This window comes from Schistosoma mansoni, chromosome 2 (assembly GCF_000237925.1).
Source record: "Schistosoma mansoni strain Puerto Rico chromosome 2, complete genome".
Classification (NCBI taxonomy): domain Eukaryota; kingdom Metazoa; phylum Platyhelminthes; class Trematoda; order Strigeidida; family Schistosomatidae; genus Schistosoma; species Schistosoma mansoni.
Genome location: NC_031496.1, coordinates 12,282,179 through 12,354,267, shown reverse-complemented (window position 1 = coordinate 12,354,267; position 72,089 = coordinate 12,282,179). Strand labels below are relative to the sequence as shown.

Below are 72,089 nucleotides of genomic sequence, written 5' to 3'. Positions count from 1 at the left end.
CTTCGGTTTGGGCACCCGGGCAGTATCACAGCCCACACACACAAATAGTGTGGCGCATATGTACCTGGTGCCCTTTTGTACCAATATATATGTGTTTAAATAAATAAATAAATAAGCACAGCTTCCTAGTCTTAGACGTTAGTACTGAGACTAGGAATGACCTTTAGGTGAACTGAAATAAACATATATCAGTGCGCTCAGTATTGCTGGTACGCCTTGCTGACGAGTGTCAACTAACAAAATATTTAGGTCTGAGGTTTCCTGTTGACTAACTCCAACCACCTAAGATACATCTGTAGAACAGATAAGTTCTGAAGTTATCTTACGTCTCCATCATTATTATCATCACCAGTGTTGAGAATTATAAGGATAATAATTGTTCACTAGTATTTGTTAGCAAGCAATAAACAACATGCTAAAACCTGACCGTGTTAGAGAAGCTAAATGACTAATGATCTTACCTCTTAGATACTTCAGATGGAAAATTTCAGAGGAGTTTTGTAAATCCTGTTTAAAATTGTAGGAAAGAACCTAAAATCAAGCATAAATATATATATGAATATATCATAAAATTTCGAAAGATCAGTAAACAGTGTCAATATAAAACAGAAATTCAAACCAATAATGTCCAATAAAATACAAATATGAAATGATTTATAGAACTGGAAACCTTTCTCCAAATCTAAAACAAGTATAGAATATCAGAAGGGGTTTTGTGGAGATTTTAGTAATTTTATAGTTGTAATCATGAGTCGATTGAAGCTAGACCACCATGGAAAACCTGGAAGCACTGGACGACCGCTTCGTCCTATTGTGGGACTCCTCAGCAGTGAGCATTCACGCCCCCACCTCGCGAGATTCCAACCCAGGACCTATCAGTCTCGCACGCGAGCGCTTAACCTCTAGACCACTGAGTCGACATCTAACGGTGTTCATGTCTAACTTCAACCGATCCACGAAATTGAGCGACACATTCACCAATGTCTTCAGTGAGTTACTATCTCACAACAGACTTGGTTAGACTACACTGGTCACTGCTTCTCACTAGAACTCCAGGAAATATCTCTTGAAGCCAGTCACTAGTGAGCACATGATTATTATCAGAATGGATCGTGGATGCTCACTGCTGAGGGGTCCCACAATAGGACGAGACGACCGTCCAGTGCTTCCAGGTTTTCCATGGTGGTCTACCTTCAATTGACTCATGATTTCAACTATAAAAGTATACAATATGTTGTATTTTTCTGTTTAGATTTTAATAACTACTACAAGTTGTGACATGGGCTAATTGAACCACTGTTAGTAAATGTAAATTTTAATTTAAACTCTGGTGCATTAAAACAGATTGTCTGTTATCAAGCAACTGGATAGCCTAAAAGTAGGAATTAATAACAGAAGCGAATAAGTTATCGAATCAGTGTAAACTGAGCATGTTATATAGATGTAAAATTCACTAATATAAGGTTTTCTACCAATTACCGACAATACATAACTAACATCAAACAGTAGTGCTAAGTCACCTGAACTATCTACAATATTACAATTTGAGCGATGGAACTCTACCACAACTAAGGGATGTATTAAACATCATTGATTACTACTTAATGTTTAATTACTGCACAAGATTCTCAATGATGCAGGAGGTTATTCAAAATCTTAACTCATTAGTAAATGCTTACTGTTATAGTACTGAATGTCAAGTGTGAGCTAGCAACAAAACACCTAGGCCAAGAGCTTTTTGTCAACCTGTCTATCTACATCTACCTAGTATCAAAAATAGCTGAAATGAAGATCAGTAGTGAGAACAAAAAAATGTGAAATTGGTGTTTATTTTTAAAACTCAAGAAACACATGGAAAATAGGTCAAAGATGTACTCATTTCATTCTTTCGTCAACGATAGTGTAAATGACAGATGTTGTTTCCTTCCTTTTTACGGCTAAATCACTAGTTAAGAATATTCAGATGAGACTGACTTGTGTCTTCAACAGCGTACATTTTTGATACACTTGAAAGTAAACGATTTTTAGCATATTGTGGAATTTAAATTAAATAAATTAGGGAAGACACTTTTTGCAATGTCATGGTGTACAATACATAGAAGGAACGTCAATTGCAATGAAATTTACTTTGAACACAAACTGTAAGCTTCCCAATGATTTTAGTACAGGTTTTAATAACAATGTGAAGCTTAATGAACTGAATTAATTGTAATATGTAATATACATATGCTAGTAAGTGGTATCTTGGTATGAATCCATCAACGGTTACCCTGAACTATCTAGGAAAGTATATGAAGTAACAGAGTTGTAGATCATTAAAATTCTACGTGATTCGGTTACGAAATGGACATGTTATCACAAATACAGGAATTCCATCAGTTAGTCACTCTATTTTACAAGAGCTTATACATTCGTACACTTATACTTTTTGTCTCCTTTACGCTTGTTTTTATTAAAAATGTTAATGTAACGTGAAACAACATAAACAGATTCAAGTTTTTCCTCAAGTACTACACTGTTTTAGTCTGTTTGTCTTTGCAAATTTTAGAGTTTCAATTCATATAGAAAACAAAAGAAAAGTACGAAATTATGATTAGCAGAATCTACAATAAATTCATTTAGTTAGTAAATAAAACTGTAATCGATATCCAGAGAGAAGATTTGTCAGTAAGAATCTTGTACTACCCTACCCTGGGTGTACTTTGTGCTTTAGTACCTGCCAAAGCAGTCACATTAGTGAAACAGAAGGAAGAACCTACGTTCAATCCCAAGGACACATCCAAAATAAATTCAGGTCAATGGAATTAAAGGCTTTTAGTAGTGCTATTGCTCATCTCTGTGACACAGGGCATCAAGTTGGTAGGCTTAAATCTTTCGGCGTCATCGATCGGCATTTAGATTCTATTATTCTCGAATTCTCCGAAGCCATAAACATCAAACGACTCAAGCCACATTCATGTATCCAAAAGGAAACATTTGCAAATTTTTCCTTACCATAGTGACTTTATGGTCAATTTATTACATTATTTTTGCAATATTTTCTCTCTACTGTTTTAATTGCATCACTTATTTTGTAGCTGACTGATCCCAGCTTATATTATTCTTGACTATTATTGATGTATGTTTAACTAATTCATTACATAGTAAATTGTTTTATCTATATGATTTCCTGTTACTATGTCTGATGATCCAGAATCTTCTCTCACATATTATATTTATTCACAGCACTCCTTATGTCTTCACTCTCATTACTCCACCATGATGATATATATTCATTTTCACTGTCATAAGTATGGAAACTTTACAACGATTTTGCTTTTTAAATATCATAGGTTGTAAGCAGCTGACGAGAACCTTGCGAAATGAAATGAATTTATGCCATTCCGCTCAATTCTTTATTCCTGTTCTGTTCAGAATAATTAGGAAATAATAAAACGTACAACAATGGTTGTTAGACCCGACGGTAGCTCATAATACAGAGAATATAAGAATATAGCGTTTCAAATATCTAATTCTTATACAATAAAAATGAAAACAATGATAGTCCGTTATATAGTTCCGAAAACTAAAACACTCAGTATTCGATTTGTCAAAATACCTCTATTTAGGAACTAATGAAAAAATAAGCATCATATTGTGGATATAGATAAGATGATGAAATAAAATGTCATGCTTACAGGAGTAGAAGATTTCATTGCGTTCATCAATGATCCAGTACATAAGGCACACAATGTTTTTATGTAAGCACAAAGGCCATCTAATGATGATAATTCTAAACAAGACTAAATAATTTACAGAAAAAAAAGGTAAGAGAACAAAGAAAATGGTCAGTAATTTGTAAATTAGGGAGATTAATTTAAATGAACATAGATTCCTACTTAAAAATTAAATATTTTATAACAGATATACGAAATCAAAACGTTTGGTAGGCATTTCGGAAATTCGATTTTTCTGATTTATAAAATGGAGTTTGTTACTGGATAGTGTATATTGAGGAAAAAATAATATACGAAATTTCCTTACTACTTTGAGCAATACATCTTATGTAACTATTAAGTCTAACACTGATCAGTTCATGATTTTAATGAAATTCAACAATCTCAGCAACTCCAAAATGAAAATTATCATATGCTCACTAGTGACTAGCTTTAAGAAGGAAGTATCGGAGTTCTAGTGAGAAGCCATGACTACTGAAGTTTAACCGTGTCGGGTGTGAGGCAGTTACGAATTGAAGACAATGGAAGATAGTTGCGCAACATCGTGGATTGATTGAAGTTAGACGGTAACACTGATGGATGGAGGCTCAATAGTTTAGAGGTTAAATGTTCGCGCGCGAGACTGAAGGTCCTAGGATCGAGATTTGCGTGTGAAATCCTGGATGCGCACTACTGAGGAGCCTCATAATAATATGAAGCGGCTGTCCAATATTTTCAGGTTTTCAATGGTAGTCTAATGTTGGTCGGTTCATGATTTCTTATAAAATGGTTGTATTTTTAAATCTCCGTAATTAGTTGGAAAAAGGCTGAATGATTAATAAATTAACTTTCCTGAGATCATTTGTCGAAGACAATTTCCATGTTATATATGTATGTCATATATAACTCATTACTTGACGAAACCAGTTCAGTATATTCTGAATTAACTATTTTACTTGACTCAGCAACTCGTTGTTATATGCACTAAACCTTGTAGTATAGATGCGAAAATCAAGAAGATTCATAAATCTACATGGTTTACCATAGTTTCATTAAGCAAGCATAATCTTTACTCTTCCAAATATATACATGAGAGTGGTAAAATCATCTATCTTAAATAAACGAACCAGATATTATTGATAATTATATTTCCCTCAAGACTGAAAACAACATAGTTTGAGAGTATGTATCATAACTTATTTTGTTGTTATGTTGAAATTCATATACATTTAGTATGCTTTTATTTTTAGATTACTGGTAAAAAGAATTGAACAATTCTGATGGCTTATTATTATGATAATAATTATATAGAAAAATAAGTAAAAATAAACCCCATGAGACTATTTGTGGATTACCTTAGCGTCAGTATTTGCCTGAATTATATTACCTAGTCTATAATTGACCAATGCACGTAATTGTAGAACTTGGTGTTTAACTAATTTTATATCAGCAAATGTTTCGATATATTCAACACTAGATGGTTTATTGTTATCATCAACAATATTCACAAGCCGTAATGCTATGCTGAGTATATTCAGTGCATTATAATACAAAGAAGTACGTCTGTAAGAAAAATAATAATACAATGTATGATTAGAAAGTAATAATTTGAAGAGGGTTATTATCTACTGAATCTAGATTAGACAAACAATATAGACAATAGATAGGATTCTAGTAACATTGAGAAACAAAGTATAACCTTGTCCATCATCCACATATCAATACACGTGTGTATCTGATTTGCGATATGCCGTTGGTTATATAGATGCTCAAAAAGTTTGAAGGTTTCAAAAGATTATCCTTTTGTCATGAAATTCCATCAGGAATGAAGTTTATTCCGCCGTTAGTACACTTATAGACTAAATTTTGAAATGGTAAATTTAATTACAATATAGTGGGACAGAAAAAAGTGATTAAGATAAAAGATAAATAGGTAGAATTTAAAACAGTTTACACCATTTATTAACCTCGAATAGTTGATTTTAAAGAAATAGCCTGAAGGTGAAAATAGGAAAAAATATTTTGGTCGGAAAACTTGTTCAATCCCTGTTTAAGGTGATATGCCTCTTTGTTTAGATCAATTAATGGATTGTTTCCCGTATAGATAGCATATCACTTTTGTGAACTGGAGATATCCTGATATATGAATTTATAATTCATCAAGTTAATTTACCATTCAGTTTTGTTTAGACAAGAGTAAACAGAAAGATGAGTCGACTGGTGAGCTTAAGATTCAAGGAACTGGATCAGTTATAATAATAAAGAGACTATCTTTTAAATGTGTTAAAAACTTCATTCAGACAAACGCTAATTGAACTTATCGAGTATATGGAGTACACTGAAGATAATATTGAAAATTTTTCAGAAAGTTGGAGTACAAATCTTATTTCTTTGAAAACACAAATACACTGAAATACTAATAAACATAACTTCTGCTTGAGCTTCAGGTGTAATCAATTAAGAAGGGTATATGGTCCGTGAACAACACAATGAAGTGAAGGCTTTTGTTTATAGATATCTGTTAACAACGTTCACTGATGAACGAGGCTACAGCTATAAATCAGAACTTGTGTTCAATCTCCCTGACCATAACGCCAAAAAGCATTATCGGTAAAGTGCTTCGAATTGCAACACTTAAATATGAGGTACATGGTGGAAGATGTAAACAGGAAAAGGATAACAAAACAGAACAGAATAAAAGGAATGAATAATCTAGGCCTCAACCATTGGCACCTGTTATGTATCACTTAACCCAAGATTTTCTAACTATATTCTAAAGACTGTAGTAGTGAAGCTTTTAGTACCCGTACAATCACAACACTTATCAATTTCATGGTTTCATCTGACTATCTTACTCTTGTTGTGGGTAAAATTATATATAGAAATAGAAAATAGCTAAACAATTGTGACGCGTATTTTGGTCATTTCAGGTGAATTGTAGTAACGAAACAGATGACTATTAATTGATCTACATTATCTAATATTCTTTTTGATCGCTCTACGATATCACAATGAGTAAATGTTGTAAACAACTGAAACTTCCATTCATCTACACATATATATTTGTATAATTGGAAATGTACATTACGCAAGTGCTATTTGTCAAAGCAGGTGCTCGAAGGATTACTAATAAAGCATATGAATGGTACGTAATAAGGCTCAAATTATTCAAAATATGTGTGTAAGTATACATGTTAATATCATGCAATATATGAAATAACAATCTACCAAAAAAACTCAAACTACAATCTTACTTACGCAGCACCTTGAGCTAACAGTAATGTAGTATCCATAATAAACGGGTAGTCTCGTGTACCACTGACCGAATATTCCATAGCATCCTAGACATAAGAAGGGAATACAGTAGAAATTTACTTAATAAAAAGTAGGAGGCAATGAAATAAACAAGAGAATATAAGAGTAATCATCGAGGTTGAAGGAAAAGGTGATCAAAACACCCCGGGGAATCATCATCTTTCTCTTTCAAAAGAGCCAATCACAAAAAAATCACGATAAACAAATAAGATGAACCAACTGAAGAAGTTGTAGATAGCCAAAAAATGGTACAAATTCAACTTAAATATGCCATTTTACCTAGAGTAAGAGTGAGTCAGGACAAGCTTTGAAATATTCTGTATGACCTCTTACTTGGTCTGCACTATTCAAGAAAGCTTTAGGCTTCTTGATTAGTGTTTATAGGCAGTCTTAGTTAGTAGTTGAAAGTTTTTAGCAATATGTTTCAAACTTGGTTTGCCGTAATACAGCCTTATAAATGTTTTATGCTAGAAATAAGAGGTATACTGCTGATCATGGGTTCTTATATTGCTTTCGTTATTTCTTCTGGTTTGAACTCCTCAAATCCTAAGCATCTTGCCTTCACCTATTTCTCCTTTATTTTGTTTTTATTCCTTCATATTCGTATAATTGGATATCTGAGATTAATATTCTAGTCTTTCGATTCACCTACGAACTGTTTCCTGAGACTGTTAATTAGTCGGTTTGACATTTTAATTCTTACCTATTCTTTAAAAACGGTTTTTAATACTGTAATTATTCACTACTTATTTTCTTCAAGTTGATTTTTACTTGCTATGTTGTTTGCAAGGATAGGCTGATAGCATTTTTGTGCTATGCTCCAGCCTTTCCAACTTATCAGCACTCTAGGAACATTGGAGAGAAAAGACAAACTTCATGTGGGCAGAAATCTTAGAACGTTTCTTAGAAAATAATAATGATGTATTATTTTACTTAAAAGAATAAATACTCACCGACCTACTTGTAGTTTAGAAGTGTAATGTTGTGATAACGCTTTCATATACATAAGCAATCCCATAATTGATTCTGATAATTGCTTCTTAGTCGACAAGGTTATTGAAGCTAAGTTAAATGCTATGGTAAAATCTTCAGCAGCTACAGATAGGTCTCCATTGGTAAGATGAAACAGACCTAAGTAGAACCACGGTCTCCAAGCAACTACAGATTGTGAGGAATATTTAAAACCGTTAGAACAGTTATGTCGTTGAAGGTAACAAGATCCTAAACTGCTTCTGTTTAAGATTTCCTCTATTTTTCCAGCTTCTTCTTGTGCTTCTTTTAAATATCCTAAACGCAGCAAAAGCTAAGAACGAAAGAACATAACCTGATAAGACTGTTTTATACTGTATTTCAGATACCAAACAAATTGTGTTTACAGACAAAAAAGGCAATGATAAATAATTCCACTGTAAGTCATAAACTCTAAGTACACTGAAAGAAAAGCCTCGAACATAAAGGTCCTTGTAAAGTAAGCTTAACACCTGGGGCGATCAACCCTGGCCAACTAAAATAGTGAGTCTGTCTTACGTATCTGGCATTCAATTTGACTGGTAATTCTGATTTGTATGAAAGGAGGTTGATGTTATTTACTAAGTAAAAAAAGATGAGACTAGAGATAACGCCACTGGTTATCAGTTTGAGTGTTACTTTGTGATAATACGGGAGCTACAGAAATCTTATTTCGCTATCTGACGTTCAACATTTTTTACGTATAGAATGTCTCCTGTAATTCAACAGTGAAAGCTTCTGAAATATTTAAAGAAACATTTTTTCAGCTCGTTTTTAGTGGTGGACTACCAAAAACAATCACACGTTCGTATACGGACTTCTGTATGAGTCTGACTGGTAGTGTAGTACACAAAATCAGTGTCTACATAGACAAAAACAGAGCTTTGTTTATCTATCTGGTATATTTTTGGTTTCAATAGAAAGGTCCTCGCTTTGCAACCAATACGAATTTAACAGAACCCTTCAGTACATGAAAATTGGAACCAATTACAAAACTATAGGCAGAATTGAGTGGCTACTAGCACGGAAGTTCAGGATGCATCTGTTTATATCTGGGACTACTCAGTTGGATGTACCTGCATCCCAGAGATAATGTTTACTATGGGACAGGATGTACATATACCAAAGAAGACTGATCAGTTGCAATCCTAAACAACAATGGGGTGATTCAAAAAACATATACAAATCAGTAATGAAATTTTGATGATGTTTCAGGAAGTAGAAGACAATAATATAATGATTGTGTGATTTGGTTGCCACATACAGGCTTAAATATTTGGCTTACAGCCGTATCTTCATGTGAGGTTTACTGATACCACCTGGCTCCCCAATCTGAAGTGTATTAAACGAGGTTCAAATATGCAAACTAACAGTTCTCAGTAGATTAACGTGCTGTTCACAGGTGTTAAAAGAGACTACCAGTATTAAATTCAATAGCTCACAAGTAAGGTAAATCTTAGAATTATCACCAGAAATGCAATAAGTGAAAATAAGTCCTAAATTCTTTATTCACATTTCAAGGTAAATATAAGAATGTTTATTTCTGACACTAGAAGTAACCATTAGAAAGTGAAATCAAGTAACACTTACTGACAACTTTTTCCCTCTATATAGGGTGGATGAACCGTTAATATGCACAGCAAAAGTTATTTCTTTCAGAGCCTGTGATAACGAATCCTGATTAAGTTGTACAGAAAAGTGATAACTCTTACTGGACTTGGATTTCTTGATAAAGTCTCTGCATACAACAATCTATAAGCTGGTAAGGAAGGAAAATACTGATCACTGAAATGCCGTTACGATACTCAGCTTACCTTTACAATGTTGTGTGACTTTTGTATCGCTCTATCATGATTTTTACAGTTTGATAGTATAATAATCTCAACTGAAATAAATGTTGGACTGGTTAGGAAAAAGACACATACTGAGTATGGTGTCAACAGACACATTTCCTGTCAAAGGAAAAATTTTTGCCTTCCCTATTAAATTGTGAGAAAAATTCTGTCATATGAATAAAATTTTATTTCTTACTTTTATACTTTCGTCATTACATAAAAATTCACGGTTGGACCGGATTGTACATAAAGGTATAATTGCTTCGTCTGAAAATGTATCAATTATTATACGGATACCTTTCACAGCTAGATAGCACTCATCAACAAGTTCATGCCAGCGAAGTAGGATACTGTTAATTGACTAGGAAATAACACATGGAATAACTCGGTGAAACTCACGGTAGTAAGATACTTAGCGTATGTCCATGGCAGGTTAGATACATTCCAGTGACGTACAAACTCATTCTCTAGTATGCGCTTTTGAGGAATAGTGTAGTGTTCAGCTACTTGCCGAAGAAAGCTGGTAGTTTTCCTTACAAATGAAAGATGTGATAACACAGTTTCTTGAAAATCGATGTATTCCGACTTATAGATGTCATATGTTTTTGAATCAACAGAAATACTTTTCATAGAATTTTCTAGAGCACGGAAGGCATACCAATAGAGTAGAAGCAAGAGAGCTGGTTGTAATCTCATTTGTAGATAACATGAGCATTACTCTAGAAGTTAATGAAAGTACATATCTCTTAATAAAGGTCTACCAACTTAACTAGACACGAATAGAAAAAGGAAATTTTTCATTGGAAGATTGAACGTTTAATGCAATGAAAAACGTAGACAACCGTTTACTGTTTTTCAAACCAATTGCTGATAAAAAACATTAAACGACTTAAAAGTAGAACAAAATGAAGACGCAAAGAGAAATATAACACTTTAGGAAGTTTATTTACTAAATAGACAGCTCATTACAAATAGTCACTAATTTTATCTTAGATGCAGATAAGGTTAAAACTGATTTACCAAGACGATTGCTGTGGTTAATCTGACTTTTAGAACAGTAATACTACCCTAAATTGTATGAGATTCTGGAGCCGGGAGATTGGCTCCATTCAATAACTATAAGAAATGGTATGTATATTATAACGGAATCGGGTCAATGAACCGAGATATTAATGACTTCATTTACAGTCAGTCATATATAATTTAAGATTTGACAGTGATGTGTTCCGGTCTTGGTTGTGAAATCATATGCACGATAGAATGTTAGTGGGGTTAAAAACAGAGAGCAGAACATCAATATCAGTGAAATGGATCAAATAACCTTAGGAAATATAGTCTAGAAGGAAAGAATGGGGGGGTTGAAATAACACTGGAGTTAATTTGTAAATAAAGATCAAAAAGTATATGTTACTGAATAGGACTGGTTTTTGGGTACGTCAACTAATATCTCAAATCATATGTTACGCGTAGAGCCACCACCAGACAGAATATCTTAATATTCATAGGGGTGCTTCCATGTATGTCCTCAAAAGCCGCGCTTAATATACATGAAGGAATACACAGGAAATTCCCGTACAACATGCTTGCCATCCATAAAGTAGATAGATTTCTCGCCTGCTCATCACGAGGTACAAATTGACGATTGCTTCCAGAGTCACTGGTGACTATTTACGGCGTTTCATACGGAAATGTTGAATCCATACAACTGCACACTCACTGACTGTTGAAGGTATAAATCCAATTCTATTATTTGACTTGTGATCAGTTGTGCGACTAACTCAACGCCCTGTGTGTGAATCCTCCTACTATTTCTTTGTGTGATTGATGATCTGTATACTTATCTATTGACAATATTTGACTGTTGTTTTGGTCTATAAATATCTGAGAAACGCCAACTAAAAGACACTGGACATTTTGTAATTACCTCAGTATAATATGTACTACACCGGTCTAATTCAATCTTGGATTTACTTTATTGCTACCCGATTCCTGGATAATCTAATGCTAGTATCGGTATGAATTCAGTACGATTAGAATGAGGTCTAATTCCGGAATTAATTCAATACTACTACTATTTCAGTCCAGTTGTCTTTACTTAATACCATTATACTTTGACTGTTTATTACTACTGTACCCTACAGTCAATTAAGTTGAGTATACATTCAAGCATATTTAAAGTCAAGTTCTCTCTCTCGGTTATCAAGATAAAGACAAAAGATATAGTGCTAGTACAAAAAAGCACTGTAGCCAATAGATTTGATGATAAAGAATTATTTTATTGATTTTTTCACGCAAAAAACTCCAAGGGTCGCTAGCAAACAATTTTGAAGTAATTTATTTATGTATTAGCACAAAATCCACGAATCTTATGACTTTTCAATGTTACATTGATAAATAGTCTGATCACTTGGGGTTGATTAAATTTGACAGATTGAAGATAAAAACCTTATAGTTTTATCTAACAAACAATTTCGAGTTCGCTACAGTTTTCCGAGCCTTAAATTTGACATTATCCCGGTCGAGAATTAAAATTTTAGCCAAAGTGCGCAGAGCGTTAAACTTCACAATTCACTGAGGAATGGAAATAAGGTATCTATCAAATCTAAGTTACAGAAATAAATTTTAAATTTTAACACTTACTCAATTTTTTTTATCCTCAAAGCTCTGAACTTAAAGCCTCAACGTGATTGCATTGAAATGAAACAGGTATGAAACCTAAGTTTTATACCCATTGTCTGAGACTTACGACTGTACTATAGTAATATAAGGAAAGGTATTTATCAAAACCATGTGCCATACATGTGTATCTAACACATATTACGTGCGTGCGTGTACTACGTACATAAGTTTACTTTCAAAGGAAATTGTTACTTGACCTAAATATTATTAGATTATATTATTATATAATATGACAATATTATTATAATTAGTCGAGATTTATACACTCTGGAGTAAAATTTCGGTGGTGCAATAGGTTTCTAGGCGTTTAATACACCGAGTCCTAAAAAGCTTCGCTTAAGTAACAACAACTAAGTAATTTGCACTGACGAGAGAAATAATTCCAGGCGTTACCATGTGAAGATCCAAAGATTGCGCGCAAATCATAAAGGTTGTCGTTCAGCGTAAAGTGTCGAAAAACAAAAACATTCAGATCGAAATATAGAATTCTTCTATTTTGATTACTTACTTTCATGCTGGCCGCCATAAAAGATGGTATGTAGAGACTTGAACTTAAACGTCATTTCTATAGGGCAAGCCGAGCTACGCATTTCTTGCAAGCAACTACCAAGCTTAGATAGATAGATTCTCAACATATCGATAACTTTCTAAATGTAACGTCAAACGTCTTGGTTCCTGAATTCTGCTTTGACTGGGTTGATATCTTTCAATTTTATAGGTGTTCAGGAGAAAAGCTCTTTCAACACCTGAATAACTGTGGCATCTTTAGATATAAATTATAAACGATGAAAGTACACAAAAGTACAAGAGTACAAAGGATCATTGAGAGACCACCGAATTTTTTGGTCGACAATAAGACACTGTAAACGGATAGGGGATGATGAATGATCCATATAAGCTGTTCGTTTATGATGCGGCACTGAAAACCGCTACCTAGAATCCAAGTTCTACAATGTAATGTTGTTAAAAATAAACTAAAATATATGTTTATAGCTTTTTAATTTTTTTTTATTTTACCTTATTATTATACATCTTATTTATCTTTATGAAACGGCGACCATTTGTATCTTCGTTTGTTCAATATTGGTTGGTTCGACTCGCTCCATGGTGTACTGACGATATATACATTTAGTCACATGCATTTCCTTTCATGTATAATAGGAATACATTGTGAAATGGAGGTTTATAACACAAGGCTAAGGTTTTTATTGTGTTTTGTGAGGCGAGTGGTCTAAGTGACATGGAAAAAAATACAGTTCCAAAAACACATACCAATCAACTGAAAAATATTACAAGGTTCGTAGATTAGGGTTTACAGTCTATTGTGCAGTCGACTGGTGGGAAGACACTGCAGAATTGTGGTCTAGGTCGATGAAGTGAAGTTGTCTTCGCTACTAGAATAAAAGACTTATTTCACGATTGAAGATTAGGTAGTCACATTGTTATGCATACTGACTTATCCTACGTGACAGTCAGCAATATGATGTTCAGCATTCCTGAAGAACACATTAGGGCTGACATAGAATAATATATTTCCTATGAAGCGGAATAAGATGCATAGTCATCGTGCCTTCATGGCTTGGTCACGCCATTGCGGTTATGTTTTACGCTTTCGTGCCTAGAAGGTAACCCTCGTTTTATTGATAGAAAAAACTGGGTAAGCAGTGAATAGGTCTTTATTTGGATCGTGGCCAGTCACAGTGGAGAGGGGGATTACCTGTTGAAATATACAAAGCTCTTCAACATTCAATATACGATAGTAGGAAATATAATGTCTATACAAAATAAAGAAGTGAATGAATACTTACGTTCTATTGTTTTTACATATACTTATTTGTTTGAGGTCAACTCTTAACCAATTAACCTCAGCTGTTATGACGCATTCACTATCCCTGGCCTTCTTTAAGTGCTAAGTGTTGAATCTGAACCTTCTCAGGCATCGTATGTCCGGCTTCGAGGGTCAGGTGGTTAAGAGCCTGTAGCTCTACAGCGCACGTAAGAACTGTGCAAAAAAGTCTCATAGTATTTTTATGCCGAATTTCTTTCTGATTCGTTCATTCCTTCTAATTCATTCCTTTCAATTAATTCCCTGATCTAGGATTGTTTGATAATCCGATTTTTGTTGGTGATTAAGTGGATTTTAAGCCTTCAGTGTCTGCTTTATTAGTACCCATTTCGTTGCATCAGCTTAGATGTTACGATGGAATGTTGCGTTGCATGCACAAGTTTCTTCACTGTGACAGTATATTCGGATGAATACTTGTAGTGGTATTGTCTCCTAACCACATGGTCTTCGAAGCCAGGCATATAATGACTGAAAAGATGTATGTTCGACATCTAACAGGTTGAGGTCGGTGGTGGTGGATGTGAAGACTTTCATTCGATCGGATTCCAAGCCTCAGTCTTGCAAACGTGCTCAATATGTATAACTTATTACCATTCACATTAAATATATTACTATATCCCCAGCATAAATGTGTACTTCAGAAGTACTAAGTATCATTGTTAATTATCATGATACGATGAGTTAGTGTCGACAGTGATGCGACTTCCACGTAAGATCTTACAGATTAGGCAATCACATGACAAATTTACCGTTTACGGATTGGGTTTATTGTCAAAGTAATATTAGTGCCAAACTAGACTATAATTATACTTACCAACAAGATTTATAATGCAAAAAACCGTACAGTTGTTATATTTATAGTTAGATAATTCATTAGATAAATACACACTGTAGTAGTCGATATAAAACGTAGTTATCTTCAACTTGGAAAATGTTTTTCCACATAATCTTCTATATTCAGTAATTCGCTAAGTTGTTTACCGATATTGACTTGGTTAATTTTGAGCCTTTCAACTAGTTGACAGAATCCATATATTGCATGGCAGAAAATGTATCAGGACCTTCCCAGCTTCATGCAATTCTGAAAAACAGGTCAATCGTGAAACAAACTAATCAACTTTGTTATTAGTATCAAATGAAATAGCAGCTGATAAGATGTACCTACTTGTTGTAAACAGTACTCTACGTGTTCCATCACACCTAGAATTTCATCTAGTTATTTGATGTTAACAAACAAACTGCAGGCATCAAATAAACAGATTCAAAGACTTCAATTAGTAATATGAAATCTGAGAAAAATCCATTTACAATGTTCATAATACTGTTAGCAATTTACTGTTAACATACAATAATGACATAATTGGTAGGCACTATTTAGATATTACCCGTCAACATGCAATAAGAATTTGTTTATCATTTGGTCATTGTTTCGGATTCTGTCAATAGAAATTTATTTCAATGGTTGAGATCATGAGTCAACTGAACCACCATGGAAGACCTGAATCCACTGAACGGACATCTTGTCCCATTGTGGGGCTCCTCATCAGTGAGCATCCACGATCCCGCCCCACGGGATTCGAACCCAGGATCTATCAATCTCACGCGCGAACGACTAATCTCTACACCATATAACAGACACATCGTAAACTGGTATTAACCGCATGTTTTAGTTACCATGCTTAAAACAAACACGCATCGATTTACTTATGAAGAATATTTGGCTAATTTATGTGGTACCCATAGTAATGTTATAAACGACTCCTGTTATTGTTCAGATAGCGGGCAGAAGAGGCTATCAACGTCAATTGTTGCTCATATGACTTTTTTTTCTCAGGTATGTTATATAATATATCAGTTCAGTAAAAAACGATGGTAATTACAATGGATAAAACTGATTATGGATATATATCAGTGACTTATATATTATTGGAAAATATTTTGATGCTTAATTGCTTCAACCTACATTTCAAAAACAAATAACAACAACCATACTCATCACCACCATAATTATGAAGGTGAATCAAATGTAAAAAGTCTTAGAGCTTATTTTTGTCCAAAACTCTTATTGCAGTCTATTTTTCAGTTGATGAATAGCAAATTTCACTTGCTTGAGCTTGTATTGTTACAAATAGCCACATTAGGCTGACTAAACATTCACACAGGTTGTGAGCGACAACTACGTCAAACTACTAATAAACTGGACTAAAAGCTATGTAACAGGCACAAACATTACGAAAGTTGACTTATGACGGTAAAAACGCTGTTCATATCTGATAGATAACGACATGTAGCATGTGTGCGAGAACGCGTAGCTTGCCTTCTTCACAATCCCTTTATGAAACCAAGCTAGAAAAAGCTTTGTGCGCGCTCTAACTGAACAGAGACCTTGAACTTGTCCGTGAGGTCGTTTACTACCGATCTGTCTCGAGGTAGGGTGTTATTCCGTTCTTTACATTATTATTTCGAACTATATCTAACTTTTCATTGGAGTTGCTCTTATTTTTTTTCTTTTTTCTCAAACTGTATAATATGTGTTGCTGTTTTGTGGTAACCGTAACACCTTGAGTCTTTATACATTGGTGATGTGTCCTTAATTATCTTTTACCAATCCGTGTTGCCATTCGTGACTCTACAGTAACAGCTCTTTTTATTCACTGTTTTTGAAGACAGAGCAAGCTTTATGTAAATGAGCTTATTATTTCTACTGTTTCCATAAAGCCAGTTACGTAACTGGCTTATAAAGCAGATGGATATATCTATCGCGTTTGTTGTTGCAAATTCTGGCAAGATAGGACTACTCCGATGAGGCTAATCAACTGTGATTAAGTGTTCGCACATATTTTGTCTTCTAGAAATTGTTCACTTAGTTCCACGGAAGACGTTTGTACAAGCTAGGTGTGTGTGTGTGTGTGTGAGAACAGACGTGTTGATGTCGGTAGCAATAGCGTGATTGTTCAAGAACTACGCAAAGTTTTCAAAATGAACTAAGGTACAAGAGATAAGCTCATGTGCATAGTAAGTCCTGGATATCTGAATACAGTTCGTATGCTTTCCTAAAAACGGGGGAATTTTGGGGTTTTATAGAGGAACGTAAATGGTTTTCCACAAGTTTCAAGTTGTTTTGGGAACAACTTCAGACCAGAGGGGATTTCGGGGTTTTTCGTCCTGTTTCCTCGGAATTTTCTAATGGAGCTTACCCAAAACTGCATTTTTCCCGAAACCGGGAAATCAGTACAGCTTACTAAAATTGTATCAAGCAATCTTAGTGTATAAAGCTATAGTTTTTATTCCTCAAAAACTGTAATCTTATCGGCTTGCTCTCCTAACATTGATTCTATTTTCAATTTGTTTATAATCTTCAGTTCTGTTTAACTTTTTCTCTGTTGTAAGATGTAAAAACCTTCAGTTTATGCTTATACTATGTTGGCTCTCTGGCTCCCTGTATTTATAATCCTTGAAAATTCCGGCCAGTTAAAAGACTAAAAGTAGTATTCCTGTAGATTGATTTCAGTCACATATACTCTTTTTTGAATAGTAATAATTACTACACTATGCAAATATGTCTGAATGGAACATTGAAGTCGGTCCCTCAACTCTAGCTCAAGTTCAAAAGGCTATAGCTAATCTGAAACGAGGAGGAGCAGCTGGTCCAGATGGATTGGCTCTAGAGGTCTTTAAATATGGTGGTCCAATTTTAAATATAAGGTTCACTAATATTTTAGCTAAAATCTAGGAGTTGGACGTAATCCAATCCTACTAGTCACAATCACTTATTGTCCCAATATATAAGGAGGGGTCGAAATCATCCTGTGATAACCGTAGAGGGATTAGTCTGACTAATATAGTATCTAAAATACTAGTATCAATAATTATCGGGCGCCTAACTAAGACTCGTGAACTGCAAACACGAGAAAATCAGGCTGGCTTCAGACCTGGCCGTGGCTGTATCGACTACATATTCGCTCTTCGTCAGATTTTAGAGCACAGACATGCTTATCGGCGTCAGACAATGATAGTTTTTCTTGAATTAGAAGCAGCATTTGACTCTGTAGACCGAGAGGTTCTGTGGCAGTGTCTGTCATTGAAAGGTGTACCTCAGAAGTACATAAACCTTGTGAAGGCTCTTTACTCGAACACTACCAGTCGAGTGAGAGCTTATGGCGAACTGTCATCTGATTTTACAACATCAAGTGGTGTCCGTAAAGGTTGTCCACTATACCCATTTTTGTTTAACTTCATTATAGTCCTATTGCTGGAAATAACACTCTCTTCGACTGAATTTTCAGGAATTGATCTCCTACCAGGGGGTCCACTAAGCGACTTAGAATACGCAGATGACATAATCCTGTTTGGTGAAGACTTTGACAAAATGCAGAGTCTTTTGATAGCACTGAGTAACAATACAAGGACATTTGGAATGCATTTCTCCCCCTCTAAATGCAAGTTGTTGCTCCATGACTAGCCTGCGTCAACACCTGAACTAAGGATAGGGAGTGAAGGAGTCGAACGCGTCGATAACCTCACTTATCTTGGAAGTCTGATCAGCCCTAATGGGTTGATATCTGACGAAATCTCTGTGCGCATTCAAGAAGTTCATTTGGCTTCTGTCAACTTACAACGCCTATAACAAAAGCGAGACATCTGTCTATCAATTAAGGAACGAGTATACTGAGCAACAGTCCGCTCTGTTCTAATTTACGGCTGCGAAACGTGGTCATGAAGAGTAGAAGATACTCGTAAGTTACTAGTATTTGATTACAAATATATTAGAAATATTGCTCGCATCTGCTGGGATCACCGGGTAAGTAATAGTGAGGTTAGATACAGGGTATTAGGGAATGATGGTAAATCAGTTGATGAAGTTGTGAATCTTCATCGACCGAGATGGTTGGGCCACGTGTTACGTATGCCTGAACACCGATTACCACGACGCGCTATGCTGACTAGTATTGGGGATGGTTGAAAAAGAGTTAGGGGTGGCCAAACCAAAACGTGGCATCAGTGCTTGAAGTCACTAACTTCTAATCTTAGCCATGTTGGTAGATGCAGACTACTTGGTTGGGGTTCGCGTGACTATCGTAACCAATGGTTGGAAACTCTGTGTGACGGCTTAGAATCGATCACAATGGCGTAGGTGTATATACTCTCTGTCTGCCTTTAAAATATGAGATTAAAATTGCTCCACATCTGTCTTTCATCCTGTTCTATATCCTTATATACAACCTTTCTTTTATTTATTACCACCATTAAATGAGCTACTTCTATGAATTTGGTGTTCATCTTGTGCTAATGAGATGCATATATATGCCTGGTTCTACGTTGTAGCTGACTGACTGGCAGATATCAGACTTGCATATTCGAATCTATGTTAAGATTACTTTATCCTCATCGAAAAAGTAACTAATTAACCATAGGGGAAACAAGGAAACCTTCAATCATAATTTTCATCTTAATTTTGAATAGTGGTATTCGTCGTAATACAGCAAGATCTTATTATGTAAATGATAGACAGTAGATACGTAATATGACAAAAAATGTTGCTGTTTCGATAGTATACAACTGGTTATTGCAGTTCGCTTGATTTGTTCTAATTTATGATGATGATTTTGTTTTTGTTTCATAGGTTGTGGATTTTTGTTTGGGATATTGTTCACTGTTATCAAAGAAATACCCAAAAACTCTCTGAATGCTCCAAATACCATCGATTAATCGGTAGTTCGTTTCATGTTTTTTTATTCTTTTTTTAGAAATTCGTCAGTTAAAACATCACTTTCAACGCTCAACGTTTTAAAACACATTGTCGAGTCGGGAGAGTGGTGTGATCTAAAGTAATTTGTCTTAATTCTAACACTAGTAGGAGCTTGATTGATTTAATTATAAAAAAGTTACATGATCTCTGTAAATACTCCGATGATAACACCGTAGTCCTCAATACAACTTTGAGGGTTTTAAAAGCTTTTCGCGAGGAAGCACTCAAGTATGTGTTTTCCTGACTGATATATGTTTGTTATATAGGTTCCAAATGGGAGAAAACGCAGACTTTGAGGAGAATTTAACAGTTTGTTGATATAAGCCTGACCTTTTTGTAGAACCGCCTTTTTGCTGTAGGAAATGAAGCTTATGAAACAGTTTCTCGTAACGATATTTTAGAGCCTATTGTTAGCACACTGGATGATTTGGCACTTGAGGTAAAGTCTTGCCTAACAAATTTGGGTGACTTATCCCTGGATTTCATCCACTCCGATGAACTCATCATGACTTCAGGGTATTCCAAGGCAGTACACCATTTTCTTCGTGTATGTGATACATTCTTGATATTATCTTTTCTAGCACGCTGCGAAAAGAGGAAGAAACTTCAAAGTTATAGTGTGTGAATGTTATCCTGACAACTTGGTAATTAGTAGACCAGTTCATTTAATTTTAAAAGGGACATAAAATAGCTGAAGAACTATCAAAGGATAGTGTCGATGTCATTTTGGTCCCTGATAGCCATGTTTTCGGCTTGATGTCGCGAATAAATAAAGTAAGATTTGTGCGACATATTAATCTTCTAGGTAATTGTTAGCTGCCAGGCTGTTTATCCTGATGGAACGTTAAAAGCTAGAGTGGGGACTTACGGCGTTATGCTTGCAGCTAAAAGCTTCTCGATCCCGGTAAGCTGTTTGATACGATAAACACTGGCTACATATAGATACTATGGTTAAGACTGACCTTTAGCTATCAGGTCTCAGATTCGAGTCTCACCTTACTTAGGTTCAAGCAGGCTCATAGTAGGGCTAGCCTTCACATGTTGATTGTGGCTCACGGTTGAGCGCACGAATCTACACGTTGTAAATGAATTACATCATGCAATATTTAACATATTGTCGATTGTCACCGTTTACGCTTTCCGCTTACAGCAGTTTGGATGTACTCATGATAGCATTTAGCTGTTGGTTATTTCAATACCCTTAAGACTAGTAAATACGAAGATCCATGTCATCCGACTGAGTGCTTTATTCGATTTCTACAACAACATTGGTTAGAATGTGCGTTCGTTTAAATTAAACCACACCATTATTGCGATAAATACCATTCATCATACCTGAGATTTCCAACTGCTATTCATTCCACAATTGTAATTATTCGTTTTTCTTTCATGGTGATCTGTTTGCTTTGAGCATATATATATATATATATATATATAAAGGCACAACCATATAATCGGTTAATTATAGCAATTCATTGAGTAACAATAAAAATAAGGCAACTAGGTATAAATATTTAATGTTATTTGTGGAACTAGTAGTTCTGAACATCGGCTCTCTTTGTTGACCAAATGAGAAAAGAGAGTAGTAAGATTTATATTTATTTGAACATATCAAAATTGGTACAAGGGGGCACCAAACATATATGCACCTTACAGTACAAATGAGGTTGTGAAGAGATAAAGTCAGTATAATAAAAAGAAGGAACATAAATCACTAGAAATTAGTGTATGAAAGTGATATAACAATAATTTATTTATTTTATTTATTTAAACACACAAATATTGGTACAAGGAAGCACCAGATAAATATGCGCCTCACAAATCTCATTTGATTTGTGTGAGGGCTATGATACTGCCCAGGTGCCCAGACTGAAGCAGGTGATCTTCTTAGGGGGCCACACCCCGAGCCTTTGACCTGAAGGTCTAGTCCACAAGGCAGTGAAGCATCGTGAGGAGATGCAGTCCCATGATAGCCGGTGACCAACAACAGGTTCATACGCCATTCGTTCCATCAGGATACTGGAGCCCATATGCACCATTGGTTTAGAATCAAGGTTTTCCAACTCCCCTAGGTGAACTTTCCGCGTCTACCAACCCGGTTAAAGCGCCGGACATTCGCTTTTCGTCCTTTCAATTTCGTAAACAACAGTGATGCCACGAGAAGGCAGTGAGTAGGACTTCCCTGGTAGAGGCTATATATTCGCGTGGCCATGTGAGAGCATTTCGAGAGGGAGAGCGAACTCTCCCCACTCTCGGACGTACCAGGGCATTTGGGGGCAATATATAACAATAATATAATTATATTAATGATAGGAGCAGTTCAGTTGAGAAACATCCAACGGGAAATAATTCTTTTAGTAAAAGAAGTGCTCACTTTTATAAAGAGAGTAAAAGGTTACAGAAGGGTTGCTGTTGGCTTCTGTTCTGAGCCATGTCTGATAACGTCTCTGTCCACTGTGTTACACCATCTCTGAGACCCCAATCAGGGAGTCGTAAAGGACTAACAGAAGCCAGTTTTGTACAGCTTCCTTTCATATCACGACACCATGTCATACACTGACCACCTCCGCTTTTTTCAACCAGTCCCAGCGACGGCAAATAATGCACGACGTGGAATTCTCTGGAACGACATTCGTAGCACATGTCCAAGCTACCGAAGTCAAGATAGTGGCACGAATTGAATTATCGTCTCTGTGTCCGAACACACGATGCCGAACCTCTACATTATCAACATTGTTTTGTCACTGGATTTCAGCTATCCTTCGGACACGACGATGATCAAACACATAGGGTTGTCTAACATCCTCAACTCAGAGAGGCCAGCTTTCACAAGCATTGATAGAAACTGTTCTCACTGACGCGTCATAGATCCAACTTTCCACACCCATACTAACACCATGAAGGCTCCAAGGATGGCCCAGATCGGCATAAGCCGATCTGGATCTCACTATACATGAATTGATCTCATCACTCACGCCACCACCAGCACTTATGGAGCTACCCAGATACACGAACTTCTCAACTACTTCTGTTTACTCACTACCCATGGTAAGTGCAGGGTTAGGGTCCTGGCAGTCTTGTAGAAGTATTTTGCACGTCGAAGGTGCAAAGCACATACCTTACCTACGGACACTAATTACCAACTGATTAAGTGCGGATTGCATGGCTTGGGTATCATCGCACAGGAAGACAGTATCCTCCACATACTCAGGGTCGAGTGCTCTTTCTCCAGGCAACGGGTCCACACCACTACCTGCATCCATCAGAGCTGTTTCCAGAACGTCATTGATGGCAAAGTTGAAGAGGAATAGTGTGACTGGTAAACCCTGCGTAACCCCACTGATTGATGAAACGAAGGATAAGGACGGTTGTATACCATCACTCTACCTGAGGTATTTGTATTATGGGGCATTCAAACTATTAATAAACTCAGGTAGCCCTTCAACAAAGAATCTCAGAAGACTATCCTGTCCAAAAAATCGACGGTGGCCCTAATATCAAGAAACACAACGGTTGTTGGCCTGTAATCAGTATGGCGGTGTTCTAACATTAGGCGGAGGGTGAATAAATGATCAATACATCCTTGACTAGAACGAAGACTAGCATGCTCCTCCCAGGTCGATCTTTCTCGGGTTTTGAACAATCTACGAAGTGTGACGAAAGCTAATAGTTTGGACGCGATCGAAAGTAGACTTATCCCCCCCATAGTTGTTGCGGAAACGGCGTGAACCATTCTTAAAGATAGGGACAACTATGGACTCATTTAACAATGTTGGAACACTCTCTGGTTGCCAGACCTTTGTAAACAACTCAGTCAGTTCCTTGGCCAGAAAGTCGCCACCATCTTAAAAAAGGGCCAGAAGTAAGTCATCTGGGCCTAGTGATTTGTAACGCTTTAAGAGTTGCAGTTCCTTGAGGACTTTAGCCTTGTAAAGTGGATCAGTCGTCACATGCCATGGAGGGCATGACAGTCTGATAGGTCGCCGGGGCAACAGATCAGTTGAAATGCTCCTCAAAAAATTCTGCCCACTGTCCAAGATGTCAATAGATGCTATTGATTGGCATCCCATCAGCTTCACAGATTGTTCCACTCGCGCCAGACTTCTTTCTTCCGGTGACTCCAATGAGTTGAAAGACCTTCGGATAGTTATCAGATGCAGTTACTGTTTCAAACTCGTTAGCATGTTCCGACGACAAGACTTCTAGGCCGTTACCCAGACTTTGCACAACTTCATTACGTAAAAACCTGCGTTTGTCATCAAACTCATGGTTAGTCAGAGTAGGCCAACGTGCCTAACGAATTGTAAAGAGCCCGTAGGATCCTAGTGTTTATAAGTGAGTTTTTTTTTCGCATCTGCCAGTGACTTTACTCTCTATTTTCATGGTATCATGCATTAGCATCCAATGCTCACCTATACTTTTGGTGCGTTAATAGCTAGCTTTTGACCTAGCTTGGTTTGATATTTGATTGTGACAGAAGCTGAAACCAATTTTCTAACGACGATCCTTTTAAGACAATGAATTAGTTGGCCACTGAAACGTAAGATAAGATCAGCACAAACAAGGGCATAATCAGAGTCCAGATAAGAATTCTTAAGGAAGTGTTAGCCTTGTACTCAACCATGCCAGCTTTAGCTGATCGCTATGTGATAAATCTGAGTCCAGGCTTGATATACGGAGGGAAAACGGCAGGTAGCACATCGGCAGTGACCGTGCCGATAGTTAGTGCTAGCCAGAAATAGATTATGGTCTGTGCAAAGTTGTAGTAGACGGTCACCGTCATCTAACCTGCAACCAACAAGTCCCCATCGGCCACTCAAACGTCTCTTTGTTCCTAGATGTCCGAGCTGCGTATTCAAATCTCTTGCTAGCACTCTAACACCCATAAGACTCATTTTCTTAAGATCATCTAGCTAGTAGTAGAACTCATCCTTAGTTGCGTCTTGGTTACAATCTACTGGGGTGTAGGCTGTAATAACAAGAAGGCATCGTTTCTCACACCGATTTCTCACTTCGATGGGGATTCCTAATCTAACAACACATTATCAACTGTTATTGGGAATTCAGTTGACTAGTGTTGCCTCAGCTATAGCTCTTTGTGAAACGCTAATGCCAGAAAAAGAATACAGAGATGCCACCGGTTCCCCGGATAAATTCACACGAAACAAGCTTTTCGAAGCGACAGATGGAGAGCGAATTTGTAGTATTTCACTGAAGTCATGGATAAGGGTCCCAGATCGACAACAGAAATCGATGTTGAGACTTTCTAAAGATATAGCCAAGCCTAACCGTTGTCCGATTTAGATTAGTGTGCAGGAGGAAGGCTGTTTGAATGGCATACGTGATTTCAGAAAGGTCAGTTCAGAATTCTTATTTAATGGTGGCATTCCAATTTCAACCAATCAATGACTTGTGATCGTTTAGGTAGGACAGAATTTCCACCATAGGCGAGCTGCTGTAGGAGTTGAAGAATAAAGGAGTATAGAAAAGCGGAATAAAGGATGTAAAATAAAAACAAATATTAACGAATAGTTTTAGGTGTGATTTAGAGAATGAGGATTAAATAGTTTTTCTAGTTACAGTTATCATTTAGTTTGCGTGTGGGCTGGCATACTGTTCGGAAGCCCCAATGGAAGCAGGTGGTGTTCTTAGGGGAGAACTCCCCTAACCTTTAACTTGGAAGTCTAGTCCACCAGGCAGTGGGGCAACGTTAGGTGATGTAGCCTCATAGTAGCCGGTGATCCTGGAGCCTATGTGTACAATTGGCTTGAAATTAGGGTTTTCCAACTCCCCTAGGCGGATCCTCTGTACTCACTAACCCGGTTAAAGCGTTGGACGTTTGTTTTTCGTTCTCTCAATTTCGTAAGCAACACCCCCATCACTAGAAATCAGTGGGTAGGACATCCTTGATATTGGTTGTATACGCGTAGCCATATTAGAGCATTCTGAGAGGGAGAGCGGACTCTCCCCACCCCCGGCCGTACTAGGGCATTCAGAGGCTTCTTTTTGTCATATTTAACAAACGGCAGTCGCCATGTTGATAAAGATGTATGTTATAAAGTTATTGATAGAATTCCATCAAATTTGGTCCATATATTTCCAGACTCTATCTTTTACATACAGCAGAAGCAATAGATACGTGCATCAATAAACTTAGTCTTTGTATATAGAAAAGGTTCGTTCATCCTCTTAATTTACCACGGCCCTCTCTATAGTTACTAAGTTTCTCAAAATTTTCAATCCTATTTCACTGTATTTTACGTGATCTATCTAACTTGACAATCTGGTTACTTAATTTTCCTTGTACCCGAATTATATGTTATTAGTTTTACGAATAACATTGAATGTTTATACTCAATTGCTTTGTTCTTACCTAATGAATCACTATAATCAACCGATTATATGATTGTGCCTTTCGATTTGGTTTTACATCTGTCGGGTTTCTAGTTGATTACTAGTTTAGAGAAAATATTGTCAAATTGACCAACCACCATTTATTCGGCATTGATTTTATTCTTAATTACAAAACATATATTAGTGTAGAGCCGTGGTGAGGAACATGTGTTTTAATGTAATGGGAATCCTTAACATAGCGATTGTATAATTATTGCTTAACTAACGCCTGTTAATCTTTTAAGAAGTGTGAATAGGCGTTTCACTCAAATGGTTTGATATATTGGTATATACAGAGTTGATGAATATTTTCATGATCTTACAGTCACACGTGAATGTTTCTGATATAAATATATTCAATACCGTCTATTGCATCTTCACTGGTTAATATGATGCCCATGAACTGCGATGTTACATCATTCATTGCTAACTATTGTAAAGTTGAAATGTATGGACTGACTGAAATAAAGTATTATTCACTATAGTGATTCACTGCTTAGTGATAAAACACTAAACACCTTTCCTGGTTTCATAGCTGAATAAATTAAACTAGAGAATATGTTCGTTATAGATGGAGTTTGGGTTGCAAAGAATTGTTTTGAAGACAAGAAAAGTTAATATTCATGTTCATTTAATCAAAAGGCGCCTTTTTTAATTTTCAGATCTACGTTTGTTTACTGCATCACAAACTCTCTCCTATTCCATTCAAGCACTCTTCTCGATCAACACCATCATTCTCTGTACAGCCTACTGCTAATCCCAGTGATAGTTCGCCAAATTGGCTGGATAGTCCATCAGTTATTTTACCGCCAAATGAGCCTAAACTAATTAACGAAGGGTTAGTTTATCATCAGCCTAGCGAAGGTCCGGTTGTTTGGGTCCCAAAATGGGAAATTATACCTTCAGGTCTTGTCAGTTTATTTTTGACAAATCTTGGCACTCATGCCCCATCATATTTATATGCTCTTGGACGAGAATTGTTCCACTCTGCAGATATTAAGACAATCACGACATGGGATCAATAGCTCAAATAATTTGTGTAAAATATTTTTAAAAGTTTTTTTGGTTAAAAAGTTTTGATTTATTCAGCATGTGGCTTCATATAATGTAAAAATCTAATCATGCTCACTCACTTAAAAAATAACCAAGAAGTTTGATTATTGATATATGTAATTCATCACTAAGACAAGTGTAAAAACGATTTATAATCATTCTGACTCGTGTACCTCTTGTGTTTTTCACTATGTAGGTATCATTACCAGGGTTTGACTTGATAATTTCAAATAAATTGAGCATTGGGTAGATTGTTATAAATAAAAATAATATATTTGTAATATCTAATTTTTCTACCCATTAGAACATTGCACTATGCGTTCGATGTTAACGTATCTCTGTCATATTTGTAAGAGTTACTACAAAGTGATCATGAGTAGTTGTCGAATAAAAAGCAGAGGCCTTATCAACTTTTGTGTACTTTTTTACGAACGTCTTTCTACCTCCATCAGCCGTGAAAAGTATATTATAGTCTGAGATATTAGGACCAATTACCACTTGGCGCTTATGAAGTATATCTCTTGAAGAAATGTTGTCTCTAGTGGTATTAGTCTGAATTCTCGAGGCATTTTGCAATTAAAAAAGTGTTTAGATAATAATATTATTTGGAAACTGAGTGTTATATTTCTTTAGGGTTTTTACTTTATGTATGAAGTTTCCCTTTTGACGGAAGTAATATACTTTTAAAGCTAATATATTTATTGATTATCTGGTTCTACGTATAATTTAACAACAAGTGATGGCTTCTCACTAATTAATATAGTTTTTCATTTGTAAGTCTTATGTTAGTCATGTAGATTATCTTGATAGTGTGCAACAGAATTTCAGTCAACATTAACTCGCTTACCTGGTACAAGTTTATGTGCTCTATTTTAAACCAGTGTTAGTGCATAAAATAACTATATTGACTGAATCCTTAACATGAAGTAGGTATTGACAATTTTAAACTTGCAGACTACTGATTGAGAGTCGTTTGGGTAAACTACCTAACGATTTCTTCTAATTACTCTCAATATTAAGAGCAGTGTGTAAGCTTAAGTTGGTGAAAGTGTTTATTTTATTGTCCTGTATAGTTGAACTACTTTATGACAGTTTAAATATGTAAGAGCAGTTAATTTGTGTATGTAAGATTTGAAAAATTTAGGTGAAAGAATAGAGATTACCAACAGTTTCATCAAACTACTTCGTAATTCATGAGCAATATGATTGCAGATTATGTGAATATTAGTTTTATAAATGTAACAGTAATATATGAATTGAAATACTCAACGATCACGTTTTTGAGAGGGTAATGATACTCGCTAACTTAATATGAGTAAAATAATACGGACTTTGACACTTGTTCATGATAAACACTCATTGGGCAATAATTAGACATTTTGACGAGCACAATATGTACCTACTTCAATAATAAATGAATTGTTGGATGGGTAGTTATTTTTCCAAATTTCCGGAAGGATATGATTGTTTTTTTTACGTCAATGAATTCGAACTTTCTGATGCAGGCAAATCGTTTAGTGATGATTCCTTGTATCGGGTGTTCATTCATAATTTAGTGAAACCATTTAAAGTACAAACTCTAGTTTTCTTCGATGAAATATTCCTACAAGTGGTTACGTAATCAAATAATTTGAGAATGATAAACAAAGATATTGTTTTTTCTGGAAATAACTGGATACTATTGGAGCTCAAAAGACGAGAAAATCCTTCAGTCCTACCAAGGGTTATCATCTAAATTGCTACAGATCTATCTTTCATATAATATCAATAAGTATAAAGCTAAGATCAATACTACTCTGAAGGCTTAATGGGTTTAATCAATTTCGAATGTTTGGAAACAAGTATTCCTGAACCTAGAAACTACTGATATTCGTACTCATAGAAGAATGAATCTGTAACCTTAGAGAATTTGCTACTTCATGATATTTACAAATCCATTCATTTTTAGAGTCACAGGTCCATCTCAACGATGAATAGTGCAATCCAGACTTCATTTCTAACTATTGAACAGAGAAATAAAAACTTAGAACGATTAAAGACTTTCTTGGTTGATTTAGTTGACTATTCTAGTAAGTCTTAGGAATTTACGATACCCTTAGTGCGTCGGACCAATGTCTTATCAAGCAATAAAATAGCAGTCTGTAGAAAAGTGGATTGATAAAACTTCACTGTTTCGAAGCGTTGGAGTATCACCCAATAGCAGTGAAACTACAGCAGTATATATTTACTGACTTAATCTTGAGCATTTAAATGCATGTGAAGTAGAACTTCATACGACATGTTTGATAACCTAATTATCGATGTCGATTAAAGTTACAACATCAAGAAATTTGTTGGTACTCGATATATCGTTAGTGTTCGTTCAAAGTCTGGTTACCGATCACTAAGCGATTTTGTTATAAATGAATCTATAGCTTTCACCTATTGTTGAATGCACAGGAAATTGTACACCGTTTGTTTCCCTGTTTCCGGGATTATCTTGACCGATAAGTAGTGATTACTTTATGTTGCAACAATACAAGCATTACATTTATCTGATCAAATAAGCTAAAGGCTCAGTCTGATTATAGGACTAACAAAAATTATTACAGTGGGTTTTCGGTTAGTCTCTTGAATACACATTAAGGAGGAAAACATTGCTCAATTGATACTTATCTTGCCCAAAGTATCAATGTCTTTAAAAGCTGATCACAGACTTCAGTAGGACCGATTGGTGACTGATGCGGAGTCCTTAAAATGTCGTATCATTACTGACCGTCACACTGATTACAACTAGCTATGAGGATTGTATATGTTTGGTCAAAAAGACCGATAGTTTGTGACTGGGTTCCAACAGTTTTGAGTTCAGGAAATCAACTTCATTAATTCCTGTCATATAATGCGAATTTAGTACGTACACATTCTGGTTATATTTCGCAAGTTTGGACATCGTACAATGATAGATATAGTAAGTACATTGATGAGCAGTTCACTCTGTGTTGCTTAATATGTGTGAAACAGTCTATGAATGTAAAAGATATGTGTCGACTGCAGGTGTTTTAATCATAAGTGACTTCAAAGTACTTCTTACGCATCATGAGACGACTAAGGTAAGCGATTTTGAGGTTTTATAGAGCATACTAATATGGGAAGTTGGTTGATAAGGTGAATTTCCATATGAGGTAGTTTGGGGATAGTATTGAGTATGCATAACTACCACCTATCTCGACGGCCTATTTTTATGGGTATACAGATAGGTTGTGAGCAAGTTACTGGTTGTTTTCCTGAATGATGCAGGTCACCTACGCTTGTATTCGCTTGATAACCACCACTAGTGATCGTGTGGCGTCGTACGGAGTCATTTACAGTGACGCAAATGGGGTCACGCATTATCTTCCTCTTGATCTTGAGTTACAGCATTTCTTCATGCTTACTTCATCACTGTCTCTTTGAAACGTATTCTCAATGCTGTTTGTTTCATTATCATTACTACTACATTACCTTAACTTCCTTGTTATATTTTTTGGAATTCATCTCGTACCAAAGTGCTCTGGTAAACTAAAACAACACACACAGGTGTACCAGACTCTACGTAGATCATGACTGACCGAATTATAACAAGCTCGTATTTACCATACACGACACTGAAGATGCCACAGGTATTTGGAGTTTGACAACACTTTAACCAGTAACACATACTATGAATCAAACCCACCTAGTGAAATCAAAAGTCAGAATCGAGGGGGTTCGAATATATATTTGATAGGTTATCAATATATCGAGAGTCGACTGATCTAGGCTGTTTAGTGATTACAGGGAATGTTGAGCACAGCGTTCCCCCTCGTGATCTGCTGCGGATGCATTACCGAGCACCTTTAGCTAGATGAGTTCATTAAAACTAATGTGGTCAGCATCCAATGTCGAACACTTACAGAGCTATTGATTTTGGGGAATTATTTACAGCTACAGATCACTCTCTCCCTAGTGGGGTAGTAATGACCCTACGACGTGGCCAGCCAGAATTTTAAACCCAACGACTTTGTCATTGGTAAACACTCTTCTGATAGCTTGCTATGTTTATCAGCATCTGGTCGTCTTTCCTTACTATAAGGGATCATGTAGTACAACATAGTAATAAAGAAACAAGGTACAATAAGAATTTCGGTTCATTATAAACTTCGTCATTCTTTTTTAGTCTTTTCCAGCCGTCCTGGGAAAGAAAAAAGGGATATGTAAATACATGTCGAAATACACTCGTACGCGCGTAAAGACAAAAAAGAGGAAAATAAACTTACGCATATGCGATAGCGTATAAACGATTATTACAGAATGGTTCTTACTTTTCGAAAAGAATTTTCCTAATATACATATATTAGCGAGCATATTAGCAAACAATATTTTGTTTTTGGAATAAATATAAGCATATTAAAACTTTTTTATATCATATATAATACAAAGAATCGAGATGAAACAAGCTGTTAATCAGTTTCCTATGGGCAATAATCGTTTAAATGTTCTGGAAACCTTACTCTCCTTCCAGAACACGTTGTTTTGAGTTCATTTTCAGATACTGCCAAAGTATCATCCTGAGTGATGGCTATCGGATGCGTTGTCGTAAGTGTAGGAGTCGTGTCTTTCGACTGTACCGGAAGAAAAGAGACGTGGATAGGATGATGCGACCGATGCTGATGCTATCGTTAGTTCCGTTCCTATAGATTATATAGTACTTAGGGTCACGCTGAAGAACTTTGAAGGGTCCTTTGTATGCTGATTCGAGAGGTCGTCGACGTACAAAGTGTGCGCTATATCGTAAGTCAGGTTGAACGAAAACATCAGTTAAGTGAGGCAGAGTGGCAGCAGGTTTAACTGAACACATTGCGTTTGTAAGCCTGCTCGTGTAGGAGTTTAGATCCATGTTCATTGAAGAAGATGAAGGATCCACGAATTCTCCTGGAGGTTGAAGTGTCGTTCCATAAACAAGATGAACTGCAGTGTATTTAATATCAGCTTTCACTGCATTGCGAATACCTAGTAAATAAGATAAGCAAACAGGTACAAAGTGGTTTGAATAGACGTTTTTTTAAAGAAAGTATCTGGTGATGATTATACGATGTAGTCTTCGTTGATTCAGAGTAATAAATCGCTATAATTTGTTATCAAGGAGATACATTAGTTATGCTATTCTGTATGGATAGAATACTTTTTACTTTTACCAACATCGCAGTTTGTGTTGTTTCTTTGTTTTACTTGATGGATTGTTTATCATAAATTAAATATGTATGTTTGCAGTTCACAAAAAGAAATTACATAATGTATTGTTTACAGCTTTTCTCGATTTTAGTCAAACCCATCTTTACTGTTTGATTGAAAACAGCTATCCTATTATTCTAATAACTTATTCATCAGAGGCTTCAGTCCGAACGATGAAGAAGTACTCATCAATTACCTGACAGCATTTTATGACATGTAAACCTTTTCTCATGATTATTAGATCACCCGATCTTATCTCAAGAATCATCACGTAAATTAATAGTATATCACTAAATATCTGATGCTGTCTTTGTATTTCTTCAAATATTTGTTCTAAGTATTCAGCATGAGGGATATTTTCTATTGTGAAAAATATATATTCAACAAATTTAGTTGTTTTGCACCTGATTTTAATGTCCATCTTATTTGAAAAAGTAGAGTTTTCAAAGTGTTGTGAACCATTGGATAATAACTTAATGATCTCAAAGTAACGCGCTAACCGTAAAACTCGGGGGGTTTTGTGTTTAATTCCTGTTGGGGTCAAGTGAGTATACTTTTAAAAAATCTAAAACAAAACCACTGTTTGGTAATTCTTGTTTATGTGTTTGTCTGGCTAGTAAATCCGTAATATAAACTACGAACTAATCACTTTACAAACTTCAGAAGTAGACTGTATTGTTTTCACAAGCTGTCAGTGCCATGTTACAATATTATTCTTTATTATGAAAGTTAGTTATTCGATGTTCATCTCCAGTACTATTAATTTGGTGTTTTGTTTAATAGTTGAAATCATGAGTCAATTGAAGCAAGACCACCATGAAAAACCTGGAAGCACTGGATGGCCGTTTCGTCCTATTATGGGACTCCTCAGCGTTGCGCACCCAAAATCCCGCCCTCGCGAGATTCGAACCCAGGACCTACCAGTCTCGCGCTGGAGCACTTAACCGATAGACCACTGAGCCGGTCTGCATCCAACGGTGGTAATGTCTAACTTCAACCAATCCACGATGTTTGAGCAACCGTTCACCGATTGTCTTCAGTGAGTTGATATCTCTACAACAGACTTGGTTGAACTCAACTGGTCTCATGATTTCAACTATGAAAATACAGAAATCTCCACAAAAAACCCTTTCTGATCTTTTGTTTAAATTAAGTATGACTATTAGGAAAAAATTCAACTATGAAAATACTAAATCTCCACAAAAACCCTTCTGATAATTAATATAATCATTTGCTCAATAGTGACTGACTTCGAGAGGTAAATCCAGGAGTTATAGTGAGAAGCAGTGACCAGTGGAGTTCAAACCACGTCTGTTGTGAGATATCAACTCACTGAAGACAATCGGTGAACGGTTGCTCAACTTCGTGGATCAGTTGAAGTTAGACATTAACACCGTTGGATGCAGACCGGCTCAGTGGTCTATCGGTTAAGTGCTCTGATGCGAGACTGGTAGGTCCTGGGTTCGAATCTCGCGAGTGCGGGATCGTGGATGCGCACTGCTGAGGAGTCCCATAATAGGACGAAACGGCCGTCTAGTGCTTCCAGGTTTTCCATGGTGGTCTAGCTTCAATTGACTCACGTTTTCAACTATGAAAATACTAAATCTCCACAAAACCCCTTCTGATAATTAAAATTTAATTACTTTAATTTATAGGATTATAATCAATAGAAATAAACATTTTCTTGTCAATTTGGCTCTTCTAATAATGCACTTTTTGGTGATAAACTTCATTTGTCATTATATTCGTGTTTGTATGTAAGGGTACGATTATGTAATGGCACATTTAATAAACAATCGACGAAGAAAAAAGGCATCATTTAAAGTGCATAAGTATTCATAATAACTGTGATGTTATAGACGTATAATATTGAATAATTTTAAAATAAATACATATATACAGTAAAATATTATGAATTCAGTTTTACATTTTCTTTATAAAAAGAAAGTCATTAAGATTAGAAGGAATATATAAAGTAAACATGGTAACATGTTGTTCATTTTTCAATATATTCATTATTTTACTTGTTTCTGTTGATTATACAAAATGTATGTCAAATGCAATAAGTGGCAGAATATTTATACCAGTATCATTTGGTGCTTATGCTACATTAGACTATCCATTCATAGTATTGTGGGGGGGTGATATTTACAGACCTTACAAAAAGTCATTCTATTATTATAACAAATATAAAGATAACCATAATTACTATTATTATTCTAATTATAATTCACAACCGGTGGTATCCACTGGATACAGTTCACCATCATCATATAAGAATTATGGAAATAATTATAATAATGAAATATTGAAAAGTGAAAGAAAGAAGGGAAATTCATATTATTATGATAGAAATACAAATGATAAAACTTCATCTGCCAGTCACAAAGATGATCGAAGTTATAATAATGACAATTATCGAACATCCTATTATGATGATATTAAATATGCCCAGTCAGATCATAACACAGTTAATAAAAAGAAATCAAATTCTATATATAGTAAATCTAATTACAAGATGCCTGAAGTTTCAAATCCACATTACAGGGATCGATTACACAGAGAACCGACATATAAGTATAGAGCTGATGTACAGAAATTAAAGAAATTCGGCTATAATGATCAATATCAAGTATCAAAGTCTTTTTATTATAATGATAATCTTAGAAAATATCACAATAATAACAAACAAGTAGGTTATCAATCAAGTAAATCTATTAATCATCATCATATCAATAATCATCTAAATTGGTTATCAAATAATAATAATGATAAATCGGTGATCATGAAATTGAAATATTATTATGATCACTTTTTTGATGATACGAATAAACCAGGTTATGATGATAAGAGTTATAATAAACCTAAATATCAAGAATATCAAAATATTAAACGTATTTACAAGAAACCAACAGTCAATGTTCGAAAAGTATCAAATGATGTTTATGAAGAAAGGAAAGGAAAGAGTAACGATAAAGAACGTCATGAGGAATATGGTAAAGATCAATATTATGAAAAATCAAAACCTGACAATGGAAAGAATTATCTTGATAAAAAAACAGATTATGATGAGGTAAAAAATAAAAAAATTCCAGAAAAGAAAAAAGCTAAATCAGAAGAGAAAAGTGAAGAGAATAAAAAACAAGTTGAAAAGGATGTAAAATATTCAAGGGAAGATAATGTAATTAAAGTGATTAATGAATACTCATAAACATAATTAAAGTAATGAATATAATAATAATTTAATCATAAATATAGTAATTTAATGTAATAGTAATAATAACATGATTATCTAATTATGATTCTTTTATGAACTGTTGATCATCCATTCTGGAGATCAAAAAGAAATTGAATGAATAAAACATTGGCAAAAAAGATTGATCAAATTTGTAATAAAACCTATTTCTCTTTCTTAAAAAAAACGTCTGTTCAAACTCATTGTATTTGAGGGTTCAACCTACTGATTACACTCGATCAGTCGAGTTATTCAAAGAGAAAAGATCAAGACTACGTAGCAAACTTTATGGTCAATAGCTAAATAGTGGTGCTTGTAGTTCATGCAAATATTTAGGTGACAAAACTGATTTAGACAAAAAAACAATCTATAATAACTGACATTGGTTAAGTGAATAATTTACTAACCATAGTTTGATCACATTTAAATCTAAGTTACTGAAGAAAATCTTAAGACAGGTATTCACCTCACACAATGGATGAATGGTTGCGCAGGATCACGAATCGATTGAGGTTAGACATTAACACCGTTGGATTCCGGCTCATCATCCTGGAGGTTAAACGTTTGCAAACGAGACCGAAGGTCCTGGGTTCGAATTCCGAATGCAGGATCGTGGATGCTCACTGCTGAAGAGTCCCATACTAGAACAAAACAACCGTGCAGTGGTTCCAGGTTTTCGATGGTGGTCTAGCTTACATAGACTCATGAACTCAACTGTTAAAAAAAAGAGTTTTTTTTTTAGAAATAAAGTTGAAATAGAACATAAATCATCAAAGAAACCGACAGTTTCAATTAATATATTGAACAAACGGAGCTCGAAAATACTGAAATATATTTAAGTATTTTTGTTTTATGTATTTAAAGTTAATCAGTAATGTGTTCAATCCAGAACTAACAACGAAAACAGTGTTGAAGGGGAATAATGTTTTACCACTGATCTACGTTTAGGTCTAATTCGGTGACAGTATCTTAAATTAATCATTACAATGACTACATAGCATCATGTGATCTGATGATCAGCAACGTGTAACTTAAGGACTGTAAATATCGACTTCTTATTGCGTTTACTAAATAGTTTCGCTTATCAGTAAACAAAGTTATGATACAGTTTTTTCAATTGTCTAAGAAAGTTATACTTATAAGTCAAACAAGTACTATTGGGTATTCACTACTCACAGTGTTGCTCGTATGGAATCAAAACCACTGAATTTACTACTACTGAAACTTTTAAAAAACGAACATATGTGCTATAAATAATCATCCACAGTAAAGAGTTGAAAAAAGTCGTGGAACCACGGTAGATGATCGAGTATATATATATATATATATATATATATATATATGATTGATGAATGCTGCACTTAGCTTCATGAGAAAAGGACACCTTGGTTATTGAGATTTCCAACATTCCGGGAATGATTATCTAAGCAACTTACGGGACGATATATGAAGTTTGAGGTATCAAGGTTAATTCATTCTTCCTTATTTAGATTCAACACTACAAAAAATCAAGATTTAACAGATCACTTTTACTAATCACTTTATTGTTTACAAACTAGAGCAACTAAAATTGGTGTACTGTCATAAAGAGCTCAGTATCGATCCAGTCGGTGAGTATTGTGAAAAGCAATAATCCTCTACAAATAATTTTAGTAATAAATATGTTTAGTTTTTAGACGATCGAAGGTTTGTCAAAAAATAACCAAGTTCTGCAATAAATCTCAAAAAAAAATTTCAAAGTGATAATTAAGAATTTAATGGATGACCGATTTGGAATACGAAAAGAATTGTGTTTAGACTTTAAGCGAGACAAATTATCACGTGACTTATCCCCCACTCGGAATATGACTTATGCAATCTTAGCACTGTGCCAAACCAATGACGTATCAACTAGTATGAGCAGTCTAGAGTATTTAATGATCATTTTTCGTCTCAGCTTTGCCAGTTAAGTCCAGACCACCAATACCAGCTTCCACTAAGCGAATTATTCACTTGAAATATATTTGGTTTATGTACAAGCCAAAAGGACCAAATCATACTATAAAATAGGAAATAACATTTGTACAAGATCAAGCCAAAAAGTGGCCGTGAACGTGGGAGAATGTAATTAATAAATTGAATATAATTTAAGAATAGTAAATCGCATCATAATGATCTATAGGTCAAAATAAAGCTTGTAATAAGAGGAGTATAGATATACATAATCTAGTTACTGAATAGTTATATAATAAGAATATACGCATAATATATTTGTTGATAAACATTTCTCAGAAGTTACCTATAATTTAATCTTCACTAGGATTAAAACAAGTTGAATGAAGTATTTGAAGTTAAATAGCTACAGGTAATCGCCAGGATAATGTGTAGCTGAATTTCATATTGTTTGGTTTTAGTTATCACTGAGCTACTCAATGATGAAGTCTTTAGTATGCAGAACATTGCTTTCTTAGATGTTTTTGATAGGTCCTGCCTACCACTTCCAACCAACAAAACGTAAATGTATATCTTAATATTGATTCCTCACGATTATCTAACATAAGATGCACTATGTCGAAATACTTAAACATTTATTTACTTTTGATTATGATCGGTAGACTTTGGTCAGAACTAAGGGGACTAGGCAAACATAACATAGGTTATTACTCAATAAGCAGTCTGTTTGAAGTGTACTATCAATCAATTAAGATGAGAATATTACACCCAGAAAGCAATAAACGATTAAAGGTTAATTGTCGTCTGATCAATACATTTAATGCGAAAAGTTAAAACAACTACTTCCTTGTAAAAGCATGAGTTTTGAATAACTCCCAAAATTTAGGATATTACGGTGTTATGAACTACACGGTTTTTAATGAAATCCATATAACCGTTGATTACTAGGTAATCAATAAGTACAGATCATAGTATCAACTAATTTGTTAACCATTGAGTTAATAAATTATCATAAATGTTTATTTCCTAAGTGTAATCAGTGCAAATCGTTAAGTGAAATAAACTGAAAGACTATCTTTATTTCTTGAATATGTTGAACACTACGTTTTGAATATATCTTTGATAACTACTTGTCTGAAGAAAAGTTCATCAAAAATTGGTTTTAACATTTGGTTTGTTATTTTATGATTTATTTATTCAAGGTTCAATCCACATCCTTTTTTAGAAAATCTTGATTGTGTTCATTCTAATGTCAAAATTGTGAAGTTAGGAAAGATTATGGATTGATAACTAGATTTATCAGCATAATCTTTCAAAATTGAACCCAGAACATAATGTTCAAATGTCAGGTATTCTTCGTTTTTTGACAATTTTTAGCTATACCTGTAATAGTTTATTTATCTACCTATCACTCATTTATTCCCTCATTTTAAGTTGGTAATATTTATCAAATGAATAGTTAACTGCCCAAGATGATGTCAATATTGTCTTCATCTTAATGATTTTTATATTTTTCTCAATACTTTTAACACCTCATAACATAAAGTTTTATCTGATAGTAGAAGTTCTCGAAAGCCTAGTTGATTATTGCAATACTAATTTTTTTGACAGATTATTGTATTTTGGATGACTGTAAATGCGTATCATGGCATGAATAAGTGGTAATATAAGAAAATGACTTTCCCTCTTTATTGTCTTTATTAATCGTACAATAACGTTCTGTTTACAAATATCTTTTTCCAAACTCATTGTATAACTATGCAGTTTTTTGTTGTGTTTTCTATGACATTAAAATATAAGTGTCTGTTAAACGATATTTTGAATACATTGAATTTATATCTAACTATCAATATTTCCCGGTTTTAAATGGTTGTTTGAGATCAGTCCTTGATATAAACTATGAAAAATCAATAACCCCTAGAGAACTTCTTTAGTAATAATAATCATATGCTCGCTACTGACTTACTTCGAGATGTAATGCCAGGAGTCCTAGTGCTTAGCTGTGACCAATGAAGTTCAACTATATCAGGTGTGAGACATTTATCTACGAAAGAGAATGGAAGGTGGTCACGCAATATTTCGAACTGATTGAGATTAGACATGTAAACCACTGGATGCCGGCTCAGTAGTTTGGAAGTTAAGGGTTTGTCGTAAGATCCTGGGCTCGATCTTCGGCAGGGTCGTTAATTCACACTCCTAAATAATCCCATACTAAAACAAAATGGCCGAGTACATTTCCCTAGTTTTTAATGGTTGTCTACATAACATTATGCGATCGATAGAAACTCAACAATCTCCAAAATCCTCTTATGTTAATATAATTATATATGCCCCCGAATGCCCTGATACTACCAAAGGTAGGAAGAGTCCGTTCTCCCTCTCGAAATGCTCTCACATGGCCATCGAATATATAGCCTCTGTCAGGGAAGTCCTACTCACTGCCTTCTCGTGGCATCACTGTTGTTTACGAAATTGAGAGGACGAAAAGTGAATGTCCGACTCTTTAACCGGGTTGGTGGACACGGAAAGTTCACCTAGAGGAGTTGGGAAACCCTGATTCCAAACCAATGGTGCACATGGGCTCCAGGATTTTGAAAGAACAAACGGCGTATGAACCAATCGTTGATCACCGGCCACCATGGGACTGCATCTTCTCACGATGCTCCACTGCCTTGTGGATCAGACATTTAGGTCAAAGGTTCCGGGTGTGGCCCCCTAAGCAAAACACCTGCTTCAGTTTGGGCACTCGGGCAGTATCACAACCCTCACACAAATTAAGTATGATTTGTGTGGCGCATATATATCTGGTAGATAGATAGATAGATGGCGAGAGAGAGAAAGGAAGAGAGTAAAAGGAAGAATTCCATTAAAATCTCCAGTTTACTCATCGATCAAATAAGAAAAACGTAGTAGTATTGATATTTCGTTATTTAAATACTTTATGTTTGATTATAGCATTTTCATTGAATAATATATTTAATACATGAATTTCTATTTAATTCCAACTCGTAACTTCAAAGAACAAATAAAAAGGGAAATGAATCAACCGTCGTAGTTGTTTTACTTGACTTTGATAGTACTTAATTATAAGTAGTTAAGAGAAATTTCTTAAAATATTTACACAGTAAATTAGTGCCTTGATGGTTTGTTTGTCCGGATAGTAATTTTTTTCAAATGATTGTGTAAATAAATTCAGCCGAACACTATATTTTACATCAATAAACAAATTTTGTAATTTGTGTGGATATAAGACGATTTTTCGAAATGAAAGTTAGATAGACTCGAACAAAGGACGTTCGGCCTCGCACGCAAGTGGTTAACCTCTACACCACTGAGTCGGGATTCAGTGGTTCTATTGCTCGACCATCTCCCATTGTCTTCAGTGGATAACTGCCCCACACTCGACACGGTCGAACCCCACTGGTCATCGCTTTTCACTAGGACTTCGAGGTTCGTTGATATTGTTGAGTTTCATTGAGATCATGAACCAATCAATGTTAGATCACCATTCAGAACCGTTGGAAACCTGAAATTTAGACATTAATAGTGTCGGATCTTGGCTCAGTGGTGTAGAGGTTAAGAGCTTGCGCGCGAAACGGAAAATCTTTGGGCCGATTTCCGTGAGCGGGATCGTGAATGCTCAATGCCGAGGAGTCCAATATTAGGACGAAACGGCTGTTCAGTGCTCCCAGGTCTCCAATGATGGTCTAACACTGATCGGTCCATTATTTCAATGGAACTCCACAATCTCCACAACTCTATACTACTAATTCATTTCTCATTTAAAAACGAATACTCCTATTTAATGAAATTCCAATGAACACCTTAGAAATGAAGTGCTATAAAAAGACTACATAATAATTATGAAATCGATTATCTTGAACGGGAGTTGGTAGTAAAAAACATTGATGAGATAGTTAAGTAACTATTTAAGCATTTAATAAACTTAATAAATAACTTCTAAGACCCGGTGAGATAACACTTTAAACAGGTTATTTGCTTTATTATTTAAAATATATGTTGAGGATGACATTCCTACTTATCTAACTTGATTAGTTCCTCTGTACATAAGTTTTGTGTGGATGAGGAATGTCTCGTTTTTAATAGCATCTTTCAGGATATCTAGATAAACTATCGCTTATTGGTACGTAGTTGATAAAAATTAGTAATCTTGTTAAATGTTGAGATTTGAGTCAACAGAAATCCATGAATTTAAATCTTTATGAAAGTACCATCCATGTGTCACATTTCCTGCTGTCCATTTAATGCTTCTTTGATCGATGGATATCAATACTTTACAAGGTTTGATGACCATATCATTTGTGTAATCCATTAGATAGTCTGCAGATATTTCCCTTAATTGATTACCTTGCTTGTAAATTTGATTGAAAGTGAATAAAAGATATAAAGGCCTCACAGTGTTTATACAGAGCTCCGAGTTACTAAAAATAAGTTTTAATTGAGTACTTCATGAGGATTGGTTAAAATTGAAGATTGTTGTTTTTGTTGTTGTTTTAAACTTACATCGATTGGTAAACCATTTGAAAGGGAAGGATTAGAAAGTTCTTTCTGATTTTATAAATTCTTTATGGGAAGTAATCGTTTACTACTGTTGATGAGTCTTAGTCTAAAACAAAACAACTTCCCGTGATATCTATTTTTCGATGACTTTTTATTTGATATCAGGTATTGAAGAAAACTATCTCTTCTAATTATTACCTTTATATATCTCACCAATTAATTTACTCAATGAATTATGCAATCATTTACTCTTTGGTTGCATAGTTTTGCTTTTTTCTATTGCTAATAATTTACAATGTTACCGTATTATCGCTTACAATACAATACAAATGGTCACAAGCTTTTTCAACAGATATTATATTCTTATTATTGTAGAGATCTGAATTTTATTATTAATTATAGGGGAGCAATTCGTGTGTTTGAAATAATGTGTAGTGACCTCCTTTTCTCGACGAGAACGTGATTGGTATAATGGAAACAATTATTATTATAACCAATTGTACCAGTGATTGTTTTACTGTACTCGTCGTTGCTTAACCGTATCAAAATCACTTTTCGTTCGGTCGCCCGCCTTGTCCGTTCGAACTTTCTTACGCTCTGACCTTATTGCCTGTACTCGTTGGCATGTCTTGGTATTCTTTCGATACCATGAGATAGCCAATAAATATACTTTATCTGGACTAATTAAAGCCTTCTGGTTTGCGAGTTATCAAAGGAACCGAGTCGTTTTCGGGCGCGTAATCTTATTGTAGTGGTGATCATAGTCAATCGAGACTCGACGCCATCTACAAATGCGTGATTACTTTGGGATACCAATAGTGAAGAAATACAAACCCTTACAGCTGATAATAAATATCTGATCTTTCAAAAAAGTTGGCGACTATAACGACTCCTAGTGGGTAACGCTCTGCAGTTTGTAGCGATGGTACATAGCCAAAGTTTCAGTGAATACATCAACATCGACGTTATTATATACAACTGACAAGTACCGAATCGGACGAAAATGGTGTTCTAAACACTATTTAAAACATGTTATAAGTTTCTTCTCTCTTAATATATTTTAATTATTTGTTAAACAGATAAGGGTTACGGTCAGAATATTAATTTCAGATAGTTAAAAACAGTAGTAACAAATATTGCTTTGTGAATCTAAGTTCTATGTATTCTAAGCGGCTAACAGTAGAATCAAGGATGTGAGATCAATTATGTTTGGGACTTATCAGCTGGATGAAACTCTCAAAAGAGATTGGTCAGTTATGCTCCTGAATATCAATAACAGGAAAATGGAAAACAAACAGTTTGGAATAACCCATCTAAGTAAAAAGCATTTAAATGACAGTCTTAATGCACTCTGTTTTACACTTTGCATTTCCAATACGAACGTGAACTTTGCAAAAATATAAAACGTTATTTGTAAATTACGCAAAATATTGAATTTTAACGAATGTACTTTATAAATAGCTTTTATATATAAAGTCTCAAGTATATACAGAGTAAATGCTTTTGTATAAACAATCGTAGTGTATTCGAAAATTTCTGTTGTTCAGGATTGAAAAAATGAATTTATTAGTATTCAGTATACTAATAACTTGTTTACTGAACAGCGTTTATAGTGGATACAATGGATATACTAATGGAATTAGTGCAATTACCAGTCGTCCTGGTGGAGGTGAAAGTCATGAAAATTCTGTAGATGTTTATAATAAATATTACGATAGTAAGAAATATAGTTATGGTACTGAATACACAAGCGATGATTCCAGCAAGTACACTTACGGTAAAAACTATGACAAATATAGTTATGACAAGTATAGCTATGATAAATATGGTCATGAGAAGGGGGACGAGAAGTATGCTTACGGCAAAAACTATGAAAAAGGCTACGATAAATATGCTTATGACAAGTACGGTTATGGCAAATATGGTTACGACAAATATGGTTATGACAAATACGGATATGACAAATATGGTTATGATAAGTATGGATATGACAAATATGGATATGGTAAGTATAGCTATGATAAATACGGATATGACAAGTATGGTTACGAGAAGTATGGATATGATAAATATGGTTACGAAAAGGGTTATGACAAGTATGGTTCTGACAAATATGGCTACGAAAAGGGTTATGACAAGTATGGTTCTGACAAATATGGTGACGAAAAGGGTTATGACAAGTATGGTTCTGACAAATATGGCTACGAAAAGGGTTATGACAAGTATGGTTCTGACAAATATGGCTACGAAAAGGGTTATGACAAGTATGGCTCTGACAAATATGGTGACGAAAAGGTTTATGACAAGTATGGTTACGACAAGTATGGCTCTGACAAATATGGTTATGAAAAGGGTTACGACAAGTATGGATACGACAAATATGGTTACGAGAAGTATGGATATGACAAATATGGTTACGAGAAGTACGGCTATGATAAATATGGTTACGACAAATACGGATACGACAAATATGGTTACGAGAAGTATGGCTATGATAAATATGGTAACGAAAAATACGGATACGACAAGTACGGGGATGACAAGCATGGTCATGGAAAAGATTATGAGAAATATGGTTACACCAAAGAATATAGCAAGAATTATAAGGATTACTATAAGAAATATGACAAATACGATTATGGTAGTAGATATGAAAAATACAGTTATCGTAAAGACCACGATAAGCATGATCATGATGAACATGACCATCATGACGACCATCACGACCACCGCCACCATCATCATGAGCATGACCATCATCATCATCATGAACATGATCACAAAAATGGCAAAGGGTACTAACTACAGTGAATATCTTCTTCCTAACATATACAAAAGCTAGATTCACTAATCGCAATAAACTGTCTTTTTTATTGCCTTTTCAATAGTCAATTGGTGAATCACATAGACAGTGGGAAAAGTCACTTCTAGTGTGATATTAAAAAAATTAGTTTTTATTTCCACTAAATTAATAAAAATTACAAATATTCCAACAATTGTAAACGTTATTTTTATTTGTTAAGCTACTTTGTATTACGCATGTGAAGAGGAAAATTGTAACTGATGGATAAAAATTTATAAGAGCACAATGCTGAGGAAAGAAAAGTTGATATTACTGTTATACGAGTAGCATTGGAATGGTAATTATATTTATTATAGAGCGATTATAGATAATATCATACTTGTAGTTTAATTTGAAGAGTATTATACGATTGGCATCTATTTTATTTAGATTAACTTGTTCGGTGGATCTAAAATATTTTTATAAAAAAATTATGACTTTAAAATAAAATATATGCTAATATCAGTTCGAAGTGTAAGACTACGGGTCAGAATATACATGATTTGATCCAAAATTTTACTGAATCGGTGTGATTTTCACTCATATTCCTCATACAGGTAGTTTTTCCATAGTGCTGCCTTCTCAATTTAATGATATTTTTCAGTGGGAACGAATCTTTGGTATTTGGAAGTTTTTCATTTAGTTAACCTAAAATCACTAGCAGACATCTTTCATAGGACGAATATTATGTGACAGTCATAATTGGTCAGCCTTAACTTCATATATGTTATGTCTAAACTGCTATCACGATATTTTCAAGTAGGCTAACAAGTGGACAAAATAGCTGGTTGAGTTGACATGTGAATTTTTGTTGAATGCTACTTATGAGTAGTTTGACACAATTCACAGTTCTCAGATGTTCGTAGAACATTTGGTATGTGGTAAGCGGTGCAGTCTAGAAAGCACGTTCTGTTCCCTATTGGATTCGTCACCACCATCCCACTATTAATGCACATATTGAGATAGGAATCCAGAGCCTTTTACTTCTAATGAAAACGAATTATCCAGTTATCTAAAATATATTTTACTGGTAACAATAATACATCTATTCTAAATAACTTATGACAAAATAGCTCTACCGAGACAATCCATGAAGGATCCGCATTTAGTAATAAAGACTGATCAAAATTCGGTCCTAATTATCAACAATGGGATAACCCACACGCTAACTAATAGTAATATGAGGTATTAGTAATGGTTCATATATTTCCGTTGTCAAAGTTCAGTAATTCAGTTGATCAGTCTCTGTTGACAAATTCATATCCTCAGGGAATCGTCTCGATGTAGTTCCTATTCTCTTCTAATTGACGGACCTCGAATAGGATGAAACATGTGTCCTGGACCGGACTCCTACATACAAACCAAACATACTAAGAAGTTGTGACTAAAGGTCCAGGATGCATATAAACCCAAAGACCAACTAACTGCAGTCCTGTATATCAACAATAGGAAATCACAAACCCTTACTAATCTACAGATGGTTTATAGTCATAAATGTTATCAAATGAAGAATCAACAGGAACTAGGGAGCACTAGACAGAAAGTAGTTAGCTGCCAGTAACCACGACTACATGCAGAGTCGAACTTAGTAGTACCTTACTCTTTGAACCACACTGGGATTTAATGGTTCATATCTATAACTTCAGTCAACTTAAGATACAGAGAAACAACTACATAGTGACCTTAGTAATAGTTGAAATTTGACAAGTGACTTCAAAATATCCTTACGATAGGTTTAGCGAACAAATGAGGACGGACAGAGTCCAATTTCCTTATGTTGGTACTGAGGTCTGTCACAGGGTAGTTTTGGATTTGTGTTGACTAAAATCTTCCTGACAGCAGTTAATAAAAGATCTCTACAACAGAGTGAAATCATATTATAATTCTTGACGTTTTTTAGGGAGAAAACTTCACGACATTGTGATTTCTGTTAGTTCGAAATATGATGATCTCTGTATCTCCTCATCATAATACAATAAATCATCAAATATCATCGAGGATTTCGAGTTTTTCTTATTCTATAAGAAATAATCTAATGAGAAGCTGATCAGAACGAACGATGTATTCAAGTCGTTCCACGGGCCGAGCAAGCATCTCCCACCTTTTTTTTGTAAAAAATGACACTAAGGGGCTGACATTATTTTGATACATGTCTAGGTTTATTAAGATGTTCTGAAGTACAAACTATATGATTAGGCACGAGATCCTCAAGGAGTTAGACCTTTCAATAGAGATAAAATAGAAACGAGAAGACATTACCTTGTCTACATTTATCACACATCGATTATAGAGACAAATCCTATTTACGAATACTAGAAGACATTTTATAAATCTTAAAATGAGTATGTTAATATGGTTGCACATTGTAATTCATACCACACATAATTCCGAAATATAAGATAACGGTGATTGCCGAACACAAGAGTATACTTCAAATATAACATTGTAACCCACTTGGAAAACGAAGTTCACTATGAAAGACATAGTTTCATAGAATACTTCCACTGTATAACAATGCTAAAAAGTTTTTTTAGTTTATATACCGAATTAGTATATGTTGTCAAATTAGTGATATGTCAATTATGTTAGATGGACACCCAATATATTGGGAAGTAATTGCATCTAAAATCATGCATATCATAGCTGAAATTAATACTAGAAGATAATAAACAGACAGCATGAACTGAGAGACTAGTCCCTTGTTTCAATTGCTACACTTTAAAAACGTGCGGCAAGTAGAGAAACTACTAACAAGAAAGGAAGTATGAAAAGGTTAGTTACTGATCACGGGTACTCATATCATTTAAATCACTGGAACTATGTTGCATATGGTAACCAACCACTGATTTAAACTATCTAGTGTATCGACAACCTACGACCTTATATTACCAAATATCCCATGATTATTAAGTGTACTACTATTGGTTGTAACATTGAAGATTCAAGTGAAAAATATATTTCGTTTAAAACAAAATAGACACTTTTCGTATAATTAATCCTTCTCAGACATCCTTACGAGATGAGCATCGATTTCCTCGACCGTTAATTTCCTAAAATTAAGATAAAAATACGGGTTAGTGACAAATATACAGGTTGACAATGCGTTCTAAAAAATCAAACTACTTAATAAGCGACAATAATTCAGAAATAAACTAGGTACTCAGAATCGCTAACCATAAAGACGAAGAATCAACACAATAAACCAGAATACTCAAAAGAGCTGGAGTTTAAATTACAACACTTAAAGCATATAAAAAGTAAACTAGCAAGATACACGCGAAGTGAGCAAACAGTTGAGAATAGGCGCAGAGTAATAAGGTATCCATAATTTAGAGGAATAACAAAAAAGAGATGTGTCGATCGATAATGGTTTCTAAATTAGTTAGAGTATCTAACCACACCAATCCCTATTACCAAACTATCAAAAAAATCTCTAAAGTAGGGTAGCCGTTAAACACTCTTGAATAACAAAAAATCGTATCTCATGAGTATTTCTGCACAAAATGTCTGTGTAGTCAATATACACAGCGTGGTTTAATGACCTTCTGAGATAAATCTGGGAAAATGGCAATCTTTCAATGATTTTCTCCGAAAACTGAAATCTCATTAGGATGAATTAAAGGAACTTTAAAGTGAAGTCGCTTAGTATTTTGAAAATCATTCTTCAAAAAGTCTTAGTTCATGTGACAACTTTTGTAGTAAGCAATCATAATTTGTAGACGAGGGTTCCAGAAAATAATGGGACTTCTGATCAGACTGTTTCTCTTTTTAGGCAATTAGCAGGTGTATGGGGTGGGGGACCAGTTAAGCTGTCCCTCCGAATGTTTCACCCATCGCTCCGAACATCTGTGTTGAGAGTGGGTCATGGTCATACGTTTCTTGAATATCCTACCACTACTTTCTAATGGCTGCTTCTTTGATACCTTGTAAGTCGTCCACTATTACCTATCACGGCTGCTTTCGTCACCCACCACTACTTACGACCATTGAGTAGACCTTATGTCAGTCTACGTCTAGGTTGTCTTTGGGTCTTGCTGTTATAATTTCTCTTATTACGACCCAGCTATTACTATTGCTTAGTAATCCTGAACACCAATTCACTCGACAAGTCCCCAAATCAGAACACAGTTGAACAGGATAGAAATTATATTTTAAATAACAAGGGTAGATAGAAGTGAGAATCGCAATAAGAAAAACGTTAGTATATTTATAATTTTTACATGAGTAGATTCTAGAGTTTTCTCCAAGTATCCACTAGGGCTGATTGAATAAGAAATAGCCAATCAGTGTGCACCAACACAATTGTGCACGGAACGTGCTTTAATCTAATCTATATTCCGCTAACACCTCCTCTTTGAGCAGATTCGTAGGATCTGGTGCTACAGTCCAACTGCAACCGCATGGCTGACCTGTGCTTTCGATTTGTCCATCTTCTAGGCAATAAAGAAGTGGTATCACACTTTGCTTGCACAGAAATTAGCCTGTCTGTTTTAGGGGTTTTGATTTGAAAGGTGTTCAACAGAACGTCAAGATCACGAGGGGGTTTTGTGGAGATCTTAGTGCTTCCAGGTTTTCCACGGTGGTCTAGCTTCAATTGACTCATGATCTTAACTATATAAAAGAACGTCAAGAAATATTTTATATCGAGTCTTGTTGCTGGCTATCGAAGTTGTTTTCAATTGGTTAGTATGATGCACCCAAACTTATGAGCCAACTACACCCCATAAACTGCATTCCCTCTCTTTTGTACGATCCGACCAGCCGTCCATGTAGAATGTTTTCCACGATAGTCTGTGGCAAGTACTTTTTGACAAACCGTGAACAATAGTCTTTGTGCCCCATTATGTCGATTGAACTGCTTCTCCATTAAATACGCTTTGTTGGGGCTCAAGAGCTGGCGTAGGACGAATGATATTGAAATGTATCCGTATTTTTTGTCAAGTAAAGTTTCTGCTGGAGAGACCCTGTTAATTGTCTGAAGCATGACGGGATGAGTTTTAATGAATCCATCAATTTAGTAGACACCAACATAACCCCCTTAGTCTTTCTGAACTTTTGGACTAAAATCACTGATAGATATAGGTGTTGTTTTCATAACTATTTGGATATCCTGTTAAGCTATCTCGTAGCAAAGAGTACCTTTATGGTCGACCAATAGGACTTTTAGTTGGTCTTGAAATTTACCCACGACCTTTTCATTGTTAAGCTAAACTCCGAAGGGGTCTTCTTGTTATAACTTTTCTGAGTCCAATAAGAAGCAGGTAAATGCATGCCCGCATTGAATCATGAATAAAGCTTAAACGTGTACCTCATATCAAGTAGTGGTCTTGAACAGAGACTCTCCAACCATGGCTGATGTAGTTTATTACAGTCCATCGTTTAGTCGGTTTCGGGGTAAGCCATGTGAGATGATGTTTCTCTTAATGCTACAATTTGGTGCTTGCTCAAAACAAACGGATGTAAGAGCTTAGTTGTAGTAGACAATCACCATTATCTGTTCGCTGAGCTGGGATACTGTAAGCGTCTTTTAGTTTAGACTACTTGCCTAAAATTATCTAAGGACGATTACTACATTTATGCACTTAGCTTTTTGGTCAGAAGGCTTTTCGTAAAACTTGTTTTTTCCATTTATCCAAACCGTAGTCAACGAGAGAGCAGATAGAGACGATGGAAGGCAACAATGTGTCGAAAAGACCATGTATAAAAATTTATGAAGTTAGATCGTTTGTATCAGCGTGTGGTAATAAAGCTGAATTTGCAAGAGAATATTGACATTAGAGATTAAAAAATATATTATGAAATGATGAATGGATTTGATTGTGAATAGGATGATCTCGAGTGCTAATAGAGATGTGGACTGTTTTCACTTTCCGATCGCCCTTACCGTGAAAAGATACTTCTTGAGGTACTCAAAAAACGAAAGTAAACTAAACGTGATGTTGAAGTCCCGAGAGTGTGAATATATTCCAAGAAACAAATGCTTAAGGTCGGTAACATGTTTTTGCGAGTAGAGTCTGTGTTAATTACGTACTTTAAGGGTCTTACTGCAGAGGATGAAAATCAGTGGGGCAAGGTGAGTTATTTTATTTTAAGACCGAACTGTCCAAATCCTTAACATATGAGAAGGTAACATAACTTTAGGTGCTGAATGTCGGAAAACAACACCTAGCTGCCTCCACATTTACGTGCAGTAAATGGTACAACCTCGCCCTTGGACTCTAAGTTGCTGTTAATGAATTACATTTTGCATAGCTGTAGGCAACTACCATTAACATTCTGGAACTCTGCAATGATTTGAGATTGTTGACTTGAGCGTCAGAGTTGAATAATAATGGGATATCAGGAAATTCTGCCTCCGAATACACCTAATACGAGACAAAAGCTTTAAATTAGGTAGTAAGTCAAGCCTCGACCGTAGCTGCTACCTTGACGTGGTGGTTGGGCTTGCCTATCGTGATGATCCAACAGAGCTATATTGGCTGGAACATATATTCCTGTAGGTTCTACCATGCCGGGTAGGTTGATTGGAGAACGGTAAGACTAAAAGCAGCAACTCAAGGTCTGAAGGTGAAGTCAAACTGCTGACTATAGAGAGGTATGACAGCAGTAAGGTGTTTCCCTAGGACAACCAGCATGACAGCAATGCTGCCTTCCCACAAGGAGGGGTGAGGTTAGCAAAGGTCGACCCTAAAAATGCACACCTCGCCTTATCCCACGGATTTCCGTCTCCCGCGGTAAGGTCCTTTGAAGAACGGAGCTAACACGTCAAAAATCCCCCACAAAAAGGACGTGCGCGACCGGCCTCAAGAAATTTTCCCTTGAGGTCTGCAATCACGCTTCCAAGTCATTAAGACCAACATCAATCCAACTTCCTTTTCAGGTCCCTCAAGAAATACCCTTCTACGGTGTGGGCAGCCGGGAAGTGATATTAGCCCTCATACTTGTAACAGCACGAGTAGCGTCATTCATTTGACCTCACCATGTCAAAATATACAATCAACTCGGTTCATGCTTTGTGTATCTGGAAGCCCTGATGCTGCTTCCCGTGGCCTCACTGGCGTAGGTATAGCATTGAGTCCTAGGGTAAAACCAGTTCTTTTGGACTGGATCCCAGTAGACAGTCGTTTGTGCGCTGTCCGACTAAACGGAGCAGTAAGGACTCAGAAAGATAGGGAAACTTGTCGTTGCCTCTTCGTCGTCTCTGCCTACTCTCCCACTGACTGCAGCTCACATAATGTAAAAGATGAGTTTTATAGAAGACTTTCTGACCTTCTCCGAAAAGCTAGGCGCTCTCATGTAGTAATAGTGGCTGGTGACTTTAATGCTCAAGTAGGTAAACTAAGAGGAAGGGAAAGACACCTGGATGGATCTTATGGTGTCGTGGCTAAAAGAACAGATAATGGCGACCGTCTGTTGCAGCTATGCTAAGATAACCGCCTATTTCTTGCAAATACTAACTTTGAGCACAAAGAAAAACATTTTTTGACATGGCGACCCACGAATTCGTCCCAACGTTGGACTCAAATATATCACATTGCTATCAGCCACCGATGAAGGGGCTCGATAGAAGACTGTCGCTCATTCTGGAGCACATGCTTAGATTCAGATCATGCTCTAGTGCGAGGTGGTCAGGATGGCCGAGCGGTCCAAGGCGCTGTGTTCAGGTCGCAGTCCACTCTGTGGGCGTGGGTTCGAATCCCACTCCTTACACTAGACTTATGCCCCCAAATGCCCTGGTACGGCCAGGAGTGGGGAGAGTACGCTCTCCCTCTCGAAATGCTCTCACATGGCCACGCGTATATAGCCTCTGCCAGGGATGTCCTACTGTTATATCGTGTGAACTCGTAATTTATATGAACGTGCGATTGGAGAGGAGTGAATTTATTGATCGGACGCAAATGATACTTGAAATCGTACGAGCAGTCTTGAGTGCTATTCGGTCCTTCCTATCTGCCTAGCCCAGCCAGTTGAGTCCAGAAAACAAATAACAGCCTCGGCAATATGAATCATTATTTACAAACATACTGAGTTTTTATACAAACCAAAGTAATCAGTAAACTGATTATAACTCAAGAATTGTATGATAATAAATCAAAGATCAAAATAAAGATAATGATAAGAGAAACACGAATATAAATAGTTTAGTTACGTAACAATTGTACAATAGGAAATAGGCATAATACATTGGTCGATAAATAGTCCTTAGAGTTACCATTAATAATTCACCAGGGGATATAACACCTACTCACTGCCTTCTCGTGGCGGAGGTGTTGTTTACAAAATTGAGAGGACGAAAAGCGAATGCCTGGTGCTTCCTTGTACCAATATTCATGTGTTTAAATAAATAAACTAGTGCGAGCACGTATCTGTCTGCGTCTTACTGGACGTAGGAAAGACGCTGCAAGGAAGCCTCTTAGGGTTCTACTTAATGATAGGCAAGCTAAGAATATATTTCAGGAACAACTAGAAAAACAGTTAGGCAGCCATGTAAGTTGTGCCCACTCCGAGGCAGCGTGGAATGACATCCAAAAAGCTGTGGAAACAGCAGTGATATCTGCTAATACGGTGAACCACAAGGTTAGGGAGAAACACTGGGTCTCATCAGCACCCACTGCACTGATGGATGCTCGAAAACATATCACATCTGACTCTGAACATAACGAGAGGCGAAGTCAACTTGAGCACAGGCTAACAAGAAGCTTACGCAATGATCGCGAACAGTGGTGGGTAGCGAAATCAAGAGAGATGGAAAAGGCATTGGCAATTGAAAACAGCAGACAACCGTTCAGACTTGTTAAAGAAATCGGTATTAGGAACCCAACTTCAGCGAAACTATCTCGGAAAAAGATGGAGATATTATTCATTCTCAATCCAGGAGATTGGATCGATGAGCAGAACACTATAGGGATCAGTTCAACTGGCCTCCAGCCACACTTCGGTTTCCCACGATCCTCAGTCGAATTGAATGGCAAGTTAATGTAAGTCGTCCAACTCTTTATGAGGTTTGAAAAGCTATAGGAAATCTGAAGCGAGGGAGAGCAGCAGGCCATGACAGGTTTACTCCTGAGGTTTTTAAGGATGGTGGTCCAGTACTAGCAGCGAAATTGACTGAGGTCTTAGGCGGAATCTGGGAACTGGACGTAATTCCATCTGACTGGTCCCAATCACTGATTGTGCCAGTCCATAGGAAAGGACAAAAGTCCTTTTGTAACAATCACAGAGGAATCAGTCTGACTAATATAGTGTCTAAAATATTAGCCTAACCGAAGCTCGTGAAGAGCAGACTAGAGGAACCCAGGCTGGTTTTCGACCTGGACATGGTTGTATAGACCAGATATTCACTTTACGTCAGGTCCTAAAACATGGATACACATTCAGACGTCCCACAATAGTAGTATTTCTCGACCTTAAGGAGGCATTTGACTTCGTTGATCCTGAGGTTCTGTGGCAGTGTTTGTCACTGAAAGAAGTACCAAAGAAGTACATTAACCTCATAAAGGCTCTCTACTCAAACACAACTGGTCGAGTTAGAGCCTATGGCGAACTGTCATCAGAATTGATTACCTCAAGTGGTGTTCGTCAGGGCTGTCCACTCTCTCTATTCTTATTTAACTTTTTCGTTGACATGCTTTTATAGATAACACTTTCATCACCTAAATCTCCAGGCGTTGAACTTTTACCGGGAGACTCACTTGTTGACTTAGAATACGCCAATGACATAGTACTTTTGGTGAAGACGATAACAAAATGCAGTCTTCTGACCACTATAAGCAACAATGTAGGCATGTTCGGGATACGATTTCCCCCTCGAAATGCAAAATGTTATTTCAGGATTGGGTTGCATCGGCACCTGAACTAATGATAAGGAGTGAAGTAGTTGAGAGTGTTGACTGCTTCACTTATCTTGGGAGTCCCATCAGCCCTTGTGGTCTGGTGTTAGACGAAATCTCAGCACGGACACAGAAGGCTCGTCTAGCTTTCGCCAACTTGCATCATTTATGGCGTAGGCGAGATATCCGTCTATCAACCAAAAGACAGGTTTACTGTGCAGCAGTTCGTACCGTCCTACTTTATGGAAGTGAAACATGGCCGATAAGAGTAGAGGATATTCGTAGGCTATTAGTTTCCGATCATAGGTGTCTTCGACGCATTGCTCGTATATCCTGGGACCACCGGGTAAGTAATGCAGATGTTAGGAAACGGGTACTAGGTAAGGATGGCAAATCGATTGATGAAGTACTGAAACTTTATCAGTTGAGATGGCTGGGACATGTGTTACGTATGCCTAACCACCGACTGCCCCGACGTGCAATGTTTTATGGTCTAAAGGTAGGTTGGAAGAAAGCTAGGGGCGGCCAGACCAAAACGTGGCACAAATCCATGAAGTCACTGACAAGTGGACTGAGCCATGTTGGTAGGTGTAGACTACCTGGTTCGGATCCGCGAGATGATAAAAACAGATGGTTAGAGACCTTGAACGACGTGGCTCAAAACCGTTTGCAATGGTGCAGGTGCACCCACTCTTTGTGTTCTCCCATGTTCTAATCCTGTGAATTATTCATATCCCTTTCTTTTTTTCTCGTTCCAAATTTATTTCACTGGATTATACTCCTCGAATGACATCTTCAAACCCTAATCTTTCGAATTACTGCTGATACTTTTACTACCTCTATCACCATGGGATTTGAATCGACAATTGCATCTCAGTACTAATGTGGTTGGGCAACTCGAACTGATGTACGTACGTATGAAGTTCTACGTTGTGAATAAATGACTGGCTGAGTAAATCGAGTTGATGTTGTTGTAATCAGTTACAAGCATAAACCTAGTGACTGTCTAGAACCGACTGATACTGATAACAGCCTTCAAACTAACCAAGATGTAATGAAGTGCCTTCCAAACTTGCTGATGCATGTGCCACTTAATCCACTCCACTTAGTAATCTAATAGCAACCATTTAAGAAGCATTAATACCGGTTTCAGTCTTGTATGCTGCTTGCAACCTCTCGGTTTTCATGCATACACATGTATTTCAGGCATTTCGATCAAACGGTTTAAATAAAAGCTCTGAGTATTTGTAGAATTGGCCAATAATATTGGGTAACTTAGATGTTAAACAAGAAGTAAAAGACAAACATGAGATCATGAACATAATTTCACACGTTCAAACGTTTACCTGAAGATAGGATCTGCTTTTGACACGACCGCAATTTCCAATTCTGTGGCTTTAAAATCCATGGAATGAGTATGTGAAAGACAACCAATGGCTAGTTCGACAGCCTCCTCTAAAGTGTAGTTTTCTTGCTTTCGAAACTGAAAGATACGTAATATGGGAGAAACACTTGAATTAAGATATTTTAGGTATGAAGAACAAGCATACAAACTTAGACTTGACTATATAACCAGCCTTCTTAAAATTTCTCAATTTTCAGTTTTGTCAACCTTCTCGAAACTCCTAAAAAGAAGCTCAATACAATTATCGTCATAAAATCTGTAAATAATCCAACACTCTATTGCTTAACATCTCAAACAAGTAGCAATACGTTGCCAAGAAGTCATGAGAGTGATGTACCATGACTGTAGCCCCCAAATGCCCTGGTACGGCCGAGAGTGGGGAGTCCGCTCTCCCTCTCCAAATGCTCTCACATGGCCAGCGAATATATAGCCTCTGTCAGGGAAGTCCTACTCACTGCCTTCTCGTGGCGGGGGTGTTGTTTACGAAATTGAGAGGACGAAAAGCGAATGCCCAACGCCTTAGCCGGGTCGGTAAACATGGAGAGTCCATCTAGGGGAGTTGGAAAACCCCCATGCATATGGGCTCCAGTATCCTGAGGGAACAAATGGCGTATGGACCAATCGTTGGTCACCGGCTACCATGAGACTGCATCTCTTCACGATGCTCCACTGCCTTATGGATCAGACCTTTAGGTCAAAGGCTCCGAGTGTGGCCCTCTAAGAAAATCACCTGCTTCAGTCTGGGCAGCTGGACAGTATCACAACCCTCACACAAATCAAATGAGATTTGTGTAGCGCATATGTATCTGGTGCTTCCTTGTACCAATATTTATGTGTTTAAATAAATAAATAAAAATGACTGTAACTGGCTGGTATCAGCAATAAAACTCAAACAGAATACTTTTTCATTAAGAGATAAAGCCTTGGTCGTTAAGTTTGATTCTCTTGTTAACTAATATACACCAGCAGGCGGACATTTTTCACGCGCCTAAATTGACACAGTGATTATTTGAGGGGTTAGGATATTGTGATGAAATATCATGTCCGTGCTACTAAATACTAAATAAACTATGAACTTGTTGATATCCTGTGGCATTGATCTGTAAGATTCACGTGGCTTAGATGGATAGAACATACTCACACTTGCAACAAAATAGTATAAAATAAATTTTAAAAACTTACGATAACCAAGGGTATCTAATATATTTTTGTATGCTTAGAACAAAAACTGGCTAAACATTTAGTGGGTGATTTCATGTCGATCTATACAATCTATGTATACTTAGCAAGTAATTATTACGAAATAATAAATGGAAGCAGCCAGCTTTAATAATAACATGTTAATCTACTTAACATCCAACATGAAATGTTTGGTTGTCATACTAAATATATGAACCACAGGAGTATTGACCTGTAGGATGAAAATGGGTGTACCTCATTTTCCAAGTGACGCATAGCTTCGGTTTGCTTGTCACCAACAGCGACTGCCCGATGTCCTGCCACAAATCCACTAGGATCAGATTTGTACAATTGGGGTTTCCCGAGTTCTTCATCATAAGAAATAGCCAACATGGCACAACCAAGTGGTCTCATTTCGGCGGATTGTGTATATACTTGGTTGATCTCACCGATTCGGTGTAACAGTACGTCGCAGGGGACTTCATAACTGCAAGCGCCCTAATGTTAACGACGAAAATATAAGATTACAAACCCAAACTTGTGTTTGAATGATGCAGCCTCATATCTGGCTCGTTGTACTTGGGCGCGACAATCTGGTGCCATGCCAGTCATGATGCACCCGGTGGAATCTGTAAGACGAAATATCCGTGTCATAGATCTTCGGTCGATTAATTTATCTGGAAGCTTCAGCTGGGCAGCAACAACCGCGCAGTCGTTACCCCGCACACCCACGGATAAGTGACCATCAAGACTGATAGCTTTAAAAGTGTATTCCACTTGATAAAGTCTCCCCTCTGGCGAGAAAATTGTCATAAAGCGATCAAAACCACTCGGGGTTGAGGCACTCATCATGTAAACTATGACCACACAAACCCCTCGGACTAGGCGCCACTTACCAGCACAATGAGGTTATTACAAAGTTGATCATTACAGCGCTGCAAAAATCATACACCATTAACCCATAGTTTCGTTTATCTGACTCTACTTATCTCCTTTCTACTTTATTTTTTTGGCTGCTATAAACTTCGCTCACTAATAAACGTGACTGTATCGTATATAATAGTTGCCTTTGAATAACACGTTCATTGGTCAATTTCTGGTTGGAAATTATTAGCGACCAGATGGTCTGTGTTACTATTGTAAATGGTATTCTCTCAGTTTACTCACCTTGTCTGAACCCTTTAACAGATGGAGTCCAAGCTACTTGTTGAGCAAGGGTGTTCTATGGAATGATATAACGGTCACATGGACATTAAGCGATTGACAACGCTTTTGTCCTTAAAGCCTTTTCAAGAGGGGGTCCGAAAAGCCTTCCAAATCATCATTCAGGAATGAAGTATTTCTAAGATGTATTTGGAATTTCATCATCTAAGTCAGCTAATTATTGTGAGAGATGCGCTGTACCGCATACCTAAAAGTGATATGGTGAGGATAGTTGGTTAAATACCTACATCCAGGATTGTGTCCGTTAATACCTTTGGTGGTGAATAAATCTCCGAATCAAATAGTTCTGTAAGTCTTCGACACTAATTCTGACTTCATTAGGTTCACTGGACACATCCTAGCTGAAGGCGCTCGGTCACTCATCTGCACCAAATAACGAGTGGGTATGCCGTGCTACTCATCCCTTGCAACGACTGGCCAGCTTTGATAAAACGCTTCTCAACATATCTACAACTTGCCAAATATACTTTCGAACTCCTTTTTTCCTGACTTCTGGTTTGACTGTATTTGTGTCCTTGATTATAAAGTTGTTACTGACAAGAGCGTTGTCATACCATGAGTGTCCGTGGCACCTCTCCACTAATGAGGTCAGCATAAATATTAGTGACTTACAAGGATTTTAATTTCAAGAATTTATTCACCACTACAGCTCACACCCACCTAGTGAGATAGTGTAGACTCTAGGACGTGACCAGCCAGAATTTTAAATCTAGTGAGATTGTCGTTGATCAACATCTTTCTGATAAAATCCAACACCCAGAAGCGTCTGTTCTTCTTTACCCACCCTGATGAGTCGCGGTCTGTGTAACGAAGTTTGCAGAATTGAAAGGTATGTTTGTCATATCTGTCTTCTATTTTTCATTTTTCTCAAGTTGTCCGGGTAAAGACGGAGACGAAAGTGTAAGTTCGTGTGGAACACAGTAGTGCTTGTTTATGATTGAATGTCGTACAGGTCTCAATCTTAATAAAAACGTATTCCATCTAATTTCCGGCAATTGCATATTTTAGTGACAGTATGACATAATACTTTCTGAAATCAGGTCAAGAACTTCCTTGATGTCGATTACCCACACATGATAATCCATCTGCTATCAAAAGATTCAACAGTCATGGTGGGGAGTTCATTAGTTTCATTTTAATACATTTTTAGACTACAGAAGCATTTTACTCCGAGAAACCCTCCAGAAGAATTAGATTAGATTCAAGCAAGATAAATTGGTTTCGTTTACTTTGAGTACTCTTATCCGTAATGATAAACCAGCTCTTCCACAGATTGTTACTAGAAGATACTGTGTCATTCAACTTAAAACCGATTTTGCCTTAAGCAGCCTTGTTCAGTTTGAAAAATAAGTTATGAAGTGGTCAACAATGTATCTACCCTACACTAAATATGTGACATCTCTGCTTTTTAGATTAGCAAGATGTCATTCGGAACACTATCCAACGTCATTAACGATCCAGACATTTGCATTTCTTTAACAAATATGGATTTTTCGTCTGTACATTAACATAGTTGTTATAGCGGTAAATAAATCCCAAAAATAAACAACTCTGTAGGTGTTCAACTTTGGATGCTGACCACATCAGTTTTAATGGACTCACCTAGCTAAACGCGCTCGATCATGTATCCGCACCAGATCACGAGTGGGAACGCCATGCTCAACTTCTCCTGCGATCACTAACCAGTTTGGATCAGTCAATCCTCGATATATTGATAACCTATCAAATATATCTTCAAACATCCTCGCTTCTGTCTTTTGATTTCACTTGGTGGGCACGATTCAATTATAAGTGTTACTGGTTAAAGTATTGTCGAACTGCAATACCTGTGACGCGTTCACTGGTCATATACAACTCCAGGACCCAGGTGAGCCCGTCTCGATTTTGACCGTTAACTTCAATACTAATGAAAATATTCTAGACCATACAAACTTTACACTCAATGCACGCTCGGACAGATACATGATGAACCTAAGGAGAAGAGGTACAATTGATTGCAGAAATTCGGATTTTCACTGAAGCTTTGGCGGATGTGGTTTTTGTATGAACTAATGATTACTTTGTATTTGGTGTCTGCCCGGTTTCGAATTCCAGATACAATACGATCGTGTGTCCTCACCTAGTTCTCTTTGATCTAAATTGGGTTATTTCGGCGTTATTTCGGATCTCACCAGACCACACCACAGAGAACCAGGTAAATTTAGACTAGACAGCTAAGGAAACAGCAGTATAAAGGTTCAATACAGCCTTTCTTTGATATACTAAAAAGCTCAACTAATTCAAGATGACTCTCAACAACATGTTCTAAGCCTTACAATATCTACTGAAGGAAGAAACTACTATGGATGAAAACTGGAAAGGGACTAAAGAAGCACTAACTTCAATGTGCTAGAAGGTGCTAAGTCACATGAATAAATCCCTGTCTCAACCCTGAACGGGTATCAAGAAAGGAAGAACAAGAAAACAGCAATTAACAACAACGGAATAAGAAAGGATAAATTCAAGGCACAAGCCAAATACACAGAAGAAAACAAGCGAGTGAAGAGGAGCATGACAGCCGACAAGTGCAAATACATGGAAGACCTCGCAAGGACAGCGGAAAATGCTTCAAGTAAAGGAAAAATGGGACAGCTACATGACACAGCGAAGAAACTGGTAGGGAAATATGGTAGACTAGGGAGACTGGTCGAGGACGAAGAGGGCAAGACAATCACCGTCCCATCTAACCTGTTACATGTGAAGAATTCTTGTTGTTGCTCGTCAATTCTATAATTATTTTGTCGGGTGAACAGTCCATCAACACGTACGGTGGTTTGTATTATTATGGTTAAGTCCAGTATTAGTGCATTTGTCCTTGTTACCATGATAATATACCCAATCCCATTCACTAAATAAGTGAGACCTATTTTGAACATATATTTAATTTCTCCTTTGCTTATTATTATATTTTACTTAATCGCGAAAGCAGATCGTAATATCCAGAACATAAAGTTCGCATGTATATTTAAGCAATTTCTTTTTAACCACAAAGTATTCGGGGTGTAGTCACTAATTGACCTCGTTATTAATATAATATATATGCTTGCTATATACTACGAACATAACAGAATTTCGTGTCAAAAACAGTGTATTTATTTGAATTTGCTAATAACACAAGGGTTATCTAACGGCAGGAAACTGGTGACCTCAACCTGGAACAGAAAAAACTGACTTTTTATAATACTTTCTTCTTTTTTCTTGTCGTGAAAGTAAGCCTTTGGACAGATTAGTAAAACTAACTGTGCCATGAATTTCATATATCCACATATATACGTAATTATAAAAACATTTTCCACCTCACAGTATTATTGATAGAACCATCAATTTATCCGGTTGAAATTGCATTGATATATCATCGATAGGCCACATGTTAGAATCAGTAAAGAGCGAAAGCGTGTAAGATAAGTGTAATTTAAAACTGTCAAAAATGGACACTGTAATCACCACGAGACACAATGTTTAATTCGGGAGATTTCGCTATCAGGATATATGCTTTGTCATCCTTCAGATGCCTAAGTTGTTCGAGGGTTAAAATGAATTCACCAACATCACAACCATACGCCATTTTAAGATAAGGGTTAAAGTGATCGTACATGAGAAAAAAATTGAAGAATGAGTTAGTACACCAATGTGTCCTAACATGACACACTAGAACCCATAACGTTAGTCGGTGGTTAACCGCTTAAAGTATGAACAGCAAAAGTGTTTTTCGCTCATGTTAATAGTAACCAAATATAAAAGTCACATCTGTGGTAGGTCTTCTTTATACTACGAAACATATGAACTGTTATGTACATAAAATAAGGTTTTGATGTACGACACTAATGGTTATTCCAGATCTTTGCATAGACAACAGACAATTATTGGTTCAAAAGGAGCGAAGCCGTGAGAGTAATGCTATAAACTCAATGTCCTAATTACTTAGTGGATCAGTTATCTATGTTGGTGTTTATAGATGTATAGTTAGAAATAACTATGCATACAAGCTATTTGTGAACCATAGGTCAAACAGAATATAAAAATCAATCCGTTTGCAAACAATACGGCTCACATGGTACCCTTAAAGATGATGTCCTGTACAATATCTTCAGTTAATTGAATGCTCGTGAGTTGATAAAGAGAGTGCAAGCCATGTGATTATCAGAGAGATCATAGGTCTTAGCCATGGGAAGTACAACTCCCAAACCATTTCTGTGATAATGTTGTGAAATTCCAGTCAGCGCTTGTATGAATACGATAGTGATGTCTTCGGATTGTAGGGGATTTCCTCGACTGCTTACACTGGTGATTTGCACAAATGGCTGTCGTCAAACCTTCAATCAAACTGATAACGTTCTATAGTACTTACCAAGGAACCAACTGACGGGAAAAAACATTTTTGAGACCGTCAGTGTTACCTATAAAGGTAACTGCGGGGAAAACAACACTGTTTGTGAAAATATTCATAGATCAGATTATCGACTGATTTAATCCCTAGTTGCATCGCCTATATCAACCATGTTATGTGACTGTCAGATCGTAACAAAGCCTTATGATGATGTCGAGAAACCATTATGAATGGCTACTTATAGTTTTGATCTGACATAAGTTATGGAAAGAAAATAGGTAGTATCACTTTAGATGCCCAACACTTTTGGTGGTTCAGAATACGTTCACGTTCGCTGGTTTCGAAATGTCAGCGGTTAAAAATGGTCAATTAATTTGAGTTAGATGATTACATTACAAATCAAGTCGCATAAATATTCGTTAACTGGGTGCATAACATTTATAAGCACGTAAAGATGAAATTGGGAAACACTGACAATCATTGAACTTTTGTTTGATCTAAAATACGTTGTCTAAAAACCACTCTTTCATAGTAGTAAGTCATACGGAATAATTGAATGCATCTTACGTCGAAGGAAAGTTTGTGGACGGTTTTAATGATAAATCATATGGGCATAAGATGCTGTGTGTCACATTATTAATAATGGTTTTATTTAATATTATATTTTGGTACAATGTAGAATTCCCAACACGAGGTATTTCAACAAGTTTCATTTACGAAGGCAAAGATACGAAGTTAAAATCGAAAAGCCAAATGTGAAAAGAGATCTGAATCTGTACAACCTCAAATGATTCACCACACACCTTGCCAACTGCCTCCAGAACTCTCCGCAATACTTCAAAGTCTTTCTTGAAAAGCCCAAGATAGAATAATGAAGAACAGCAAAGAATAATGTGTAATATGTGGGAATCGACAAGTTATGAGAGTAACTGTCGAGTAATCCAAAAAGCAATAAGCCTTTTTATGTAGCAAGTCAGTCGAAAACCTTTCTTCGATAACAACAAAACAAGAGAGAAACGAGAAAGATCAGGGGTAAAGGTAATACCAAGATAATGGATCTTCGAAATTGTGTCTGTCAAATAGTCTCCAGTGGTACATGCATTATGGGATCCCGACACAGTGTTTAGATGCTGTTCATGTCTTGGGCTAATGTTAACAGTTTAACATTTAGAGGAATTTTGTATGAGGCTATTAACAACAGACCACCATTCAATGCGAGACAAAACTCATTCATTTCTATAGGGTGTAAAGAAGTAAAATTAGGCCTACATACTGTGGAGTCGTTCGCATATTTATGTAAAGGATGGCAGATCATGCATAACAAAAGAGCAAGGAAGATAAGAGAGAATAGTTCCTTGTGCCACACCTTCATGAGACAGTAGAGACGTTGAACAATTTCATCCAACAAAGTGTACTGTTCTCTTCCAGAGATGTAGAATCATAGCCAGTTGGTCATCCAGCTCCCAGAGTTGACGCTAATTAACTTGTTAGTTAAAGTTTGTCTCAGAATAGAGTCAAAAACAGAGGTATAGTTCAGAAAAGCGCATCGAACATGCTTCTTGCCCTTTTCCAATTTGAACATTATGATGTGATGCAGAACAGTAACGGCATCTAAGGTGTTTCTTTTGCATTTGTAAGTAAACTGACACGGATCAATGTGCTCTTTTATTGCAGGTTGAAGTGGGAGTACCAATAATTTCTAAATTGTTTTAAGGAAAGATGAAGATATAGCTTTGGGTCTAAATTTCACATTTTTATCACCAGATACTTTCTTAAGTATAGGGATGGTCTTTATCTTTCTCCACATTTCCGGTATGAGATTAGATGAGAAGGAACTGTTAAAGATATTCGGTAATGGATAACATAGAACGTCAGCATATTTTATAGAAAGGAGGTTTGGGATTCCATTAGGTCCCAAAAGTTATATGAATTAAGTGACTGGAGACATTTTTGGACGTCGTTTTCAGGAACACAATTATTGTTCAAAGTTGTGGGTACAGGGAGGATGACATAAGATGACTGAAGTCACAAACACCCGGCCGGTTATCGTTTCTAATCTACCTGTCCCCTGTAAGTTCTTTAAAGAGTTTCCACATACTTGGAGAGTTTTTACAGGATAGAAGTTTCTGAGTAAACATGGAGTTGATATGTCTAATCTCTAGGTTTATTTTACTATTTAGCTTACAAACTTCAACAGTACTTTCCCCCGTACATTCTTTTTTTTTGCCAACCGCAGTCGTTTTAGTTGTGGAGATGTAATTCGATCAAAACTTAAAAAGATTTCAGTAGGACAACAAATATAAAAACAGAATTTAAGATAACATGTGATGACATCAGTAGTGTTTTCCAGTGTGTCATCTATAGATATTTCCCAGTTAGTCGTACGAAACATGTTCTTCACATTCTGCATATTTTCTGAGTAATCCCTATATTAGATTTTCTTGGTTTGATGTAAGAGTGCACTTTTTCCATGCTTTCCATATACTTTAGGTTGAACACGAATTATATAGTGATCCGAGCAAGACAATGGAGCACGTTTACGAGTCAAATATATACCCACCTCATTAATGAAAACGAAGTCTAAATAATCATCTAAACGAGTAGGAAAATCTGCTACATTCAGGTGATCTAGTGCTGTAAGGAGGCTACAGCTACATGGATTGAAATCACCATATACAATTGAAAGTGAACGACTGAAGGCGGTAACAGCGAATTCAGTGAATTCATCAGCCAAAACAGATAGCGCAGATGATGTGCATTCTGAAGTCATGTAGATGTTGATAATATAAACATATTTGTATTTATTCAGGTGTTTTGGATGGCATCTTAAAGTTAGACAGTCGATAAAGTCATTTGAAAACTTGTGGTGGACCTCAGAAAAAGAGCTTAGTTGAAATATAACAATTCGCAACGTTACCAACAATATACCAAAAGAATTAACACTAAGAACCTAAGCGTGTGTCTATGATTAACGCAAAAGGTAACAAATTACAGTTAAATTATAAAAAGGTATATTGAACAACAAAATGGTAACAGTGTTATGAAATGAATGTTACTTGTAAGCTGCTTTCTGAGATAACAACCACAAATAAGTTCACTTGGTTAACAAAGATTCCTCTGCACGTGATGGCACCAACAGCAAAATGGAGAAGATTAGATCCAGTAGTATTATTCAGTAATGATCCGGGCCAAAACACCAACGTAGTGTGGAATGGTCTAAAAAGATGTTATAATACTATTATAATCTTCAATCAAAGGCCGTGGCCGTTAAAGCAGAAGAATAGACGGCGGATACCACGCTTATATTTTAAGAAGCGCGGTAGTGAAGTCGTGTTATATATAACCAAACAAAAGTATTCGTTTCTTTACGATTGATACAGAAAAACAATAGATATCAAATATGAGTGTGATTACATAAAAAGTGTGACAACTAGGAAAAATATGTGATCTTTAATTTGTTGTTACAAAAAATCACTAGACATAAATGTCACTATATAACTCCCTCCCTAGGGCATGCGTCGGTGGAGGTATGCCCGACGTAAATTCTAAGTGCTTTGGAGGGGAAAAAAAATTATTACACAACAAAGGAAAGAATAAATAGAGGTTATCAAAAAAAAAATTAATAAGTATATATACTTATGAAACAAAATGTTTTTGTGTGGTTAGAAAAAAAATTTTGTGTTTATTATCTTTAATGTATGTAAAAAAAAATTTAACAAAGATAATTGAACGTATAATAAAAATAATAGTGTTATTAATAATAACGTTAATTAAATTGATATATTACCGGAAAAATTTTTAATATCTGTATATATCAATGTAAACGATCAATTATAAAATGAACAAATACAACTAAGTTGGGTATCGTTACAGTTAATAATGAGCATCATGAGTAACTCTTAGCATATAGGTATTTACTCACATTACAGAATATGACCAAATGAAGATTAAGTAATGAGTTCAACATAACGTTTAGGAATATGTACCTGTCTTCCTGTACGAGTAGTTTTTAAAAAAGGTAAGGTAGTGGAATTAGGAACTAAGTTTGTAGGAGGCGTAACATTAGCATCACACATTGTTTGAGTTGGCGATTTCACAGAAGTAGGTGAAGAATTAGCTGGAAACGCAGGAAGCTGTGTTGTGCAGTTGTTGTCTTTAGAAGGCTTTCGACTGTTATGTGTTTCAGACTCTATGAAAGCGGGTTTTAACCTGTCAATTGCAACTGTTTCCTTTTTCCCATTCTTCTTGATTGTGAAATATTTTGCTTGCCTGTCTACTACTTCATAAGGTCCTTCATAAGGGTGTTGTAAAGGACGTCTTACTGAGTCGACACGGACAAACACAAATTTACATGTGTTTAGGTGCTTGCTAATTTGCTCTTTTAAGAAAACTGGTCGAGGTGCAACAGGCTTAATGCTATTCATGTGGCTCATTAGTCTTTCGCAAAAGGAGGAGGGGTCTGTACATACAGAAGTGCCTTTATGCGTGACTAGTTGACCAGGTAAGGTTAAATTAGTTCCATAAACTAGCTGAGCAGGTGTACATTGTAGATCTTCCTTAATTGTCGAGCGTATGCTCAATAATATGAGAGGTAGGAATTCACTCCATCTAGTTACATCAGGCTGTACCATCAATGAGCTTTTAAGTTGTCTGTGGAATCGTTCCACTAGTCCATTTGCTGCTGGATGGTATGCAGTTGTAGTGATGTGATGGATTCCCAAGATGCGCGTAAATTCGTTGAAGAGGTGCGATTGGAATTGTGAACCTCTGTCGGAAGTAACGGTAGAAGGTACACCGAAATTAGAAATCCATCTGTCAAGAAACACGGCAGCAATATTTTCTGCTGAGATATCTTTTATTGGACATGCTATTGGCCATCTGGTAAAACGGTCCACTGAAGTAAGGATGTAAGTAAATCCGTTAGATGGGGGTAAGGGACCAACTAAATCAACGTGGACATGCTGAAAACGATGGTCAGGTAGATTGAATGTTGACGGTGTTGTAATCGTATGTCTGTGAACTTTGCTACGCTGGCATTGTAAACAATTTCTGGTCCATTCCTTTATGTTTGAGTTCATTTTTGGCCAGACAAATCTTTCTCCGATCAGTCTCACAGTAGCTCGAACTCCTGGGTGAAATAATGAATGAAGACAATCAAAAACTTTTTTCCTGTACGCTATTGGCACAAATGGCCTGTGTATTCCAGTTGAAGTATCACAAATTATAGTAGAATCAGAATGTGGTATTGGAATACTTTTCAATACTAGACTCGAATTTTGTTTACAAGCCGCAAGATCAGAATCATCAACCTGTAAGCGTGCAATGTCCAACAAATCAATTCCTTTAGTGGAGCAAATAGCATCAACGTCGAAACGTGACAAAGTATCTGCCACAACATTTGACTCACCTTTTATGAACTGTATGTTGGTAGAAAATTGAGAAATGTAATCTAACTGTCGAGTTTCTCTAGGAGAATAACGATCACTTTTGGCATTGAAAGCGTAAGTCAAAGGTTTGTGATCAGTGAAGATTACGAAATCTCTACCTTGTAGTAAGTGTTTAAAATGTTTAACTGCTAGATAAACAGCTAATAATTCTCTGCCAAACGTGCTGTATCGGGTTTGGGCCGGTTCTAGCTTCTTTGAAAAGAAAGCAAGTGGCTTGACTTCATTATTTACTCTTTGTTGCAGCACCGCGCCTACCGCTGCCTGAGAAGCGTCTGTACACAAAATTAGTGTTGCTTCTGGATCAGGACTGAGGTAGGTCAGCATGGTGGTAGAAGCAATCGCTGTTTTAGCAGCAGTAAAGGCATCTTTCGCTTCGGAGGATAATGTGAACTTTTTGGCTTTGCCTTTTAATGCCTCCGTTAGGGGTTGTAGAATATCTGAGCAGTGAGGGATAAACCGACGATAAAAATTAAACATACCCAAGAAACGTCGAAATTTATTTAGTGAGTCTGGCTCTGGAAAATTTTTGATAGCTTCAATTTTTGCGTCTAAGGGTTTGATACCATGTTTGTCAATCGAGTGACCCAAAAATTCTAAGCCTTCGACTCCGAAAATGCATTTGGATGGGTTAATGACTATACCGAATCTCTGAAATCTTTCGAAAAGTTGATGTAGGTGATCAATATGTTCGTGAAACGAACTACTGGCTATTAATACATCGTCGATATACACGAAAACAAAACCTAGGCCTTTAGTGACTTCATCCATAAATCGTTGAAAAGTCTGTGCGGCGTTCTTTAATCCAAATGGCATTCTCAGAAATTCAAACAAACCAAATGGGGTAATGATGGCTGTTTTTGCTATATCTTCAGATGCTACTGGAATTTGATGGTACGCTCGCACAAGGTCGATTTTAGAAAAAAATTGTTTACCGTGTAACGTAAGTGAAAAATCGTGCAAATGGGGAATGGGGTAACGATCTGGTAACGTTAAGTTATTCAGTGGTCGATAATCACCACAGGGTCGCCAATCCTGATCCCGCTTAGGTACCATGTAGAGTGGGGATGCCCAGGGGCTACTCGACGGACGTATTATTCCAAGTCGCATCATGTGCACAAATTCGGCTTTTGCAACTGCAAGCTTGTCCGGTGGTAGACGACGAGGACGTGCCGAAACTGGTTGGTTTTTGGTGATGATTCGATGCACCACGGAATGCTGGATGGTGTTTTCGCTGTAACCTGGTTTCGTTAACTTTGGAAATTTAGATAAAGTATTGGCGAATATGTCGTTTACTGGAGTGTTGATTTTAATACTATGTATATGATAGTGTGACTGAATTCCATGAACTTGGAGTTTTGTGCACGAATCGATAAGTTTTCGTTTTTTAACATCGACTAATAAGTTATAGGAGCTTAAAAAGTCTGCACCTAATATAGGGTGACGGACATCAGCAATAATAAACACCCAGTTTAGTCGACGTCTAATTCCCAAGTCTAATGTCAAGAGTTGTTCTCCAAATGTTTTTATTTCAGTTTTATTAGCTGCTCTCAATGAATATTTTCCACATTTAGAAATAGGTTTCTTGGCTAGCGTAACTGGGATAACACTGACTTCGGCTCCAGTGTCTACTAAGAATTTGTAGCCTGAAGTTTTGTCGAGAACGTGGAAAAGGTGACTAGTAGCATGACCTGTAACATTTGTCGGTACTACTGCCTGGTTGACATCTTTTGGCGAGGAAAATGACCTGAAAAATTTACAGGACGTAACACACTTTCTAGCTTTGTCACCATACTTTCTATGGTACCAACAGATGTTATCATTTTTCTTTGTTCTTGAGTTATCTCGGTTCTTGGTCCCCTGAAAACTAGAGCGAGACTTTCGAGATGTGAGATTGGAAATAATTGATTGTAATGTATCTAGCTTGTTTTCAAGACTGGCGACAGCGCGTGCGTGCTGTGTACGTAAGTCACTTAATTCAGCTGTTAAGGAAGCTATGTTCGGAGTTTTAGTGTCACTCGAAGTTTGTGATATCGCCTGCACGTAGGGTGTTGTGCCTGGCGTTACTTCTAGAACTTTGTCAGCCATGCTAGCTAGAACCTCTAAATCTAAAGATTGGTTAGAAGCGCAGAGAATTTGCCGGACTACTGTTGGTAAACGTTGTAGCCAAATTTCTCTCAGAAATATATCACCAACCTTAAAAGGTTCAGCCAACTGCCTCATGTGGCGTAATAATTGGGAAGGTGACTTGTCACCTAGCTCGCACTCATGTAGCAATTGTTGTAGCTTCTTTTCATCCGAGAGTGAGGTACGTTGAATAATAGCCTGCTTCAACTGGTCGTAGGCATTTGATACAGGGACGTTGTCTATGAGGTCTGATACCTCAGATGCTACCTCAGTCGGTAGAATTCCAAGCACAAAGGAGTATTTCGATTGTTGTGAACGAATGTTACGACGCTGAAACTGCACTTCCACCTGTGCAAACCATATACGAGGGTTTACTCTACTGAATGGAGGTACATTTATTACATTTAAAGCGTGTAACTCTGTTCGGTCGTTGTCCTGGCTGATGTCTTCAGACTCGGATGAAAACATTACAAATATACAAAAAAAATAATCACTACCAAGAGAAAAATCAGCGCCGTAATGTTTATAAGTGAACTCAAAATTACAGTTCCAAAGAGAAATATAAGGGCTCACCAGATTTGTGGTGGACCTCAGCAAAAGAGCTTAGTTGAAATATAACAATTCGCAACGTTACCAACAATATACCAAAAGAATTAACACTAAGAAACTAAGCGTGTGTCTATGATTAACGCAAAAGGTAACAAATTACAGTTAAATTATAAAAAGGTATATTGAACAACAAAATGGTAACAGTGTTATGAAATGAATGTTACTTGTAAGCTGCTTTCTGAGATAACAACCACAAATAAGTTCACTTGGTTAACAAAGATTCCTCTGCACGTGATGGCACCAACAGCAAAATGGAGAAGATTAGATCCAGTAGTATTATTCAGTAATGATCCGGGCCAAAACACCAACGTAGTGTGGAATGGTCTAAAAAGATGTAAAGATACTATTATAATCTTCAATCAAAGGCCGTGGCCCTAGAAAGCAGAAGAATAGACGGCGGATACCACGCTTATATTTTAAGAAGCGCGGTAGTGAAGTCGTGTTATATATAACCAAACAAAAGTATTCGTTTCTTTACGATTGATACAGAAAAACAATAGATATCAAATATGAGTGTGATTACATAAAAAGTGTGACAACTAGGAAAAATATGTGACCTTTAATTTGTTGTTA

At 36.3% G+C, this 72,089-nt stretch overlaps 4 protein-coding genes and 2 non-coding genes across 6 annotated transcripts; 4 read left to right on the top strand and 2 right to left on the bottom strand.

Moving 5' to 3' along the window:
- Positions 1 to 1,315: 1,315 nt before the first annotated feature.
- Smp_130120 (hypothetical protein) lies at positions 1,316 to 10,549 on the bottom strand (the record flags this gene model as incomplete). Its single annotated transcript, XM_018795713.1, has 7 exons — positions 1,316 to 1,372; positions 3,678 to 3,782; positions 5,051 to 5,258; positions 6,954 to 7,036; positions 7,972 to 8,313; positions 10,050 to 10,214; positions 10,253 to 10,549. The coding sequence occupies 7 exons, from the start codon at positions 10,547 to 10,549 to the stop codon at positions 1,316 to 1,318; spliced, it is 1,257 nt and encodes a 418-aa protein (XP_018649997.1).
- A 9,515-nt stretch (positions 10,550 to 20,064) lies between these two features.
- On the top strand, positions 20,065 to 27,852 carry Smp_014620 (putative translation initiation factor eif-2b beta subunit; the record flags this gene model as incomplete). The annotated part of the gene is made up of 9 exons (XM_018795712.1): positions 20,065 to 20,090; positions 20,126 to 20,206; positions 20,236 to 20,355; positions 20,394 to 20,436; positions 20,468 to 20,674; positions 20,709 to 20,771; positions 20,806 to 20,901; positions 20,933 to 21,031; positions 27,183 to 27,852. The coding sequence occupies 9 exons, from the start codon at positions 20,065 to 20,067 to the stop codon at positions 27,543 to 27,545; spliced, it is 1,098 nt and encodes a 365-aa protein (XP_018649996.1). The 3' UTR covers positions 27,546 to 27,852.
- Positions 27,853 to 34,783: 6,931 nt separating this feature from the next.
- On the top strand, positions 34,784 to 48,378 carry Smp_014610 (hypothetical protein; the record flags this gene model as incomplete). The annotated part of the gene is made up of 3 exons (XM_018795711.1): positions 34,784 to 35,983; positions 44,012 to 45,285; positions 48,339 to 48,378. 3 exons carry the CDS (start codon positions 34,784 to 34,786, stop codon positions 48,376 to 48,378), a joined length of 2,514 nt encoding a protein of 837 aa, XP_018649995.1.
- A 4,501-nt stretch (positions 48,379 to 52,879) lies between these two features.
- On the top strand, positions 52,880 to 52,961 carry Smp_tRNA_01555_Leu_CAG.1.1. The gene has a single exon. It is a non-coding gene (tRNA).
- On the top strand, positions 52,960 to 53,041 carry Smp_tRNA_00042_Leu_CAG.1.1. The gene has a single exon. It is a non-coding gene (tRNA).
- A 3,463-nt stretch (positions 53,042 to 56,504) lies between these two features.
- On the bottom strand, positions 56,505 to 58,598 carry Smp_207080 (proteasome subunit alpha 6 (T01 family); the record flags this gene model as incomplete). The annotated part of the gene is made up of 3 exons (XM_018795707.1): positions 56,505 to 56,645; positions 58,002 to 58,233; positions 58,279 to 58,598. 3 exons carry the CDS (start codon positions 58,596 to 58,598, stop codon positions 56,505 to 56,507), a joined length of 693 nt encoding a protein of 230 aa, XP_018649994.1.
- Positions 58,599 to 72,089: the final 13,491 nt, after the last annotated feature.